The sequence below is a fragment of the Crotalus tigris genome, unplaced genomic scaffold (assembly GCF_016545835.1).
Source record: "Crotalus tigris isolate CLP2741 ecotype Arizona unplaced genomic scaffold, ASM1654583v1 scf7180000020941.558017, whole genome shotgun sequence".
In the NCBI taxonomy this organism is placed as follows: Eukaryota; Metazoa; Chordata; class Lepidosauria; order Squamata; family Viperidae; genus Crotalus; species Crotalus tigris.
The window spans coordinates 244,731-313,746 of record NW_024098270.1 but is presented as its reverse complement, the minus strand read 5'-3'; the positions used below and the strand labels follow the sequence as shown (position 1 = coordinate 313,746).

At 48.0% G+C, this 69,016-nt stretch overlaps 4 protein-coding genes across 4 annotated transcripts; 1 reads left to right on the top strand and 3 right to left on the bottom strand.

The window, feature by feature from the left end:
- Window positions 1–12,884: 12,884 nt before the first annotated feature.
- On the top strand, window positions 12,885–23,979 carry PCED1A (PC-esterase domain containing 1A). Its single transcript, XM_039368838.1, has 10 exons — window positions 12,885–12,977; window positions 13,861–13,940; window positions 15,879–16,111; window positions 18,381–18,531; window positions 19,576–19,822; window positions 21,264–21,401; window positions 21,766–21,968; window positions 23,078–23,258; window positions 23,555–23,754; window positions 23,968–23,979. The coding sequence occupies exons 1-10, from the start codon at window positions 12,905–12,907 to the stop codon at window positions 23,977–23,979; spliced, it is 1,518 nt and encodes a 505-aa protein (XP_039224772.1). The 5' UTR covers window positions 12,885–12,904.
- A 6,278-nt stretch (window positions 23,980–30,257) lies between these two features.
- On the bottom strand, window positions 30,258–34,118 carry LOC120319726 (N-acetyltransferase 8-like). Its single transcript, XM_039368849.1, has 2 exons — window positions 32,942–34,118; window positions 30,258–31,444 (listed from the first exon to the last, which is right to left on the bottom strand). The coding sequence occupies exons 1-2, from the start codon at window positions 32,994–32,996 to the stop codon at window positions 30,750–30,752; spliced, it is 750 nt and encodes a 249-aa protein (XP_039224783.1). The 5' UTR covers window positions 32,997–34,118; the 3' UTR covers window positions 30,258–30,749.
- A 1,091-nt stretch (window positions 34,119–35,209) lies between these two features.
- Window positions 35,210–40,204, bottom strand: LOC120319721 (probable N-acetyltransferase camello). Its single transcript, XM_039368842.1, has 2 exons — window positions 40,046–40,204; window positions 35,210–38,349 (listed from the first exon to the last, which is right to left on the bottom strand). Exon 2 carries the CDS (start codon window positions 38,295–38,297, stop codon window positions 37,632–37,634), a length of 666 nt encoding a protein of 221 aa, XP_039224776.1. The 5' UTR covers window positions 38,298–38,349; window positions 40,046–40,204; the 3' UTR covers window positions 35,210–37,631.
- A 1,588-nt stretch (window positions 40,205–41,792) lies between these two features.
- On the bottom strand, window positions 41,793–66,857 carry CPXM1 (carboxypeptidase X, M14 family member 1). Its single transcript, XM_039368841.1, has 14 exons — window positions 66,402–66,857; window positions 62,573–62,674; window positions 56,674–56,783; window positions 53,935–54,074; window positions 51,627–51,711; window positions 50,778–50,928; window positions 50,062–50,150; window positions 48,609–48,732; window positions 47,814–48,010; window positions 46,278–46,457; window positions 44,928–45,225; window positions 43,819–43,958; window positions 43,571–43,673; window positions 41,793–42,379 (listed from the first exon to the last, which is right to left on the bottom strand). Exons 1-14 carry the CDS (start codon window positions 66,727–66,729, stop codon window positions 42,117–42,119), a joined length of 2,310 nt encoding a protein of 769 aa, XP_039224775.1. The 5' UTR covers window positions 66,730–66,857; the 3' UTR covers window positions 41,793–42,116.
- Between the last annotated feature and the right edge of the window lie 2,159 nt (window positions 66,858–69,016).

The following is a 69,016-nucleotide window of genomic DNA, read 5'->3' as shown; positions in this document are numbered from 1 at the left end:
TTGCGGCATTAAAAAGGTTGAGAACCACTGTTCTAAAATAATATATATTTCTATCTTAACATTCCTCTTTAATCCCGACCGTCCTCTTCAAATTCCTCCAGCGGTAAAATTTATCCCAGGTTTCATAATAAACTGATCCACATTTGTCTTTTAATATCATTATGAGCCTGTCCATTTCCGCACATGCTAATCTTTTATGTATTAACTCTTCCTCTGTGGGAATTTCCTTGCTCTTCCACTTTTGCGCAAAAGCGAGCCTAGCTGCAGTCAGGATGTGTAGCAGCAGGCAGATTGTTCCCTTGTCGTATTTTTCTGTCGTTATTCCCAACGAGGAGAGTTCAGGTTTTAACTCGTAACTCCAATGTTAATATATCCTGCTTGGGATTTCTGATGCTTTCGAACCTGGCCACGTTTAAGATCTGTGGACTACAACTCCCAGAATTCCCCTGCCAGCATGGGGTATTCCGGGAGCGGAAGGCCACACATCTGAAAATGGCCGAGTTTGAAAAACACTCCTAGCAAACAAGGGGTGTGTGTGTCCAACCTGGGCAACTTTAAAACTTGTTGACTTCCAACTCCCAGAATTCTCCGGCCAGCTTTAAAACTTGTGGACTTCTACTCCCTAGGCTGCATTAACAGGGACATAATCAAGATCACGTGAAGGGTTAATACCACTTTACAAGGCCTTAGTAAGGCCACACCTGGACTACGGCATCCAGTTTTGGTCACCACCATGTAAAAAAGATGCTGAGACTCTAGAAAGAGTCCAGAGAAGAGCAACAAAGATGATCAGGGGACCGGAGGCTAAAACATATAAGGAATGGTTGTTGGAATTGGAGATGTCTAGTTTAATGAAGAGAAGGACGAGGGGGAACAGGATAGCAGCCTTCCAGTATCTCAGGGGCTGCCCCAAAGAAGAGGGAGTCAAGCTCTTCTCCAGAGCGCCTGAAGGCAGGACAAGAAGCAACGGATGGAAACTCATCAAGGAGAGAAGCAACCTAGAACTAAGGAGAAACTTCCTGACAGTGAGAACAATTCACCAGTGGAACCACCTGCCTCCAGAAGCGGTGAATGCTCCAACACTGGAAGTTTTTAAGAAGAGACTGGACAGCCATTTGCCTGAAATGGTATGGGGTTTCCTGCCTGAGCAGGGGGTTGGACTAGATGACCTCCAAGGTCCCTTCCAACTCTTGTTATTCCGGGCTTTGTTCCTGTGTGAAATTCAGAAAGGAAATTTGCCCTCCCTGTGGATTTATTGAGGGATCTGGTGTCTTCCTTACCCTGAGGGGGACTTCCTGTTCTTTGGTGAAGTCAGTGAGATTCAAGAAAGGGGGTGGGGGTGGGGAGCAGATCAAAGGCCTTGTAACTTCCACAAGGAGATCTTAGATGCCTGGTTGAGGACTTTTTAGAACCAGGTGGAAAATCTGCAATTCTGCTAGCTGTCTGATGCTCCTGGATCTTTGCTGAGCCGCCATGTCTCCTAGAGCCCATGATTCAAGGACATTCAGTACGTCAGGAAAATTAGATTGCAACCCCCACCCCCTGCTCCCAAAAGCTGCTAAATTCAAAAAGTCCACAGCTGCCTCCTTATCAAATGTACTTTCTGTTTAGACTGCGGTTGAACCTCCGTTTTCCTCCCCCCCCAACTGTGCATCAGATATCTGAGTTACACCAATTGTTTCCACTTGGATGAAGTTGTAATTGCAAATGGAAAAAAAGGGGGGAAAATGGAAAATCAGAAATTCACAAAAACGTCTGCCTTTTCATTAAACGCATTAGAAAAAAAAATTGTGTTATTGTAAGGAGTTTGTCTGATTTTTATTATTATTATTATTATTATTATTTTGCTATTTGACTTCTGACATTGTTAGGAAGTTATCACTCCAGCGATTTCTCCAAGAGAGAGAAACAGTTTTGGAAAAATCAGAACTTTTTCGCTCCCTCAATATTTAATAGTCAGGATACAAGAAGTCATTGGCTTACAACTCTATGCAACAGAGACAAAGTCCGTGTGTGGCCTAATCACACTTGGCCAATAAAATGTTTTTATTCCAGGGGTTCTCGACCTTGGCAACTTTAAGACTTGTGGACTTCAATTCCCAGAATTCCTCAGCCAGCTGTGCTGGCTGAGGAATTCTGGGAGTTGAAGTCCACAAGTCTTAAAGTTGCCAAGGTCGAGAACTATTCGTTTAGCGACCGAAGTTACAATGGCACTAAAAAAAAGTGACATGACCATTTCTCACACTTTCGACTGTTGCAGCATTCCTCCCCCCCCATGGTCACGTGACCAAAATTTGGGGGCTTGGCAACTGACTCACATTTATGACGGTGGCGGTGTCCCCAGTCACGTGATCGATCCCCTTTTGTGACCTCCTGACAAGCCAAGTCAATGGGGAAGCCGGATCCACTTAACGGCCGCGTTACTAACTTTATCAACAGCGGTGATTCACTTAACAACATAGGCAAGAGGTCATAAAAGGGGGCAAAATTCACCTGTCTCACTTTGTAGTGTCAAGGTTGTAAGTCAAGGGCTACCTGTGTTTCAAGAGGTCGATCCTCTCCTGCTACTGCCACCCCCCCCCCCCCACATATTTATTTATAACATTTATTACAGTGGTTCTCAACCTGTGGGTCGGGACCCCATTTGGGGTCGAACGACCATTTCACGGGGGTCGCCAAACAACGCAGTCCGCCATTTTTTCCCCCTTTTCCTTAGCTGTGCTACTCCCTTTTATTCTATTGGCTTTTGAAAGCCAATAGAATAGACTCTCTTGAATAGAGTCTCATTCTATTGGCTTTCAAAAGCCAATAGGAATTGTCCAGGCTGTCTCTGCCCTGCTGAGCCTGCCAAAAGTCCCATTCTGCAAAAGGTGCTGCACCGGTTGAGTAGTCCTTGACTTACGACCGGTTGAGTAGTCCTCGACTTACAACCGGTTGGGGGTTGCGGCATTAAAAAGGTTGAGAACCACTGCTTTATTATATTACATCATATAAAGCACCACTGATGCCTCCAGCACCATCTCTTTTCCCCACAACAAGGCAGGCAGTTCCGAGAGGGAATGGCTGAGCAGAAGTCACCCCGAAGCAGGACTAGAACTCGCGTCTCCCAGTCTCTCGTCCAGCCCTTCACAGCTGCAGCAAAGCAGCGTGTGTGAACTGGACCGGGGGATTTTGCTTCATCGGGAGGATGCGAACTATCCCCGATTCTGCCCTAGGAGAGGCTGATTTCAGTGTCGGGCGATAGGGGGCGCTGCGGAAGACAGCAGATGAGGGAACCTTTTCTTACGGCTATCGGCCAGCAGGGGGCGCGGCGGGCGTTGGCGAGCGAAGTTAGGCGCGCGTTGCAGTTCACGGAGTTTTAGAGCAGTGTTTCTCAGCCTTGACAATTTTAAGGCATGCGGACTTCAACTCCCAGAATTCCACAGCCAGCAATTGCTGGCTGTGGAATTCTGGGAGTTGAAGTCCACATGCCTTAAAATTGTCAAGGTTGAGAAACACTGTTTTAGAGGCATCCGGCGAAGAGAAGCGGGCGGAGGAAGTTCCGGGATCTCTCCGTGGGGATTTTTCCACGCGGGGCTTTCGCGCTTCTGGCCCCTGCTCATTCCTTTATTTCAGAGGCGTTCCGGGGAGGCTCTGGAGGTCTCCCCACAAAGCTTCCGGCGGACTGGATCTGTCTGTCTGTCTACCTACCTACCTCTATCTCCATCCGCCCACCCACCCAGCTAATCAATCTGTCTCCATCCATCCACCCTATCTACCTACCTATCTACCCACCCACCTCCCTCCCTCTATCCACCCACCCACCCAATCAGTCCGTATGTCTCCATCCACCCACCCACCCACCGACCCACCCAGCTAATCAATCTGTCTGCCTCTGTCCATCCACCCTATCTATCTACTTACCTACCTAATGTGCCTATCTACCCACCCACCTACCTATCTCTATCTCCATTCACCCACCCAGCTAATCAGTCTGTCTATCTATATCCAGCCATTATTCCACCCTATCTACCTACCTATCTAATCTACCTATCTACCCACCCATCTACCTACAAACCTCTATCTCCACCCACCCACCCAGCTAATCAATCAGACTCTGTCTCTATCTCCATCCATCCATCCATCCTATCTATTTACTACTTACCTATCTAATCTACCTATCTACCCACCCACCTACCTACATCTCCACCCACCCACCCAATCAGTCTCCACCCATCCACCCAGCTAATCAATCTGTCTCTCCATCCATCCACCCTATCTACCTACCTACCTAATCTAATCTACCTACCTCTCTCCATTCACCCACCCACCCGGTCTATCTGTCTCCATCCATCCACCCACCCATCCAGCTAATCAATCTGTCTGTCTGTCTATATCCATCCATCCAGCCACCCTATCTACTTACCTACCTAACGTACCTATCTGCCCACCCACCTACCTATCTCTATCTCCATTCACCTACCCAGCTAATCAGTCTTATATCCATCCATTCATCCACCCTATCTACCTACCTACTTACCTATCTATACCTATCTACCCACCCACCTACCTACCTACCTCTATCTCCACCCACCCATCCAGCTAATCAATCAGACTGTCTCTATTTCCATCCATCCTATCTACCTACCTACTTACCTATCTAATCTACCTATCTACCCACCCACCTACTTACATCTCCACCCACCCAATCAATCTATCTGTCTCCATCCACCCACCCACCCTACCTACCTACTTACCTATCTAATCTACCTATCTACCCACCCACCTACCTACCTCTATCTCCATCCACCCACCCACCCAATCAGTCTATCTCTATCTCCATCCATCCTATCTACCTACCCAATCTACCTATCATCCATCCATCCATCCATCCAATCTACCTGTCTACCATCCATCCATTATACCTACCTGGCTAAAGGAGCCACAAGGTGGATCCAGCCTTTTCAATTTGCCGAGGGGCTGAAGCCTGGGCTGGAAAGGGTTAAAGCCAACCTGCCTCGGTTTAATTGACAGCAGGAACCACAGCTGCAGCCTTTAGGCCCCAGGATGATGGGGTGGGGTGGGGTGGACAAAGTCTATAAAGGTCAACAGCTGTAGCTCCAGGCTGGGTGGGGCTTCTGTCCAGGACCTCGCTTCTTCTCCTACTGGCTACAGGTACCTACCAGAAGTTGCTTAAATCATACGTTTAGATTTAATTTAGATTTTGACAGTTAAAATATATAGTTTTAGATTTCTCTCTCATTATTAACTGTCTCTTTCCCACTTTGGGGCTTCTCTGTGGAACAGGGGGTTAGAGTAGATGATCTCCAAGGTTCCTTCTATACCTTGTGTTGTGCAGGTAGTCCTGCACTTAACGGCCACAATGGAGTCCAAACTTTCTGTTGCTAAACAAGGTGCTTGTTGGGTTTAGCCCTATTTTATGACCTTTTCTCTCCCCCTCCCATTGTTAAGTGAATCACTGCAGTTAAGTTAGTCACCCACTTGTTAAGTGATGCTGGCTTCCCCTTTGTCTTTCCTTGTTGCAAAGTTAGCAAAAGGGGATCACCTGACTGGGGACATTGCAACGGTCATAAATATGAGTTGGTTATCAAGCATCTGAATTTTGACCCGTGTGACCGTTGGGATACTGCAACGGTCATATGTTATGAAAACTGGTCATAAGTGTTTTCTGGTGAGACCGGTCTTATCAGCACAATCTGAAAAAAATTGTCATAAGTCACATTTTCCGGTGCCGTTATAACTTTGAACAGTCACTAAACAAACATTTGTAAATTGAGGGTTTCCTGTATATTGGAGGCTGCTTGCGTTCAGCCCTTTGGGAGACAGGTCTGGGCTGGTCCTCACTTAATGGGGCGGGGTCCTCTAAAGCGCCTGTCCTTAAGACTAACAAGTGTGTAACAGAAAGAATAACAGAGCTGGAAGGGACCTTGGAGGTCATCTAGTCCAACCCCCTGCTCAAGCAGGAAATCCTCTACCATTTCAGATAAATGGGGCTGTCCAATCTCTTCTTAAAAACCTCCAGTGATGAGGGAGGGAGGGAGGAAGGAAAAAAGAACAGCAGAATAATAATAAAGTTGGAAGGGACCTTGGAGGTCATCTAGTCCAACCCCCTGCTCAGGCAGGAAACCCTCTACCATTTTGGACAAATGGCTGTCCAGTCTCTTCTTAAAAACTCCCAATGTTGGAGCACCCACAGCTTCTGGAGGCAGGTTGTTCCACTGGTTAATTGTTCTGTCAGGAAGTTTCTCCTTAGTTCCAGGTTGCTTCTCTCCTTGATGAGTTTCCATCCATTGCTTCTTGTCCTGCCTTCAGGGGCTTTGGAGAATAGGTGGACTTCCCCCTCTTTGTGGCCACCCCTCAAATATTGGAAGACTGCTATCATGTCACCCCTAGTTTTTCTTTTGACTAGACTAGACTAGAGCTGGAAGGGACCTTAGAGGTCTTCTAGTCTAGCCCTCTGCTGAAGCAGGAGAATCTATATCAGTGGTGGCGAACCTATGGCACGGGTGCCAGAGGTGGCACGCAGAGCCCTCTCTGTAGGCACATGCGTTGTCGCCCAGTCCTAGGCCTTCAGCTGGATTTTATAAAACCTTTTCGCTTTAGGCCTCCGCCGCCGTGTACAAAAAAAAAAGGTTCAATCAATCAGTCAATTTCAACTTCTCATGGGAAAAAAAAGATCTTGCAAAGTTGGAATTGATGGATTGAACTGTTTAGTTCCACCCAGTCTGCCATTACCGCCCCAGCCATGCCCACCCACACCCACCTGGCACCTGCCAATACATAAGTGGGTTTTGGGTTGCAGTTTGGGCACTCAGTCTCTAAAACAGTGGTGCTCAACCTGTGGGTCGGGACCCCATTTGGGGTCGAACGACCATTTTATGGGGGTCGCCAAACAACGCAGTCCGCCATTTTTTCCCCTTTTCTTTAGCTGTGCTACTCCCTTTTATTCTATTGGCTTTTGAAAGCCAATAGAATAGACTCTCTTGAATAGAGTCTAATTCTATTGGCTTTCAAAAGCCAATAGGAATTGTCCAGGCTGTCTCTGCCCTGCTGATCCCGCCAAAAGTCCCATTCTGCAAACGGTGCTGAACCAGTTGAGTAGTCCTCAACTTACAACTGGTTGAGTAGTCCTCGACTTACGACTGGTTGGGGGTCGCGGCATTAAAAAGGTTGAGAACCACTGCTCTAAAAGGTTCGCCATCACTGACCTATATCATCTCAGACAGGTGACTGTCCAGTCTCTTCTTAAAAACCTCCAGTGATGGAGCACCCACGATTTCTGGTGGCAAGCTGTTCCACTGGTTAATTGTCCTCACTGTAGACTAGACAAGACACACCAAATTCATGCATGGATGGAAACTCATCAAGGAGAGAAGCAACCTAGAACTATGGAGAAACTTCCTGACAGTGAGAACAATTAACCAGTGGAACGACCTGCCTCCAGGAATTGTGGATGCTGCAACACTGGAAGTTTTTAAGAAGGAATTGGACAGCCATCCGTCTGAAACAGGAATAGGGTTTCCTGCCTGAGCAGGGGGTTGGACTAGATGACCTCCAAGGTCCCTTCCAAACTCCGTTATTCTGTATTCATATATTTTAGCCGCCAGCCCCCTGATCCTCTTTGTGGCTCTTCTCTGCACTCTTTCCAGAGTCTCAACATCTTTTTTTACATTGGGGTGACCAAAACTGGATGCAGGATTCCAAGCTTGGCCTTACTCTTTGTTCGAAGGCCCACCTTGACACTCTGCCACTACGGTGCCACCCTGCCACCCCCACCGTAAGGCACTGCTTCCAGGGAATGAAAGTTGCACGGTCCTTTCCCAGCCCTGTCTCAAGGCCAGCCGCTTGGGAAACCGAGTCAGCTGCTTGGGAAACGGAGTGCCTACTGCATTCCTCAGAAGGACGGTTCCAAAAACAAGTCTTCTAAATTGGATTGGACTTGTGAGGGACCAGCTGTGGGAGGCACCTCGGGGAGGGCAAAGTTGCACTAGGTCAGTGGTTCTCAACCTTTTTAATGCCGCGACCCCCCCCAACCGGTCGTAAGTCGAGGACTACTCAACTGGTGCAGCACCGTTTGCAGAATGGGACTTTTGGCGGGCTCAGCAGGGCAGAGACAGCCTGGACAATTCCTATTGGCTTTTGAAAGCCAATAGAATTAGACTCTATTCAAGAGAGTCTATTCTATTGGCTTTCAAAAGCCAATAGAATAAAAGGGAGTAGCACAGCTAAGGAAAAGGGGGGGAAAATGGCGGACTGCGTTGTTTGGCGACCCCCGTGAAATGGTCGTTCGACCCCAAATGGGGTCCCGACCCACAGGTTGAGAACCGCTGCACTAGGTGTTTTGGGAATTTCAGTTCTGTTGGCTTTGTCCTTCTGTGTAATCCCTTGACTTCGAGTAAATGCTACAGAAGAGGGCTGAGTTGGGAAGGGAGCCCCTAGAGGTCCTGTAGTCCAACCCTCCGCTCTCAGGCACCAAGGGTGTGTGATTCTCACCCGAAGGGTGTGTGTGTGTGAAGGATCGGCCTTCCTTAGGAGCCTGAGTTTGAGGCAGGACTGACCGTGTTGCCGTTCCTTCAGCAAACCATGGCTTAGCACCAAAAAGTGTGACCCACTCTCGTCAGACTGGACAATTTGGGGACGGTTTTCGGCAACGGACAGAGAGCCATGTCGCTTGCTCGGATCAAGTGGTGTCTTGGTTAAGTAACTCTTTGTCTCTGGTTTTGAGTTTTAGCAAGGAGCCCGGTTGTGCTCACGGTCCAGGTGATTAGATTGTGTGTGTGTGTGTGTGTGTGTGTGTGTGTGTATGTGAGAGAGAGAGAGAGAAGGTGATTAGAAGCGAGGGGGTGTGGGTATAAAGTTGGGTTTTCGCCTTGCCTGTCTCCAAGGTCAAGAGAAGGCCAGAACGGGGAGGGTGGGCCGCAAGGGAAATGTGAAAATTGTTGTGTGTGTGTGTGTTTGTGTGTATGTGGATGTGGGTGGGCAAGAGAAGAACCCGTCCTTGGAAAAGGCTAAACCACAAAGGAGGATCAGCCAAGTGATCTAATTATGGTAGACTTTTTGGGGGGGGGGGGGACGTTCAGGCTTCTGTGCTTTGCAAATGCTGGATAGACCATCACACGCCAGGAAAGGAATAATTAGGTTTCTGATTCTGGGTTTTTGTAAAGTATTCCTAAGATGGATGAAAACTCTTGTTGAATCTCTCTCTCTCTCTCATTTTTTCAATATATTTTCCACTTATTTATTATATATCTCGTTTGTTAATTTTTATTTCTTTTATTCATTTTATTTATTGTCTATTATCTATTTTATTTATCTAATTTATTATCTATTTCATTAATTATTTTATTTATTTTATTGTCTATTATGTTTTATTCATCTAATTTATTATCGGTTTTATTGTTCATTTTTATTTTATTTATTTACTTTCTTCCTTTTATTTATTTTATTGTCCATTATCTGTTTTATTATCGAATTTATTATCTATTTGATTAATTTTATTTATTTTTTTCATTGTTCTATGTTATTCATTGTTTTATTTATTTTATTCTTTATTAGCTATTTGCTTTATTTGTAAAATAAAAAATCTAAAAAGTTGAAAAATAAATGGATTTTAAACATACACACACACCCATAATGGTACTTTGAAATCACTTTTATAATATTTTCTCCAAATCCTAAGTAAAGAGATTCTTAAGATATGAGATTTAAAAGCCCAATCCATTTTTTTATTGAATATTAAATAGGCATGCCACCCATAAAGTAAGTCCCATCCCTCTAGATAAAGTATCTCAGAGTTTGTCAAATTTACCCAATCGCTGATTAGTGTTAAAACCACCGCATCATAATATAATTTCAAATTTGGTACCTTAAGTCCACCCCTCTCACGGAAGTCTTGCATAATTTTAAACTTAACCCTTGGCTTTTTCCCTGCCCAGATAAATTTATTAAGACCCTTCTGCCACTCATTTAAATTAATCTCATTTTTCAAAATTGGTAACATTTGAAACAGAAAAAGAAACTTGGGTAAAATATTCATTTTTATCACTGCAATTCTTCCCATGAGGGATAATTGCAACTTTTCCCAGTTCTTCAAGTCCTTCTGTACCCTGACCCACAACCTTTCATAATTATTTTTAAATAATTTTACATTAGAAACAGACAACATCACCCCCAAATATTTTACCTTATTAACAATCTCAAAACCAGTCAGGTTAGTCAAAATCTGCTTCTCCTGACTAGACATATTTTTAGGTAAAATTTTGGTCTTATTTACATTAATCTTGAAACCCGAGACCCGATGGGCTATACCTTGGCATGCGATAGAAGCAATAAAAAGAGGGGTTAAAATGGATATGGTGTCTTACAGACAGTTACTTAAATGGGATGGCCAAAACTGGCAATTAAAATCACGTGAAGAGTTAGCACAAGAAAACTTTATTTATTCTTGGTTCCAATATAGGCAATTATTAGACAGATGGAAGATGGATTGTAAGGTGGGTTTTCTTAGAGAAGATGAAAATCTTATTAAGCAAGTGAAGGATTCAAGACAAACCCACATTAAGAGAATTTATGCGGTTTTAGTTGAATTGGATTCAGAAACGGAACTAATTAAAGATTGTATGATAAGATGGGCGCAGAATTTTGGTGAGCCAGTTCATTGGACACCTGGGAAAAAATTTGGGTGAGAAATGTCAAATTTACACAAGCACAGAACTTAAGGGAGAATTTTTATAAAATGTTTTATAGATGGCACCTTGATCCACAAAAAATGTCTTATATGTACCCTGACGTGCAACCCAAATGTTGGAGATGTGGTTATAAGGAGGCTTCCTATTATCATATTTGGTGGTCATGCAGAGAGATAAAAGCATTTTGGATCAAAGTATGGTGGAATATCCAGAGAATTTTTAGAAGGAGGGTAAAATTTACTCCGCAATTATTTTTGTTAGGTATTGTTACAGATTGTGATACAAAGGAGGTTGTATTGATGTTAAATTTGATTACAGCCGCTAGGCTGTTAGTAGGACAATATTGGAAGAAGGAATCCTTGCCTACATTGCAGGAATGGTTTCTTAAAGTAGCTTATCTGGCGGAAATGGCAAAGATCTCGGCTTTCTTAAAGCAACAAACGCAAGAGAAGTTTTTTGCGGTTTGGGATAAATGGATAAAATTTATACAATTTAGATTGGGTATACAAAAATATTATATAGTTTTTTCATAAGTTTTATTTTTATATATGTTATAGATAATCTTTATATATATATAAATATAAAGTTCTTAATTTAATTTTTATTTTTACTTTTTAAGCCTATATTCTGCTCTGGGAAGCTCAGGGGGGGGGGAAGGGAGGGGGGGGTTTTGGGAGGGGTGGGGGGTTTTTTTTTTTTTTATATATGTATTGTTTAGTTTTATTTTTTTGTATATGTTGTCTCTTGTTTTGTATTCCTTTTTCTTTTTTGTAAAATTTATAAAACTTTTAATAAAAAAAAAAAAAAAAAACACACACACACACACACACACACACACACACACACACACACACACACACACACACATATATATATATCCAAACTTCTTTTATTTATTTATTCAACTTATTATCCAAAGCACCAGAAGGCAGGACAAGCAGCAACGGATGGAAACTAATCAAGGAGAGAAGCAACCTGGAATTAAGGAGAAACTTCCTAACAGGATAATTAACCGGTGGATCAGAAGTTCCCCCCAGAATTTTCTAAAAAGAGATTTATTTGGAATTAGTATAGGGTCTCCTGCCTGAGCAGAGGGTTGGACTAGATGACCTCCAAGATCCCTTAAGTCATATTCTGTTATTCTCTTGTTTCTCTCTCCATTTTCTCTCTCTCTCTCTCTCTCTCTCTCCTCTGACTCCATCCATCCATCATCTCTCTGTTACTTTCTTTCTGTCTCCATTTATTTCTGTCCCCCCCATCTCTCCTCTCTTTCCCTTGAATCACAGCCCTGAGTGCTCCTGACTTACGACAGTTCATTTAGTGACCGTCCAAAGGCACTGGAAAAAGGGACTTATGACCGTTTTTCACATGACCATCACAGCATCCCCGTTTTTCACACTTACGACGGTCACAGCATCCCCAAAGGCATTTAGTGACCGTCCAAGGCACTGAAAAAACGGACTTACGACCATTTTTCACACTTACGACCGTCACAGCATCCCCGGTGGTCAGGTGATCAAAATTCAGACGCTGGGCAAATGACTCATAGTTATGACGGTCGCAGTGCCCCCGGGGGTCACGTGATTCCTCCTTTTGTGACCTTCTGACAAGCAAAGTCAAGGGGGGAAGTCTGATTCACTTAACGCCCAGGTTACTAAATTAACAAGTGCAGTGATTCACTTAACAACGGTGGCAAGCAAGGCCGCAAAACGGGGCCAAACTCACTCCACCTCCCGTCTCATTTGGAACGGACATTTTGGGCTGTGCAAAAAAGGTCCTAAGTCCCTTTTTTTTCTAGTGCCGTTGTAACTCCGAACGGTCACTAACTAAATGACCTGTCGTAAGTCAAGGACTACCTGTGTAGGCTCGCGCAATCAATCTGAGTTGTAATTTAGCCTACGGTCTTGATTCCTATCGCTCGACAGCCCCTTCCTCTTTGCAACCTGGGGGGGGGGGAGAAATCCATCAGAACGGAAAAAATCCATCTGGAAGGGACCTCAGAGGTCTTCTAGTCCAACCCCCTGCTCAAGCAGGAGACCTTAGGCCAACGTTTTCGCCTTCTGAGATCTTTCCGGTTCTTCGCGATGAGAATTTGAATTCTGGTCTGAGGAAGCAGCAGCGTTGGGACTTTGGAACGAGCCCTTGAGAACGGGGGTGTCTTTTCTTGCAGGCCCCCGGATTCCCCGTGTGCCGAAAACCACGTCGTTCCTCAAGAGATGCTCCGCTTGAATTCGAAGGAGGTCCGTCAGCTTCTACACAACAAGTTTGTGGTCATCTTAGGCGACTCAAGTGAGTGCAGCCTTCGGGGAGAGGCGCTCCCAGCTCTCTTGAAGGCATCTGAAGTAGCTTTCCCCAGCCTTGGTGCCCTAGATCAGTACCCTGGATGACAGGTCCCATGGTGGCCGTGGAAAAAGGATCAGCGGTTGCTTGCTCATTATGGGCTTGTGAGTCATTCAGGTCCAGCACCATCAGATGGGGAACCTACCTGGAATGGTGGGGGAGAGGGCCAAGGATGATGGGTGTTATAGTTGAACGTGGAAGGAGCTGGATCTGCTTTCTGCTGGAGAAGAATGAAAAAAGGTCACGGACCTTCTCTGTTCTGCCTTCTCCTGGGAGCGTGGATTTCATATAGCATCCAAAAGCTGGAAGGGACCTTGGAGGTCTTCTAGTCCAACCCCGTCCTGCAATCCTTTATGGATAAAATCACCAAAGCTGGCCACTTTAAGACTGAGGGACTTCAACTCCCAGAATTCCTCAGCCAGCAAAGCTGGCTGAGGAATTCTGGAAGTTGAAGTCCACCAGTCTTAAAGTGGCCAGCTTTGGAGACTTCGCTCAAGGCTTCCAAGATGGGCAACGTCCAATTGTGTGGCTCAACTGCCGGAATCCTCAGCAATGGTGATGCTGGCTGAGGAATTCTGGAAGTTGAAGTCCACCAGTCTTAAAGTGGCCAGCTTTGGAGACTTCGCTCAAGGCTTCCAAGATGGGCAACGTCCAATTGTGTGGCTCAACTGCCGGAATCCTCAGCAACGGTGATGCTGGCTGAGGAATTCTGGGAGCTGAAGTTGAATGACCGTCGCGGTTTAGGCCCGTAGCGGGTGGGGCAGGCTCCCTGGCGGTCGTAAATTGAGTTTGAGGTGCAGTTCCATTCTCCTCTCTCGTCCTCTTTCGGCAGTCCAGCGATCTGTGTACAAGGACCTCATTCAGTTGCTGCAGAGTGACTCCTTACTCACTTCGTCCCAAATGAAGACTAAGGTAACGAATGAGGTCTGGTGGAGCTGTTTTTTGGGGTGGGGATGGAAGAGGGGGCAGCTCTGCCTTCAGCGTCCTTCCTTGGTGCCTCCATTGTCGGCTTTCGCTAGGTTAGGACATATAACAGGGTTGTTGAGGGCACTTCAGAGGTCCTCTAGTCCAGGGGTCTCCAATGTGTGGACCGCAGCCTCTTGGCCACCGGGCCGCGTGAAGGGATGGCCAGTCCACACGCGTATGTGCTTGCGCTCACTCCCCACACTGGCGCTAGCGCCGTTCCGAGCATCCCACTGGCGCTAGCCTCGAACATCCCACCAGCACGAGCGCAGCACAGGTAAGTCCAAGCACAGGGAGGGGGGAGGCAGCCAATACCGACATGCCGCCCGCTCCGTCCCACCGTCTCTCGGCTTGTCTGCGGCCACCTGGTGAATTGGGATCACCTGCCTACCCCTTGTGCATGTGCTGGGGGTGGGTCACCTGGCCAGGCTGATCACCCTGATATCGTGTTTCCCCGAAAATAAGCTCTAATGCGTCTTTTGCTGTAAATAAAATAAAATAAGACCAGGTCTTATTTTCGAGGAAATATGGTCGGTCTCTCACACACACACACACGCCTGCCTGCCTGCCTGCCTGCCTGCCTGCCTGCCTGCCTGCCTGCCTATCTATCTATCTATCTATCTATCTATCTATCTATCTATCTATCTATCTATCTATCTATCTATCTATCCTATCTTCTATCTGTCTGTCATCTATGTCTTCTATCATCTATCTTCTATCATTTATCTATTTTCTATCTATCATCTATCTACTGTTTCTGTCTGTCTACTATCATCTATCTATCTTCTATCTCTCTATCATTTATCTATCATCTATCAATCTATCATTTATCTTCTATCATCTGTCTATGTATCTATCTTCTATCAATCAATCTATCTACTTATCTATCTACCTACCTATCCACCCACCCATCATCTATCTATCTATCTATCTATCTATCTATCTATCTATCTATCATCTATCAATCAATCTATCTACTTATCTATCTATCTACCTACCTATCCACCCACCCATCTATCTATCTACATACCTATCCACCAACGCATCTATCTATCTATCTATCTATCTATCTATCTATCTATCTATCTATCTATCTATCTATCTATCTATCTATCTATCTATCTACCTACCTATCCACCCACCCATCTATCTATTTTACCTACCTATCCACCAACGCATGTATCTATCTATCTATCTATCTATCTATCTATCTATCTATCTATCTATCTATCTATCTATCTATCTATCTATCTATCTATCTATCTACCTACCTACCTACCTATCCACCCACCCATCTATCTATTTATCTACCTACCTATCCACCAATGCATCTATCTATCTATCTATCTATCTATCTATCTATCTATCTATCTATCTATCTATCTATCTATCTATCTACCTACCTACCTACCTACCTACCTATCCACCCACCCATCTATTTATCTACCTACCTATCCACCAACGCATCTATCTATCTATCTATCTATCTATCTATCTATCTATCTATCTATCTATCTATCTATCTATCTATCTACCTACCTACCTACCTACCTACCTACCTACCTACCTACCTACCTATCCACCCACCCATCATCTATCTATCATTGATGATAAATGAGCCATGGTGGCACAGTGGTGAGAATGCAGCATGGCAGGCTGACTCTCCCCACTGTCAGGAGTTCAATCCTGACCGGCTCAAGGTTGACTCATCCTTCCATCCTTCTGTGGTTGGTAAAATGAGGACCCAGATTGTTGGGGGGGGGCAAGATACTCTGTAAACTGCTTAGAGAGGGCTGTAAAAGCACTATGCAGTGGTATATAAGTCTAAGGGCTATTGCTAGTGCTACATCTGGAGCTTATCGAACGTCTGTTCTTTTCTCTCTCCAGGGGGAATTCACTTTTGAAAACGACCACCTAATCGAAGGTGGTGTGCTTGAGGGCCTACACAACGGAATTCATTACCGGGAAGTCCGTCAGTATCGCACCCGTTATCATCTCATCCGCTTCTACTTCCTGACTCGGATCTACTCGGCATATTTTGAAAGCATCCTCGACGATTTCCGGGCTGGCCCAGCGCCAGATGTTTTGATCCTCAATTCTTGTGTTTGGGATGTTTCCAGGTAGCCTGTCGTCCGTCGTGAGTGTCAACTATTTGATGACCTTCAGAGGGCTCTTGGTGGTTCAAAGGCCTGAAATCCTGTAGGACCTCAGCAACTTTACCACTCCTGGACTTCAGCTCCCAGAATTCCTCAGCCAGCCGTGCATTCTGGGAGTTGAAGTCCACAAGGTGTAAAAGGGCCAAGATTGAACACCCCAGACTTACACCCTTGTGGATGCTCGTCTGTTGCTGTCACCCCAAGCTGTGGTGTGACTTGTAAGCCAGAACTTAGTACAGGTAGTCCTCGACTCACGACCGTTCGTTTAGTGACCGTTGAAAGTTACAACGGCAGTGAAAAAGTGTCTTATGACCGTTTTTCACCCTTAATGACCGTTGCAGCATGCCCGTGGTCACGTGATCAAAATTCAGACACTTGGCAACTGACTCGTATTTATGATGGCGGCAGCGTCCCCGGGGGTCGTTGGATCCCCCTTTTGCGACCTTCTGAGACAAGCGAAGCCAAGGGAAGCCGGATTTGCTTAACGACCGTGTTACTAGCTTAACAACTGCAGCGATTCACTTAACAATTGTGGCAAGGAAGGTCATAAAATGGGACAACATTCGCTTAGCAAGTGTCTCGCTTAGTAGCATAAATGTCGGGCTCAGTTGTGGTCAAGTTGTAGTTTGTTCGGCTTAGCATGAGATACGCTGGACAATTTGGGATGATTTTCTGCCACAGACAGATGGTGATGCTCATTACTCAGCTGAGGAATTCTGGGAGTTGAAGTCCACAACCTGTAGAGTTGCCCAGGTTGGAGACCTTGTTGTAGGGATTGACTTAGGTATTTTAATACAGAATAACAAGAATTGGAAGGGACCTCGTAGGTCATCTAGTCCAGGGCCCTTGCTCAAGCAGAAGACCCTAGACCAGGGGTGGGCAACCTTGGCTCTTTTATGACTCGTGGACTTCAACTCCCAGAATTCCTGAGCCAGCCTGGCTCAGCTTGGAAACCTCTCCCTTTCCCCTCAGCGTGGCTGGCTCAGGAATTCTGGGAGTTGAAGTCCGAGTCATAAAAGAGCCAAGGTTGCCTACCTCTGGCCTAGTCCTAGGCTGCTTTATGACTCGTGGACTTCAACTCCCAGAATTCCTGAGCCAGCTTGGCAACCTCTCCCTTTCCCCTCAGCGTGGCTGGCTGAGGGGAAATTCTGGGAGTTGAAGTCCACCAGTCATAAAAGAGCCAAGGTTGCCTACCCCTGGCCATTTCTGACAAGTGGCTGTCCAACCTCTTCTTGAAAGCCTGCAGTGATGAAGAACCCCCACCTTCTGAAGGCCACTTCTGTTCCACTGGTCGATTGTTCTCACTGTCCCAAAATTTCTCCTTATTTCTAGGTGGACTCCTTCCTTGATCAGTTTGTCTGCCCTTTGGGTGCTTTGGAGAATGTCCTCTTCTTCTTGGGGGCAGCCCCTCTAATATTGGAAGGCTGCCATCATGTCACCCTTAGACCTGATGTAGAATAACAGAATTGGAAGGGACCGTGGAGGTCATCTAGTCCAACCCCCTGCTCAGGCAGGAAACCCTATACCATTTCAGACCAATGGCTGTCCAGTCTCTTCTTAAAAACTTCCAGTGTTGGAGCATTCACTGCTTCTGGAGGCAGATGGTTCCACTGGTTGATTGTTCTAACTGTCAGGAAGTTTCTCCTTAGTTCCAGGTTGCTTCTCTCCTTGATGAGTTTCCATCCGTTGCTTCTTGTCCTGCCTTCAGGGGCTTTGGAGAACAGGTGGACCCCCCTCCTCTTTATGGCAGCCCCTCAAATATTGGAAGACTAATATCATGTCACTGCTAGGTCTTCTTTGCATTAAACTAGATATATCCAATTCCTGCAATCGTTCGTCGTACGTTTTAACCGTTGTTGCTCTTCTCTGCTCTTTTTCTGGAGTCTCAACGTCTTTTTTATAGTGTGGTGACCAAACCTGGATGCAGGATTCTAGATGTGGTCTTTATAGAGCAGTGGTTCTCAACCTTTCTAATGCCGCGACCCCATAATACAGTTCGCCATGTTGTGGTGACCCCCAACCACTTATACATCACCGGGTGCCAGGAGCGTGGCCAAAGAAAAGGGGAAAAAAATGGCGGACAGCCTTGTTTGGCAACCCCTGTGAAATGGTCGTTCGACCCCAAATGGGGTCCCGACCCACAGGTTGAGAACCATTGTTATAGAGCAAAGTTTATTTATAGAGCGGTATAGAGGGTTTCAGATTCTGGTTAGTTTTTTTTGTCCCTGAGCAGATACGGCCCGTCTTCCATGATTGAATACCGCAAGAATCTGGAGATCGCTTTCAACAGATTGGATGCTGAGCTCTCATCCTCCTGTTTGGTCATCTGGAACATGACCATGCCTCTTGGACCCAGGATCAAAGGTGGCTTCCTTATACCAGAGGTACGAGAAGGAATCCCCCAGTCTGCTTCTTGTCTTAGAGGTGTGGTCTTGACGGGGGTTGTCAGCGTTGCTGTGTGGTTTGTTTCAGGTGCTCCTTTTATGGCTTCTTTGTGGTGTGCTGGGCTTTGGTTAATCTGCGGCGAGCCCCAAAAGCAGTGGTTCTCAACCTTTTTAATGCCGCGACCCCCCAACTGGTCGTAAGTCGAGGACTGCTCAACTGGTGCAGCCCCGTTTGCAGAATGGGACTTTTGGCGGGCTCAGCAGGGCAGAGACAGCCTGGACAATTCCTATTGGCTTTGGAAAGCCAATAGAATTAGACTCTATTCAAGAGAGTCTATTCTATTGGCTTTCAAAAGCCAATAGAATAAAAGGGAGTAGCACAGCTAAGGAAAAGGGGGGAAAAAATGGCGGACTGCGTTGTTTGGCGACCCTGTGAAATGGTCGTTCGACCCCAAATGGGGTCCCGACCCACAGGTTGAGAACTACTGCCCAAAAGGTTCTCTACTAATTGGAATTAGCATTGGAATTTACATATAGTCCCTCTGCACTGATGATGTTTCCTAGTTTGGTAATGAAACGTTTGCAAGAAAACCAAGTTCAGAGAGACCTCAGGACCCCACAGTTGTCATTCTCCTCCTCCTCCACTGCACACCTCCTCCCTTCTAGTACTGATGATGTTCCCTAGTTGGGTCATGAAATGTCTCCAAAACTCAGAGAGCACCAAAGACCCCACAGTCGTCGTCGTCCTCCTCCTCCCTCCTAGCACTGATGATGTTCCCTAGTTGGGTCATGAAACGTCTGCAAGAAAACCAGCAAGCTCAGAGAGCACCAAAGACCCCACAGTCATCTTTCTTCTCCTCCTCCTCGCATACCCCACTCCTTTCTAGCACTGATGATATTACCTAGTTGGGCAATGAAATGTCTGCCTTTCATCATAGCACAGAACACAGACTGGAGGTTGAAGGGACATTGGAGGTCTTCTAGTCCAACCTCCTGCTTGGCCAACCAAGGGAAGTTTGCGCCTTATTTCCTACTGTCTCCCAGCTGCAGCACCTGAACCAGACCCTCCGCAAGGACATCATTGAAGGCAACTTCTACGGGGCCACGCTGGCTGCCCTCCACCTTTTTGACGTGGTGGACCTCCACTTCCACTTCCGCTTCGACGTGGGGAACCGGGTCAAAGATGGCATCCACTGGAACAACGTGGTGCATCGCAGGATCACCAACCTTCTCCTGACCCATCTGGCAGACGCCTGGGGCGTCGTGATCCCAGAGAAGGATCCTTGGGAGGGTGAGTAGAAGGACACCCATCTGCTATCCCTTGAATCTCCACCTGAGGCAGGGAGAGGGTGATAAAGCCAGGAGCATCTAATTCAGGAAGAAGTTGTTTTTTTTTTTTTTACCCCAAGGGTGCAGTGCTTTGGCGTAAACAGCCGAGGGCGCTGGTGAGGCCAAAGACCGCGATAGCCAGAGGCCTCTTTTCTCTCGACATCTACTACTCTCTACTTTATACTACAGTAGCACTGATGATGTAACCTAGCTTGGTAATGAAATGTCTGCAAGAAAAGCACCAAGCTCAGAGAGCATCAAGGACACCACAGTTGTCTTTGTTCTTCTCCTCCTTTCTGCGTACACCCCACTCTCTTCTAGCACTGACGATGTGACCTAGTTGGGCAATGAAATGTCTTCAAGAAATCAGCCAAGCTCAGAGAGCACCAAGGACCTCACAGTCCTTCTTCTCTTCCTGCTCCTCCCCTCCCCAAACCCCTCTCCCTTCTAGCACTGATGATGTTACCTAGTTGGGCAATGAAATGTCTTCAAGAAAACAGTCAAGTTTAGAGAGCACCAAGGGTCTTGCAGTTGTCGTCATCCTCCTCCTCCTCCTTCTTTCTAGCACTGATGATGCTACCTAGTTAATTAATGATATGTCTGCAAGAAAATCACCAAGGACCCCACATCCTTTTCCTCCTCCTTCACTCCACAAAAACCACTCCCTTCTAGCACTGATGACGTTACCTAGTTCGGTCATAAAACATTTTCAAGAAATCAGCCAAGCTGAGAGAGCATCAAAGACCCCACAGTCCTTCTCCTCTGCACAAATCCCACACCCTTCTAGCACTGATGATGTTACCCAGTTGGGTCATAAAATGTCTGCAAGAAAGCAGCTAAGCTCAGAGAGCACCAAGGACCCCACAATCCTCCTCCTCCTCTTCCTCCTCCTCCTCTTCTTCTTCTTCTTCTTCTCCTTCTTCTTCTTCTCCTCCTCCTCCCCTACTCCCCTCCTCCTCCTCTTCTTCTTCTTCTTCTTCTCCTTCTTCTTCTTCTCCTCCTCCCCTCCTCCCCTCCTCCTCCTCTTCTTCTTCTTCTTCTTCTTCTTCTTCTTCTTCTTCTTCTTCTTCTTCTTCTTCTTCTTCTTCTTCTTCTTCTTCTTCTTCGGAAGCTGGATTCGTTTAATGACCACACGGTCCACTTAATGACTGCTGCCATTCCCTCTGGCAAAAGGGCCATAAAATGAGGCCCAACTCATGTAACCATCTCCTTGCTTAGCGATAGAGATTCTGGTGCCAATTGTAGCCGTTAAGTCAAGAACGTGTTTCACGTTCCATGGTTAAACACCCGGAAGCACCTTGAGGGGCTATGGGGAAGTGCTGCCATAGATAGCGTAGTCGGCCAGAGTTTTCTCCGAGAGGCCTGGTGTGTTGTGAACCACTTGGTGTCCTCTTTTCCTTCAGAACAAACCAAGGCCATCAGGCTGCTAGCTGCCCCAGCGGACATTATAGGACACCTCAATAGGAGCAGAAGAGAATATGAAGATGCCGCAGGCTTCCGGGAATGTCCCACACCGGCAACCCGATGGCGGCACAAAGAACGCAAGTACCTGTGGTTGGAGGGGTCACAGGGGCCCATGTGGTGGGTTCTAGCAGGTTGGAGGTCACCGTCCAGCCACGTGGTGCTTCTGGAGCCCCTGGCCTGGCCGATAAGGATGGGAAGGTCTGCACTGAGCGGGCATGCGGGCGGGACATGGTCAAAAAAAAAAAAGTCAAGATGGCGGCCACAGTGTGGCAATCCAAGATCCCTCTGTTTCTTACGGACATCGTACTCAATGCTTAAGAGATGGATCCTTGATGACGTCACCATGGCCACCACCTTGATCTTTTGGGGTTACACCTTGGGGGACATCCCTGATACCGAGGGTGGTTGAAGAGTCCAGAATGGTCTCCCTTGATCCTACAGATCAAGTGACATTTGCTGGCCGTTATGAAGCCGACGGGCGTTATCCAGAGCACCCCGTTTTCTATGATGACTGTTTACTCGTTCCCAATGGTGGAGGGACATCGACGCCTTTCGTGGGATTTACCAGCTTTGAGGACTCCCAAGGCTTCTCCTTTTACCCAGACAACGTGTTCAGAGGTCAGTGCTTATGTGCACATGTGTGTGCTCTCCCTCCCTCTCTCCCCGTCTTTCTCTTCCTCTCCCCCTCCCTTTCTCCTTCCTTCTGTCTCCCCCTCTCCTGCCCATTCCTTTTCTCCCTCTCTCGCTCTCCCTTCCTCGTCTTTCTCTCCCTCTCTCCATCCCTTTCCTCGTTCCCCTTCTTCCTCTCTCCCCCGCTCTCTTTTTCTCCCTCCCCTCCCTCTCTCCCCATCTTCCCCTTTCCCTCTTTCCTTCCCTCTCTCCCGTCCTCTCTCTCCGTCTTTCTCTCCCTCTCCCCCTCTCCCTCCCTCCTTCTCTCTCTTTCTTAATATTGATCTCAGCAGTTGCTAGTTTAACTGGAAACAGGCGTGACCTACAAAAGAAACCTCTGGGGGAAGTGAGACTGGGGAAGAACTCGCTTAATGACAGTAATTGGGACCACACTGTCCATCACTAAGCAATGCAGTTGTAAAGGACAGCAGTTTTGGCAGTCCCCATTAACATCGTTAAAGCGAAACACCTTGGCTGATTATGTGAGGAACTCACATGATTGCAATGTCTGACTTTTTGCCAGTTTGTATATTGACTTTGGTTGTGGGAGCCTGTCAGGGAAGATCAGAAATCGTGATTACGTAACCACAGGACACTTTGATAGTTGGTTGTGAAATGCCCAGATCCCCAGATTGTAGTCATGTGATCACATGGATGCTATAATGGCCAAAACTCTTGAGGACCAGTTGTAAGTACTGCTTGTTCAGCGCCATTGTTAAGTTTGAAGAGATGAATGAATGGTTGTTAACTGAGGTCCTTTTGTACAAGCTAACAAGGATGAGGTCCCCTGGTTTGCACGCACAGAAAGCCCACTGATGGTCCAAAGTGACAAGCTGGCAAGGCACGGGCTGTGTTCACACAATGTATTTCACCGGCTCCGTAGTGTTTGGCTAGCTCTGATTTGTTCTTCGTGGCTTTGTGCCAATACTTCCTGTTGGATTCATTTGTGCTTCGGAGCACTGTATGAAGCCTAACATGAGTTAATGAAGATCTCTCTTTTGATGGCCAAAACTGGCTATGTGTTTGAGGTATGTAGCAAGGAAACTTTCTCTACTGCTTCTTCCTCTTTTTGCTTTTTCTGTAGACGTGGCCCTCGACAACTTTGATTGCCATCTGTGGGCCCCCCCAGATCCCTTCCTGCCTTACCCCTCCCACAACGAAGAAAACATATTCCCAAGCTCCAGGTGGCATCGAAAAAGAAGAACACATGTGGGCTCTCCCTTTGTCATGCGCCAAGAGCACTCGTATCGGGGAGATGTTACGCCGTATTGGAAACGCAAGGTCCCCTTGAAGCGCCACTGAAGATTGTCTCCTGCCAGGACAAGGAAAAGTATCTCTTCCAGGGTGTAGGAGAAGAACTGACCGTGGAGATTTTCTCTCCATTCTATTATCTGTGCACCAAAATTGACCCGTGGAGATTTTCTCTCCGTTCTATTTTCTGTGCACCAAAATTGACCCGTGTGCTTGTGTCTGTGACAAAAGGATGCAACATCCTCTCCGTCCTGGTCTTGTCTTGGACAATTGGCCCTGACCATTTCACCCTCATTCCCCCTCGTCCCAGTTGACCCATCACAGCTGCCCGTCCTCGTCTACCCGTTCCGCGTCGCTCTCAACTACTGCTTCTCTCTGGGCAATTCACTGCAGGACAAATTGCTCCGGCCAATTCGCCACGTGGGACAATTAGCTCCGCGGGATAGTTCCCATCTGGGACCCCACACCGCGGCCCACAGGGGCTGCAACTTCTGCCGTGCTACCAGGACGGTTGGGACACTGGTGGGCTCGGCTCACAAGGTGGCGAGAAGCCAGGAATTGGGTGGAAGGGTTTGGGTATCTATTTAGTGTCAGGAAGACTTCAATTGTGTCCTGAGGTTCGAGGTTGGAGCCTGACAATTTAGCAACTATTTCTGAAACACCGTTCCAGAAGTGACTCCATGGAGTTATGTTGATCTCAATATTGTTTTCCCCTACTCCAAGGTCGGGGTCTAGCCCACTCCCAGGAGGGTGTCTGGCCAGGGACTGTTCTCCTTGGCCCTCTAGGGACCCTGACTTACAAAAGGATTCCAACAGCCAGTGTAAGACGGACTGATGTGCGTCTGCTTATGCATGCTACGAAAGAAAACGACACATCCCAAAGTCATGTATAGTGGGAAATATTAGAAGTTTATTTGTAACTGACCAATTCCGAAGCTGCTGATTGCAGACTCGGTCCTATATATTCTGCTTGTGTTTTTTTAGTTCTTTTTTTTTAAAAAAATTAAAACTTGCCTGTTATTGTTTACATCTGGAGGGTTATTATAGTCTTTGCTCTTGGTTTTACTTTATGGAGGTGTTTCTCAATCTTGGTCACTTTAAGATGGGTGGACTTCAACTCCCAGAATTCCCCAGCCAGCTAGGCTGGCTGGGGAATTCTGGGAGTTGAAGTCCACCCATCTTAAAGTGACCAAGATTGAGAAACTTTGATCTAACCCTATCTGGAGGGCGCAATATGGTGGAAAATGTTGAGAGGAGTCTCATTAAAAGGTATTAAAATCCTTACGATGGGGATATAAATGTATCCGACTTCTTTGGAAAACATTTAACTGTGGGTAGGGAAGAGGTCCAATAATAGAAAAAGGAAGAAATAGTCTCAAATTTGAGTCCATTTCGTTCACTGGGCAAGACACTATGCCTCAGAAACTCTATTATAACATTTTAGCAGAATCCCTAGAAAGCAAAGCAAAACAAACCACTCCTGGATATATTTTTTTTTCTTAAAGAAAAAAAGACTGAAAAAAAAAATTCAAAATAAAACCAAGGGCTGCCCGGTGAGATTGTGACAGGGTGGAGAAGATGCAAACAAACAAACAAACAAACAAACAGAAAAAGAGCTTTTAATTTTAGGTGGAGGGGATGACCCACCAACCAGACGGGCAATCTGTTGCAAGAGAGGCAGTCCCCTGACTAATGGGACCCGTAGTCCAAAGTATGTCCTATACCAGGGGTAGGCAACCCAAAACACTCAAAGAGCCACTTGGACCCGTTTCCCACCAAAAACAAAACACCGGGAGCCGCAAAACCCTTTTGATATCTAAAATGAAGATAACACTGCATATATCCTTTTTTACCTTTATTATAGGTGTGTGCATGTGTGTGTATGTGAGTGTGTGTGTGTATATACATATACACATACACATGTGTGTACATACATATACACATATACACAGGTAAAAAAGGGATATATGCAGTATCTTCATTTTAGATGTCAAAAGGGTCTCTCTCTGTCTCTGTGTTTCTGTCTCTCTCTCTCTCTCTCTCTGCAATTGCTTCTCTCTGTCTCTGTGTCCTATACTGTACATATAACCATAATTTTATTTTTATTTTATTTTTTGGTATGTATTTTCAGTTTTTTTTGTAAAAACAGCATTTTAAGCGGCGGGGGGGGGGAACCTGCTCAACAGGATCAAAAAAAAAAAAACCTGTTGCAAGAAGGGACCATCCCTATCAACACCCATCCCACCCCGGAGGTGGCTGATGGGACTTGTAATCCAAAGCATTCCTCAGTAGAAGCCCAAAGTCACCCTCTGGATCGCTCACTGCTGCAAAAATGATGGGGATATTTTAAAAACTGGGCCTTTGCAGCGGGGGGGGGGAGGGGGAAGGAGGCAACCTCCAACCCTATTCCGGCCTCTCCTGCACAAAGGGAGACCCGCTGGCTGCCTGGCGGATGGGATTTGTAGTCCAAGGGTCCCCGGGGTGGGGCGAAGGGTCCCTTGGGTGGGGCGAAGCCTCGAGGAGAAGGCATTACACACACACACACACACAGACACAGTCGCAACCGCCTAATCGCTTTCACCTGTGCGGCCGAGGCCCACATGGCCGCGATGAGGCGCCTCGCGCGCCGCGCCCGTCTCCATGGCAACCGCTCCGCGAGCCGAGCGATCACACCTGCGCGGGAACGAACGAGCGCGCGCCTTTCCCGCCCAGCGCCCTCGGACCGCCTCGCGGGCTCTTTGTCCGCACGCCCATTCTCGCCCGTTGATTGGCTGCTCAGAAAACGCGATCCCCTCGGATTGGCTAAGCGGTCTGTCCCTTCGATGAGAGGCGGGGACATTTAAAAAGTCGGCGGGCTCCTCAGGCTGAGCGCAAAAAAAAAGAGCGAAGCGGGCGCGCCTCAGAGGCAGCAGACGCCGCTAGCCGCGTCTCTCGGTCCCCGAAAGGGACGATGCTGCGGGGCGCCGGGGGGGCAAAAAAAAAAGTCTCTCTTCGGCGCTCCCGCGGCCCAAGTCCTCGAGCTCGAGGCCGGGCAGGGCCTTTTGAGCTTTGAGGTAATTCTAGCGGAGACTTTTCTACGTTGAGGGGAGCGCGCGTTCTTTAGCTAATTAATAGCTGATTGTTCTCGGGCAGTCAGGATAGCACCTGTGGTGATTTTAAGCGCGGCGTGTATTCTTTGGCGTAAAACGCCAGGGGTGGCTGAGGGAATCCTCTCAACGGTGGTCTATTCAAAGGACGCCAATGCCACAGGTCACTAAAGATACTTATCTCAGTCTTCGCAAACCGCTGGGTCTTGAAGTAATTCTAGTCAAAGCTCACGTTCTTAAAATTTGGGTGGAACCTGAGGTAACCTCAGCCATGTCCTTTTTTAAAAAAAGGACCAAACCGCCACAGGTGAATAAGAGTTAAAATTAACGTTAAAGATAAAATTGCCTCAGGAGCGGACCTTCCTCTCTGGAATAAAGTGAATTCTTGGGGCCTGAGGGAATTTTAGCTAGGACTTCTAGTACCTACCAGCTTACCTGCCTAATCTACCTAGCTACCCGCCCACCTACCTACCTACTTACCTACCTACCTACCTACCTACCTCTATCTCCTTCCATTCTATCTGTCTGTCTGTCTGTCTGTCTGTCTATCTATCTATCTATCTATCTATCTATCTATCTATCTATCTATCTATCTATCTCCATCCTGTCTATCTATTCTATCCTATCTATCTATCTATCTATCTCCATCCATCCTATCTATCTATCTATCTATCTATCTATCTATCTATCTATCTATCTATCTATCTATCTATCTATCTACCTCTATCTCCATCCTACCTACCTACCTACCTCTATCTCCATCCATCCTATCTACCTACCTACCTCTATCTCCATCCATCCATCCTATCTACCTACCTACCTACCTCTATCTCCATCCATCCTATCTACCTACCTCTATCTCCATCCATCCATCCTATCTACCTACCTACCTATCTCTATCTCCATCCATCCATCCATAGACTATCTCCATCCTACCTACCTACCTACCTACCTACCAACCAATCTGATCTATCTATCATCCATCCTATTAGAAATGAAATTTTAACTCCTGGAATTCTCTTTTATATTCCTCACAGCCTCTTCTGGGGCTGCTTTGAGCTTTCATCAAAGGAAGGAAATGAAAGAACAAAAATAAGCCACTCCAGGGCTTCTTTGCCAAATGTTACAGCACACACTGGCCACAGGAGGGCAGACTTTGTTGTTTTGACTAAACTCAGTTTTATGGGTGTTTGCTTATTACGTATATTCCTTTATCAAAGGTGTACCCTGAGTGCCCCTAGGAAAAAAGCACAGAGTTGTTGTTGTTGTTCATCCATTAATTTTGATGAAGACCTTGACATCTTGTGGGTTATGGGCCTACAGAGTTGTAGGAATCATAACAAAGCCCTAGAATTCTTGATCAGGGGTTGATGAAAGGTGTCAGTAAGGGGGCAGACTCTCCTGCTTTTACCAGCTAGGCTCGGGGTGAAGAGAATCAAAGTCCTGCCCTAAGACCTCCCGTTTGCTATCGGTACAGCCTCCACAAAACAACACAACTCCATATTTTGAACTGGAGCAACAGGCTTGAACCAGAGGAGCCGGTTAAAGGGACATTTCCCCCGAATCCCGAATTAACCACAAAACAACAGCTAAAAGGGGAATACTTTCTCCTTTCTGTATCTTTTTCCTTCTTAACAGTGGAAGAAAATACAGTGAACAATTGCTTTGAGATTATAATTATAATAAAATAGAGCTGGAAGGGACCTTGGAGGTCTTCTAGTCCAACCCCCTCCCTGCTCAGGGCAGGAAACCCTATTCCAGTGGTGGCGAACCTATGGCACGGGTGCCAGAGGCGGCACTCAGCCCTCTGTGGGCACGTGCACTGTTGCCCCAGTCCTAGGCCTTCAGTTGGATTTTATAAAACCTTTTTGCTTTATGCCTCCGCCACCGTATGAAAAAAAAAAAAGGTTCAATCAATCAGTCAATTTCAACTTCTCGTGGGAAAAAAAAAGAACTTGCAAAGTTGGTATTGATTGATTGAACTGTTTAGTCCCACCCAGTCTGCCGTTACCCCCGCAGCCACGCCCACCCAATGGGCCACACCCACCCAATGGGCCACACCCACCCAGCACCTGGTGATGCATAAGTGGGTTTTGGGTTGCAGTTTGGGCACTCGGTCTCTAAAAGGTTTGCCATCACTGCCCTATTCTATAGCAAATAAATTAGCTTGTAGGTATAGTTTATGACCTGCAGGGGGCAGTTGAGGGTTTTTTTTTCCTCTTTGGTTTCTGTTGCTTGAAGATTAATAACTCTGCAAGAACTGAACTTGGTTTGAAAATCACTGTGTCAAGGGAAATAGTTGCATAACGGTAAAATTCACCCTTTTGCAACAAATGGCCCGCAGATGTGCTGGAACATTTACCTATCCCTGCAGTTTGTATGGGTGGGGAATGGTGAAAACACTACAGGTAGTCCTTGACTTACAACCTTGAGCCCAAAACTTCTGTTGCTAAGTGAACCATTTGTTCAGTGAATTTTATGAACCTTCCTTGCCACAGTTGTTAAGCAAATCACTGCAGTTTTTAAGTCAGTAACCCGGTTGTTAAGTGAATCCGGCTTCCCCCCATTGACTTTGCTTGTCAGAAGGTCACAAAAGGGGATCATGTGACCCCCAGGGACACTGGGACCATCAGTTGCCCAGCTTCTGGATTTTGATCACGTTGACCGCAGGGATGCTGCAACGGTCGTAAGTGTGAAAAATGGTCATAAGTCACTTTTTTCATTGCCACTGTAACTTCAAATAACGAATGGTTGTTAAGTCAAGGACTAACAACCATCTGTTTGTACATTGCAACAATTAGGAAGTTCTTCCAGATCTAGAAAGCTGCAAAGTTATATTGTCGGAGGGAAAATAACCCAAACTTTAGGCACAAAAAAAATTCAGAGGGAGGGGAAATGGAAGGAACATTACATGCTGAGCAAAAATGTATAAGGCACCAATAAGGAAAGAGATCACACAAATAAGAGCCATTGTGAATCGAAGTTTCTTTAGATAGTGTTTTTCAAACTTGGCTACTTTAAGATGTGTGTGGATTTCAATCTGCAAATTCCTCAGTTTGAAAAAACCTAGAGTAGATGAAGAGGGGTAGCATAGGAAGGACAGAATAACATGCTGATATTTAGTAAAATTTGACTGGATGTGGAAAAACGATTGAAATGCAAATTTTTTGCCAAAGAAAATGAGCAGGCTTTAAAAATTTCTTGGGTTCCCCCCCTCCCCTATCTTGTTGCTTGCAGAGTGTAACTGTAGAAAAGACACAAACTTGGGTGTGGTTAGCATAGAGATAAGGGGAAAAATATTATTCTGGGGGAGGGAAGGGAAGATTCAGGCTTAGCTGAAGAATAAAGAGGACTGGCCCAATGTGGAATTTATTAAATTTTGAAAATGTTGGGTCTTGAGTTCGAGAAGGGAATAAAGTGAAACAAACTAAACAGAAGTAAAAGGCCTACATCTGAAGCTGTTTTAGCTCAATTCCAGATCAAAGCTATGCTAGCTTCTAGTTCCCATCAATCCAGCCTGCTTGACTGTGGATCATGGAAATTATAGTCCTAATGGCACCAAGGAAATGAAGCTTCTCCCAGTTTAAGACCAATCCCTGGGAGGACCTCTCCTTCCCTCCCTCTCTCTTTTTCTTTTTGTCTCTTTTTCTCTCTTTGTCTCATTCTGCTTTTCTTTTTGTTTTCTCTCTCTCTCTTTTTTTCTTTCTCCCCCTTTTGTTTCTCTCATTTTCCCCTTCTCTGTCTCCTTTTTTTTCTGCTTTCTCTTTCTCTTTTTCCTGTCTCTATCTCTCTGCCTCTTCTTTTTCTCTTTCTTGTTCTCTTTGTCTTTCTCTGTCTGTCTTTTCCCTCTTTCTCTGTTTCTCTCCTTTTTCTCTTTCTTGTTGTCTGTCTCTGTCTTTCTCTTTTTGTCTTTTTCTTTTTCCTCTCTCTCTCTGTTTCTGTTTCTATTCCTTTTTGTTATCTCTATCCCTTTCTCTCTCTGTCTCTTTGTCTTTTTTTTCTTTTTCCTTTCTCTCTCTGTCTCTCTCTCTTTTCTACAGATTTGGCATTTGTGAGGAAGGGCCCAGCATGTTTCTTCTCTTCCAAGCTGTTGGTAGATTAAGGAGAATAGGACTTAAAGAAGAAGACCTCTGTGAGAAGCTTATGGCTGGCAACCAACAGAGTGTAGGAACTTCCAAGGGCAGGCTGTGTTGGGACATGGGGCCAGTTATGTTAACCCAGTCGGATAACAGGAGTTTAAAGATCATTCCATTGGGAAACCCGATTTAGGCGGGGCGAACTCAGGTGACACAAAGCCTCTTCAAAGAGTTGGTTCAATTCCAACCAGGAGAAGGTTGAATCTGCATTCTTGCTGATGTAGAACTGAATGTAGAACTTAACTTCTCCTTTGGGGAGGTGACTGATGACTTCAGGTGGACCTCAGTGAGTGTCTGGGATTTTGTAATAATACCAATGCGCAGAAAAACCTACCAGTTTAGCTATGAAAGAGGGATTTTCCTCCAGGACTTTGTGAAAGCCCATGTTCTCGTAGGCCCTATGAGCAATGTGTTGCACCATGGAGGTACCCAACACGACTTCTTCATAGCCATGCTCCTGAGAAAACTGGATGACCGTCTTGATTAGAGCCTTGGATAGCCCTTGGCCACGATGCTCCTTCTTCACGGACATCCGCTTCAGCTCCCGGGCGTTGCTCCACCAAGATGGGTTGTCAGGATGGGTGAGGGCCACCATGCCTACCACCTCCTCTCCAATGTCCACCACCCAGAAGCCGCAGTCCTCTGGCTCCAGGTAGGTCCCCTGGATGTCCAGCATATCCGTAGTAAGGCTGTTTTGGAGATAGTCTTCATAGATGTTCTTCATGGAAAGCATGCCGACCACCAGGAGAATGGACACCACCACCAGGGAGATGATGTAGGACGCCGAGCTCAGGTAAGTCATGAGGAAGACAGCCAGAAGGCCCAGGTGTGTCTGAGGACGCCCTAGAAAGTGCCACAACGCCCGAGGAATGTGTTCCTTGATCCCTTGAATGTAGAAGGTGCGCATCATGTCATAGTCTCTGGCCTCGTACTTCCGGATGTGGTACTTGCCTGCGACCAAGTCACGTTTCTCCTGCCCTGCAAAACAGAAGAGGCAGACATCTGAGGATTCTCCGTCCTCCAGGTCAGGGTTGTCCCAAAGGTCCTTTTTCAAGAGACAACAGGACTTTCTTGTTTTTCTTTGAAGATGTTTCACTTCTCATCCCAGAAGCTTCTTCAGCTCTGACTTAATGGTGGGGGATGAAAGGATTTATACTCCTTGCAGACTGCTAGTCATTTGCCTCCTTTTAGAGAGGCGTTGAGGCCACCTGGAGGTTTACCTGTGTCCTCAGGTCACCTGAGTGGTGCAAATGGGTGTGGAGCCTTGGCTGCAGGATGTTTTCTGCCCTGGGTCTCTTCCCCGTTGAAGACAGGTGCAGGCTGTTGGGTATGAGTCTATGGGGGTCTGCATCTCAAAACTGAAAAAACATCTTTGGGATAACCAGGACCTGGATGACGGAGACGCTTCATAGACATTTAACCATGCATTTGGGATGGAAACCCTTTGAATGGTGCGGGAGGATGAACGGATTTCCAGAAAATATTGCAGACTCCAGGAACCATTTACTTCAGTTTGAGATTCAGACAACGCAGACTCATCCCCAACAGCCTGTGCTGATCTTCAACGGTGAAGGGACCCAGGGCAGAAAACATCACAAAAACGATGTTGAGACTTTGGAAAAAGTGCAGAGAAGAGCAACTAAGATGATCCGAGGCCTGGAGACTAAAACATACAAAGAACGGCTGCAGTATTTGGGTTTGGCTAGTCTAAAGAAAAGAATAGGGAAGATATGATAGTAGTATTCCAGGGGCTGTTTTAGTCTCCAGGCCTTGGATCATCTTAGTTGCTCTTCCCTGAATTTTTTCCAAACAGCTTTTTTGTAGCATGGTGACCAAAATTGGCCTCAGTATTTCAGGTGTGGCCTTACTAGGGTTTTATAAAGCGGTACTAATACGTCGTGTGATCTTGATTCTATGATTCACTTAACAACTGAGGCAAGCAAGGTCGTAAAATGGGGCCAAACTCACCTAACCATTGTCTCATTGGGAACAGAAATTTTGGGCTGTGAAAAAAGGTCGCAAGTCCCTTTTTTCTGTGCCATCGTTAACTTTGACCGGTCACTAAATGACCTGTCCTTAAGTCAAGGGCTACCTGTGTCAGCTGGAGCAATCAATCTTAGCTGCAACTTAACCTAGGAGTCCTGATTCTTATCACTTGAACCTCCCCTTTCTATTTGCAACCTAGGGAAAAATCAATCCATCAGAGTAGAGCTGGAAGGGACCTTGGAGGTCTTCTAGTCCAACCCCCCTGCTCATACTGTTAGGAAGGAGTAGTCTTCACCCTCTTTCTCACACACTCTGAATTGTCTCTTGATCCTCTGGAAGGCAACCTCTCTCTCCTGGGAATCTGGACGGCATCCTAATGGGGTCTTTTTAATTCCAGTTTTAAGCCAGAATTGTCCCTGCTGGCATTAAAAATATAGCTGGCCCAGTTTCTGGCTTGCAAAGGTGGACGGCTACTCCCCCATCACTTACCTGCTGCTAGGTGTCCAGGTGCTGGCTTCTCCTGACCATCTATGATTGCAGCCATGATCTTGCAAGGAAATCAGATTTGCACCAGGAAGCGACAAGCTTAAAAGGAAGAAATCCTACAAAGAATTATTTCCCTACTGTACAACTCATGCCAGCTTCCTGTATAGTCACTTTAAACCTCTATTTTAGTCCAGGAGGCTGTTAAAAAAGGATCTTCAGGGATCAAGCTTGCTTTCTCTTAGCAGGATCCCGAGAGTTGGAAAAAAAGTAATTCTATATATACATTACATCCTTTGAAACTGGACTAATATATAGCAAAACCCGGATTGGAGCTGCTGGACCTAAATCAGCTTTTGTAGATTAAATCAAATCCACATGACTTTAAAGTGACTGCTTTGTGCCGTCCTTGAAAAAGAGCATTTTATACCCAACTCCCTGGCACGTCCATTGAAAACGTGATTTGGATGATAAACCAATTAACATTCAGATTAAGAGCCTCCCCCCCCCCTTTTTTTTTAGGTTGAGACAGAAGACAAAGTCCACACGCGCCTGGAATTTTAGTGCTTTATTATTGCAAGGAAATAAAATGTGGTTTGGTTTTTCTTTTTTTCCCCTTTTTTTAATATGAGGAAAAAGAGTTTTGTGGCTTGGAAGCTTGGTGAGAGATGAAGAGCGCTGTAAGATGAACAAGGATCAGGTCCAGAAACATTTCAACTTTATTGAAAAATCAAATGTATTTCTCCACACGGCACAACGCCAGTGCACAAACCTGCACAGGACAATAGGGTCACTGCTCGGACAGCGAGACGTTCAAAAATCAGTGGAGGCACAAATGGATTGAAGAGAGATGGACGCAATCCATTCAAAACAGCAGCACAACAATCAAAATTCTTCAACCGTGTGAGAGGGTTTTTATTTAATTTTTTTTAAAAATTCCGCCTTTATTATTTTTAAATTCAAGGTGGCAAAGGTATCTAATAGTCATTTCTCCTATTTTTCTCACAACAACCCTGTGAGGTAAACTAGGTTGGGACTGAGCGACTGGCCCAGACAGCCAGCTTTTGTGCCTAAGGTGGGACTAGAATTCACTATCGCCTGGCAATTGGCTCAAAGTCACCCAGTTGGCTTTTGTGTCTAAGGCAGGACTAGACTTCACCGTCTCCTAATGATTGGCTCAGTCACCCAGCCGGCTTTTGTGCTAAGGCGGGACTAGAACTCACTGTCTCCTGATGATTGGCTCAAAGTCACCCAGATGGTTTTCATGCTTAGGGCAGAACTAGAACTCACTTGTCTCCTGGCTATTCGCCCAAAGTCACCCAGATGGCTTTCGTGCCTAAGTGGGGCTAAAACTCACCATTGCCTAATGATTACTCCAAAGTCACCCAGCCGGCTTTCACGCCTAAGGTGGGACAAGAACTCAGGGTCTCCTGATAATTGGCGCAAAGTCGCCCAGCTGGCTTTCACGCCTATGGCAGGACTAGAACTCACCATCTCCTGGTTTTTTAGCCTGATGTGTTAATCAGCAGATCAACCTGACTCAAGCAGACTTCATCTTCCCACAGATTCTTTCCTATTAAGAAATTTGGCAGGGAGCAACGGCTTGGCCACCATCTTGCCCGTACCAAAAATGGCTGACTGGATCTAAATCCAAAGAATCCTCACTAATCCAGCTCCATTTCCAGGCAGGCAAGAAGGAAGGAAGGAAAGGAAAGGAAAGAAGGGCAGAGCAAGCACAATAGACTTAGATACCGTTTCCCAGTGCTTTACAGCCCTCTCTAAGCGGTTTACAGAGTCAGCCTATCGCCCAGAACAATCTGGGTCCTCATTTTACCGACCTCGGAAGGACGGAAGCCAAGTCAACCTTGAGCCAGGGAGGCTTACCTTTTGCTTATATTCCACCTATCAAAGTGAGGCTCCTGCTCAACAGCAGAAGAGAGAAAGATGAACAGCAAGGAGGACCTGCCCATCCCCACCCAAGCTGGAGGCCCAGCTGATTTTTCTACAGACATTCTGTCCACATTGAACCTTGAACTTGTGCTGAGAACTAACAGCAAGTTAAAAAGCAACTTTAGCTAAACCGACTCTGTTGGATTTTGCCAGAATTTTGTACCGGCTTGCTGCTTTTTAAGATCCACCCCCCCCCTTATTTTCATTTTCAGAATAAATTTCCTTTTTGTCTCTTAAAAGCTAAGAGTTCTTCGTCAGACCGAGGTCAGCCTGGCTCATGACCGATGCCGTGATAAACTTTAAAACAGGAATTCTTGAAAAAAATTGAAAGGCCAGCCAGAGAAATGTTTAATTGTCTCCCCTCTGAGAGAGCTGAGAAAAATGGTTGATTCCAAAAATTGAGGGATTAAGACAGCTCCCCCATAAAACAGGGATAAAGAATTTGGGGACTTGTCTATGGAGATTCTCAGTCATCCAGGTATGTTTGTCCCAAAGGTGCTTCTTCAGGAGGCAACTGCACTTTATTTTTCTTTGAAGACGTTTAACGATAATAAAGTTGGAAGGGAACTTGAAGGTCATCTAGTCCAACCCCCTGCTCAGGCAGGAAACCCTATACCATTTCAGACAAATGGCTGTCCAGTCTCTTCTTAAAAAACGTTTCGCCATGACCTGAGAATCTCCATCGACATTTAGCGATGCACTTTGGGAATGAACACCCTTCGAAGGGTGTGGGAGTGTGAACGGATTTCCAGAAAAGATTGTAGACTCCAGGAAACATTTGCGCTTTAGTTTGAGATTCAGACAACCCAGACTCATCCCCAACAGCCTGCGTCTGTATTCAATGGTGAAAGGACCCAGGCCAGAAAAACATCCTGCAGCCAAGGAGACTCCACACCAATTTGCACCACTCAGGTGACCCTGAGGACACAGGTAAACCTCAACAGTGGCCTCAACGACTCTCTAAACGGAGGCAAATGACCAGCTGCCTGCAAGGAGTATAAATCCTTCCATTCCCCACCATCCAGTCAGAGCTGAAGAAGCCTCTGGGATGAGAAGGGAAATGTCTTCAAAGGAAAACAAGTTGCTTCCTGAGAAAGCGCCTTTAAGATCTTCCTCCCTCCCTCCCATCCAGCCACCTATCCATCCATCCTAAATTCCAGACCTTTCTTTCATCTATCCAGACCATCCATCCATCCTAAATTCCAAGCTTGTCTTCCTTCCTTCCTTCCTTCCTTCCTTCCTTCCTTCCTTCCTTCCTTCCTTCCTTCCTTCCCCACCACCCAGTCAAGAACTGAAGAAGCTGCTTGGATGAGAAGCAAAACGTCTTCAAAGACAAAGTCCAGTTGCCTCCTGAAAAAAAACCTTTGGGATTTGGGGCTTGATCATGTAGAGAAAAACACCTTGTTGGGGACATTTTCCTATAGGAATTAATTCCTAATCCTTCATTGACACCATCCAGCCATACTAAGATCGATACAGGAAGTCCTCAACTTAAAACTGTTCGTTTACTGACCGTTGGAAGTGATGCCACGATCAAAAAAGGTGACTTAAACCATTTTTCACAGGACCCTTGCGGCGTTCCCTGTGGTCAAGTGATCAAAATTCAAAGGCTTGGCAACTGGCATGTACTTATGACAACTGCAGCATCTCTGGGGGAGTGGTGATGTCACGTGATTCCCTTTTGCGACCTGACGAGCAAAGTCAATGGAGGGAAGCCAGATTCACTTAACAACCCTGTGGCAGTGGTTCGCTTAACAACTGTGGCAAGGAAGGCCGTAAACGGGGACAAAGCTCACCGAATACATTTTGCTTAGCAATGGGAACTTTGGGCTCAACCGTGGTCATAAGTTGAGGACTACCTGTATAAAAGGAACAGTACGTCCCCGTAATCTGGAGAAACAAGGAACAGGACTCCTCCAGCAGGAATATGGCTCAAAACAGACCCAGGGAGATAGAACTTAGTCCGAGGCAGCCCTTCTCTGCTCAGCCCTCCAAAGTGCACTCAGGATGGGGGCTCAAGCCGCTGAAACCCACCACAGCCAGAAGCTAGTCCAAGATATCCAAGCATAGGTGTTTGGGGGGGGGGGGATCACTACCAATGCCGTAGTAGTAGTGGGGTTACTTTGCAGGCCTGAGAAGCAAGCCATAGATTGGGAAATAAAGAGACCACGTTGCTTGTGTCTCCCAGTCAGCAGAACGCCAGGGGCCGTGTACCCTGCAGAAGGGAGAGAAAATGCTCTTTTTTTCCAATGGGGCGAGATGAAAGAAACAGCTTCCGCTAATCCAAGCAGGTTAGGCAAAAAAGCACCCAGCCAACAGACTTCCCTGGCCCACTGGTGGTTAGCTGTCATGAGAACAGCTCTCCGAAAAGGGCCACGTGGATGTGAGTTTAGAATGGTTAACCCCAAGGCCACAGCTCAATGGGGCAGATGGGAAAATCTCTTCTTCTCCGCCGATAAAAATGTACATTTTTTCCCCCTCACTTGCAAAGACGCTGCGAGGAGACGGGGAGTTTTCCTTCCCACATTGCTAAAACTTTAGAAGGCCCCAAAAGCCGCCTTGGGGGAAAAAAAAATCAGCATCCGGAAATGGATACGCATCTTTGTTGTTGGTGCAGTGTGTGAAATCTTAACCGCTTCCCCTGCCCTTTTGTTGACTTCGCGGGGTGGCCCAGCTGCAGGAAGAAGAAATGGGGTGGGAGGGCAGATCCAGCCCATCGCCGGAGGACAATCCTCTGGCGGTTTCCTCACTCGGCGCTAGGAATGTCGTAGCGATACTTGGAAATCGTACAGTTGGCCAGCCTGCCGTAGACAGTGGGGAGGATGTAGTGGTAATACTTGCGGAAGCCAACTCCTTCGTACATTGCCCGGGCTTCATGCTGGACCATGAGGGTGTTCAGCACCACGGAGGAGTAGCCGTGCTCCCGGGCAAAGCAGATCACGGTCTTGCAGAGGGCCTTGGCGATGCCAAAACCCCGATAGTCTTTCCGAACGGACATCCGTTTCAACATGAGTTCGTTGCGGTGTTCTTCAGAGGGTCTGGCCCCAACCGTGGCCACCACGCTCTCATCCACTTCGGCCACCCAAAAGCACGAGCCTTTGCCCCCGAAGTACGTGGCCTGGATGTCCAGCAGGTCTTTCTGCAGGCAGTGGTCAATGTACATGGACCAGATGTAACCCAGGAGTTGCCGGCCCATGGCTAGCAGCAGAGTGATAGCCAGGATGGGTAGGAGCAACGACTTGGAACTGGTGAACAGAACGCTGAAGGTGCAAGTCAGGATCAGAATGACCCAAGGCTGTTTCAGCATGTGGATGCACAGAGTGGGCACGTACTCGCTCATCCCGGTGGCAAACAAGTCCCGCACCGTCTCGTAGTCCCCGGGACGGTACTGGCGGATGTGGTAAGACACCATGGTGTGCCAGGCAGGGATGGGTTCAAGAGCAGCAAGGAGGATCCAGAGACTCCTTGATTAAAAAGAAATCAAAAGAAAGGCGGTTAAGATCCAGATTCAGTCACAGTTTTGTTCCATACAGTATTAACTTTGTGAACTCTCAAGCTTCCTCTTTCTGCTATGTATTTAAGATAGTGATTAATTTTTATATGTATTTATATGTAAGGGAGGAGGTGTATACCAGGGGTAGGCAACCTTGGCTCTTTTATGACTCGTGGACTTCAACTCCCAGAATTCCTGAGCCAGACATGCTGGCTCAGGAATTCTGGGAGTTGAAGTCCACAAGTCATCAAGGGAGCCATAGTTCCCCCATGCTGGCTCAGGAATTCTGGGACTTTGTCCACAAGTCATCAAGGGACATAGTTCCCCCATGCAGGCTCAGGAATTCTGAGAGCTGAAGTCCAAGTCATCAAGGGACACCAGACTCAGGAATTCTGGGAGTTGAAGTCCACGAGTCATCAAGGGAGCCACAGTTCCCCCATACTGGTTCAGGAATTCTGGGACTTTGTCCACAAGTCATCAAAGGACATAGTTCCCCCATGCAGGCTCAGGAATTCTGAGAGTTGAAGTCCACGAGTCATAAAAGAGCCAAGGTTGCCTAACCCTGGTATATGGCACATGTTGTATATGGCATGTTTATGTGTGTTCTATATGCGTAGCCTTTTGAGAGCAAGTAGGTGTGAATTTAAATGTACTCCAGAAGATGGTAGAGGACAGGAAGACCTGGAGGAATGTTGTCCATGGGGTCGTGATGGGTCGGACACGACTTCGCAATTAACAACAACAACAGAATTGGATTTTTAACGAGTGCCAGTGTGGCCACAGTAAAAAAAATGGATGCATCTCTTGCTTGTGACCACCTTGGGATTTTTCAGGGCAGCCGCCAGCTTCTGCAGTCCCCCTTTGCTGATGCTCCAGATAGACAAATGGCATTTGAGCTAGATTTGGCATTTTTAGTCGAGGGTGGGCAGTTCTCGACTTACAACAGCTCATTTAGTGACCGTTCGAGGTTACAGCAGCACTGAAAAAAGCGACATACGACCATTTTCCACACTTACGACCATTGCAGCATCCCCATGGTCATGGGATTGAAATTCAAATGCTCGTATTTATGACGGTTACAGCGTCCCGGGGGTGTCACATGACCCTCCTTTTGCAACCTCCTGACAAGCAAAGTGGGAGGGGGAAGCCAGGTTCGCTTAACAGCCCATTGCTAACTTAACAGCTGCAGGGACCTAACGATGGTGGCAAGAAAGGTCGTCAAATGGGGCAAAACTGACCTTAACCACTGTCTCGCTTAGCGACCTAAGTTTTGGGCTCAGTTGTGGGTCGTAACTTGAGGATTACCTGTACATTTCCCCCCCATCAGTGCTTAGAGCCCATGGGGAAGGTCTGGTGCTTGGGCAGGGGGCTGGACTAGATGACCTCCAAGGTCCCTTCCAACCCTATTCTGATGGTTAGGATTAAGTGGTACTACGTAGGCCAGCTGTGGAAGGCCAACCATTGCAGTCCTGCGCATCTGGCGGCTCCAGACTGTTGAAAACCGGGCTCCCCTGCGCTAGCCGCGGACGATGGGTGTTGTAGTCCCCCCACTGGAGGGCACCCCGTTGGGAGGGGCGCGGGCGGGAGCGTCACTCGGGCCGACCCGCTCTCCCTGCCCGGATAAGGAAGTCTTCCTCGGCCTGCTGCCCCCTCGGCGGCTCAAGTACCTGCGGGGGAACCGCACCACCGCCGCCGCCGCCGCCGCCGCCCTCAACAGCAACAACGCGGCCACCTCGTCCTGGCCGTATCGAACGTCGTCATTTCCGAATGGCGAGCGCGCTTCCGGCTCTTCCCGCAGGCCGGAGAGAACGTCCCCCCTCTCTATGGTAGGAATCGGGCGGCCGGAGGACTCGTTCTTCCTGACTGTAAGGGCTGGAAAGGGGGCGTGGCCAGCCAGCCTGCGCGCGCTTCTGCGGACGGAGGGAAAGGCCCCCAAGGCTCCAAAGGGGCCTCGGGAGCTCCTCCCAAGTGGCGCAGGCAGAGATCCCGTCGTTTGCCCCGGCCGGCCGTTCAGGCGTGGGGACTACAGTTCCCAGGATTCAAAGGGAGAGAAACAGTAGTCACGTGTTGGCTGATCGACAAGTAGTCTTTGTACTTTCCTGGTGGTCTCCCATCCGGTCATTAACCGGACCAGAGCATAATAACTATGTTCATGCAAGATGCATCTTTACAAAGGCACATTTATCTATCATCTATTATCTATCTGTCATCTCTTCACTGTATCTATCTCCATGTCTATCTGTCTACTCTATCCATATCTATCATCTTCATTCTATCTATCTCCATTCTGTTTGTCTGCCTCTATCTATCTATCTATCTATCTATCTATCTATCTATCTATCTATCTATCTATCTATCTATCTATCTATCTATCTATCTATCTATCTATCTATCATCTTTGTTGTATTTATCTCCATTCTGTTTCTTTGCCTCTAATCTTTTTCTCTCTCTCATCTCCACTGTATCTATCTACCTCCATTCTGTTTGTCTGCCTCTCTCTCTCTCTCTCATCTCCATTTCATCTATCTTCATTCTGTTTGCCTCTAATCTCTCTCTCTAATCTGTCTGTCTATCTGCATCTATCTTTCTCCATTCTCTCTATCTCTCTCTGTCTCATATTATATAGCCACCCATCTCTGGGAGTTGAAGTCCACACACACACTTTCAAGTGACCCAGGTTGAGAACTGCTGCACTACGTGATCCCCTTCCAGCTTGACCATCTGAAGCCTGTTTCCCTTTTCCACTCTTCCTTGGGTTGACTGCTCACCCATTCTAATAATATTTCGGGCAGATCTTACCACGGGTACAAACTTGGCGATTCGGCATGTTGGGAAGGCGAGCAAATAAAAAGCAGCTGCAGAGAACCTGGGGAGATTAAATATCCAAAGAATTTATTGGGTAAAAACTCTTTGAAAGCCCCTTGACTTGCAAGGGTATGGCAATGCCCGCATTTTCACTGAAACGTAAGCCAGGATTCTCTGTCTGCCGTTCCCCCCCCCTTCCCAAATGTTGCCAGCAAGCACCCTGTGGCCTCTGATCTGGCGTGGCACAGCCTGTTCGGCCAGGACCAGCCTGCCAGCCACAAGGCTGTGACCTATTTTGCGTCATTCCAGTACTTGGTGCTTTAAAAAACTATCTAGAATACAGAGACAGGGAGGTGGGAGGGAGGAAGAAAAGAAGGATGAAGGAAGGAAGGAAGGAAGGAAGGAAGGAAGGAAGGAAAAAAAGAAAATGAAACAAAGAAGAGGAAGGAAATGAGAAGGAAGGAAAGGCTAAGAGAGAAAGAGAAAGGAAAGATGGAAAGGAAGGAAGAAAATTGAGGAATGAAGGAAGGAGGAAGAGAAAAAGGAAGGAGGAAGGAGGAAGGGAAAAAAGAAAGGAAGGAAATGGGGAAGTAAGAAATGGGAAAGAGTGGGGGAAAGGAAGAGGAATGAAGAGGAAGAGAAGGGAGGAAGGAAGGAAGGAAGGAAGGAAGGAAGGAAGGAAGGAAGGAAGGAAGGAAGGAAGGAAAGAAAGAAAGAAATGTCCAGGTCTTTGTAAAACTATCAACAATATTTCTCCCTAAAAGCCAGGCTAGGATATCTCAGTTGTTTTGAAAGTCCGGGAGGTGCACTTCTTGCTTGTGGGCCGAGGGCCGGCATTCTCGCAGCCCCCCAAACCGAAAGGGCCCCAGCCAGAAAAAAGGGCCCGACAGCCCCGTTCTCCTTGGGGCGACGCCGGAGGACCCCTCCTTGCCCTCACTGGGTCTGTCTCTGGGCCTCCAGCTGGCGCAGGCGCAGCCGGCGCAGGCGCAGCACGAGGTCCTTGGGCACCTTCCCGCCCTTGGCCAGGATCTCCCGCAGACGCTGCTTGGGGGTCTTGGTCAGGCGGAAGTCGCAGAGGGTGGCGCTGTTCTCGTAAGAGACGTGGCAGGTTCGGGTGACGGGGTGGTAGCCCTCGGCCGCAGCGGTCACCTCGTATTCGCCGGGGTTGAGCAGGCGCCAGTAGTCCCCATCGAAAGCTGTCAGTGGAGAAATGGAAGAGAGTTCCCTGGTGCTCTCTGAGCTTGCTTGCTTTTTTGCAGACCTTGCATTACCCAACTAGGGAATATGATCAGTGCTAGAAGGGAATGGGCTTGTGGAGAGGAGGAGGAGGAGGAGGAGGAGGAGGTGGAGGAGAAGGAGACGGGAAGGAGGAGGAAGATGAAGAGGAGGAAGAAAAGGAGGAAGAAGATGAAGTGGTGGTGGTGGTGGAGGTGGAGGAAGATGACGAACATGAGGAGGAAGGTGAGGAGGAAGAGGAAGAGGTGGTGGAGGAGGAGGAGGAAAAGAAGGAGGAAGAGGTGGTGGTGCTGGAGGAGGAAAATGAGGAGGAGGGAGAAAAGGAGGAAGAAGATGAGGAAGTGGTGGTGGTGGTGGAGGAAGATGACGAACATGAGGAGGAAGGTGAGGAGGAGGAGAAAAATGTAGGGTTCTTGATGCTCTCTGATGGTGGTTTTCTCGCAGACCTTGCATTACCCAACTAGGGAATATGATCAGTGCTAGAAGGGAGTGGGTTTGTGGAGAGGAGGAGGAGGAGGAAGAGGAGGAGGAGGAAGAAGAAGAAGAAGAAGAAGAAGAAGAAGAAGAAGAAGAAGAAGAAGAAGAAGAAGAAGAAGACGACTGTGGGGTCCCTTGTGCTTTCTGACCTTGGTGGCTTACTCACAGAAATTGCATTATCCAACTAGAGAACATCATCAGCGCTAGTGAGTGTGGGCTTTGCTCCGCTTGTGTATAGTAACTTGCCCTGCCAGTGTTGGAGGTGTGTGTGGTTTTCTCCTTGATTAGGGAACTACCTAATTAGGGAACTGCTTGATCAGGGAACTTTCACTTTGGTCAGTGCTAGAAGGGAGTGGGGTTTGCAGAGAGATGGTGGTGGTGGTGGAGGAGGAGGAGGAGGAGGAGGAGGAGGAGGAGGGACTGTGGAGTCCTTGGTGCAGTTTTCTTCCAGGTGTTAGGTAACATCATCAGTAATGTTGAACAGCACTGATGACATTACCTAGTTGGGTCATGAAATGTCTGCAAGGAAACTGCCCCGCTCAGAGAGCACCAAGGACCCCCTCAATTCAACCACGAGCTACAAATATTCTCCTGTATTAGTCAATTAAAGAGGAGTTACTCGGGAGCTGTGGCATCAGCTGCCCACGTGGGCTGCGCCATGGCTTTTGGTTTACCTGTCCTGATGTCATGGTTGATGCCGTCCACAGAAATGATGGCATCGGCAATGCCTCGCTCCGTGTCTTTATCCCGGACGATCCCCTTAATCCCTCGGTGGACCTGGAAGGAGACATCTGGTTACATGCAAGGACCGGGCTGCTGAGATGATCCCCCGTGGCCGGATCTCCCAAAGGATTGATCAGAGTTTGGATCTTGCCACAGGATCCCGAACTGAGTCCCGGGGGAAGGGACCGGCGATCCTCACCTGTTCCATGTACAGCAACAGGGATTCCTTGTTGTTCTCCCACTCCTGCGGGAGCTCCGATTCGTGGGGGAATTTGTCGCAGGACAGCTCGATGGTCACCTCAAAGCAGTTGGTGTGCAGGTAGCTGAAGTCGTTCATACCTGCAGGGAAGAGGACCTGAGCAGACCTCACTTTGACCCCGGAGGATCCCAACCCACAAGTGATACGAAGAGAGCCAGTTTGGTGCAGTGGCTAAAGTACTGACCTAGAAATCGGGAGACGGTGAGTTCTAGTTCGGCCGTAGGCATGAAAGCTGGCTGGGTGACTTTGAGTGAGTCACCAGGAGACGGTGAGTTCTAGTTCCGCCTTAGGCATGAAAGCTGGCTGGGTGACTTTGGACTAATCACCAGGAGACGGGGAGTTCTAGTCCCGCCTTAGGTGTGAAAGCCGGCTGGGTGACTTTGGGCCAATCACCAGAAGACGGTGAATTCTAGTTCCACCTTAGGCATGAAAGCCAACTGGGTGACTTTGGGCCAATCACCAGGAGATGGTGAGTTCTAGTTCCGCCTTAGGCATGAAAGCTGGCTGGGTGACTTTGGGCCAATCACCAGGAGACTGTGAGTTCTAGTTCCGCCTTAGGTATGAAAGCTGGCTGGGTGACTTTGGACTAATCACCAGGAGATGGTGAGTTCTAGTCCCACCTTAGTCGGCTGGGTGACTTTGGACTAATCACCAGGAGACGGTGAATTCTAGTTCCACCTTAAGCATGAAAGCCGTCTGGGTGACTTTGGGCCAATCACCGGGAGACGGTGAGTTCTAGTCCCTCCTTAGGCACGTAAGCCGGCTGGCTGACTTTGGGCCAATCACCAGGAGACGGTGAGTTCTAGTCCCTCCTTAGGCACGTAAGCCGACTGGCTGACTTTGGGCCAATCAACCAGGAGGAAGGGAGTTCTAGTCTTGCCTTTAGCATGAAAGGCGTCTGGGTGACTTTGAGCCAATCACAGGGAGACGGTGTGTTCTAGTTCTGCTTCGGCAAGGATTTTGCCCCGTCCGTTTCTCCAGCCCTTTGCTTAATGCTAGTCTGCTTAGTTTACCCCTAGTCCCCATGGAGGACGGCCCCGTTCACCTACTTCCCGGCACGGTGTGCCAGTTGGCTCCATTGATGATGTTGCCCTCCTGCATGAAGTCCTCATAGTGGCACATCCGCCGTTCGTCGTCCACCATCACCAGGTTGGAGGTGGCGTAGACGGTGGCCAGCCATCGGAAGATGGCGTCGTCGGCGGTGGGGGTCAACTCCTGGGCTTTCCAGTAGGTGCGGGTCATGTCGAAGGGGTAGGTCACCACCAGCTCCCCTCCGTGTAGGTTGGCACTCAGCACAAAGGGGTAGCGCTGCATCCAGCTGATAACCGCCCGCGTTTCTGGGGCAACCTTGGCAGGGAAAAAAACCCGTTTCGGATGAGCCAAAGCAGAGATGCCCTCCCTTTAGGGCAGGGGTCTCCAAGCTTGGCCCCTTTACGACTTGTGGACTTCAACTCCCAGAATTCCTCAGCCAGGCACGCTGGCTGAGGAATTCTGGGAGTTGAAGTACACTCCTCTTAAAGTCTATATATCAGGGGTCTTCAAACTTGGCCCTTTGATGACTTGTGGACTTCAACTCCCAGAATTTCTCAGTCAGCCATGCGGGCTGGGGAATTCTGGGAGTTGAAGTCCGCTCCTCTTAAAGTCTATATCAGGGGTCTTCAAACTTGGCCCTTTGATGACTTGTGGACTTCGACTCCCAGAATTCCTCAGCCAGCGTGCCTGGCTGAGGAATTCTGGGAGTCGAAGTCCACAAGTCGTAAAGTGGCTGGCTGAGGAATTCTGGGAGTGGAAGTCCACAAATCTTAAAGTAAACCAAGCTTGAAGATCGCTATTACAGGGCATTTTATGGCCCGTGGGTCACATCCTTCGGTTTTCCCTGTTCGGCCCCCGTGGGTTGCTTTTATAGTTAGTCCTCGACTTACAACGGTTTGCTTAGTGACCGAATTTACAACGGCACTAAGGGCCATGTTTCACATTTACAACCATCGCAGCATTCCCCAGGGTGACACGATCAAAATTCAGACGCTTGGCTGACTCGTATTTATGACGGTCGCAGCGTCGCCCGGGGTCACGCGATCCCCTTTTGCGACCTTCTGACAAGCCAAGTCAGTGGGGGAAGCCGGGTTCGCTTAACGACCGTGTGACTAAGTTAACAATGGCAGTGTTTCCTGCGGCAAGGGAGGTGGTAAAATGGGGGGGGGAAGGGAAATTCACTGAAATGCTGTCTCGCTTAGCAATGGAAATGTTTGGGTCGTAAGTCGAGGATTGCCCGTGTCCAATTGCTCGGTTGCAGTTCCTGGCTTGAAATGGGGGTGAGGGGAGGAGTAGAGATTCCAAGATAGAGGGAGCTGGGCATGGTGGGCAACCCACCGCCCAGGGGGCACTGGGGTGGGGCTCACCGTGGCGTTAGGGAAGGTGTACGCCTCCGGGATGGGGATGTAGTGGTTGGGGAACTGGTGGGGGACCAGCTGGAGATCCTCGGCGTCCCAAAGGTCCGTGTTGAGATCAGCAAAGTTGTGGTTGAGATCAAAGCCTTCGTACGTCCATCGGCCCAGTGCCCAGCCGGACAGCTCCGAGCCCTGCAGAGTCGCCAGAGAAAGGAGGGGATGGAGAGCCCGCTCGGTGCCCCCTGGATGGACCGGCCCGGGAAGATCGGTGATCCACTCCCCAATTATAACTTCCTTCCCAAAGCGGGATATGTTGTGGGTCACAGCTACCAAGGTAGTCCATTCTGGAGGGACCTGGGAAAGGGGTCTTCTCGGTGGTGGCTCCCTCCCTATGGAAGGTCCTTCCCCAGAGATCAGATTGGCGACCGACAGCCTGGCTGCTTTTCCGCAAAGCTTTGAAGGCTGGTTTGGTTCAGTGGGGCTGGGGACCCATTCGGAGCAGATTGATTCTGTTGTTGGTGCCACAGAGTGGGGGTTAGAGTGGGGGCTAAAGTGTAAAGTTTTTAACTGGGAAGGAAGGAAGGAAAAGAAAGATGAAGGAAGGAAGCAGTGAGGAAAGAGGAAGAGAAGGATGGATGAATGAAGGAAGGAAGGAAAAGAAAGATGAAGGAAGGAAGGAAAGAAGAAAGGAAGAAAGAAAGAAAGAAAGAAAGAAAGAAAGAAAGAAAGAAAGCAGTGAGGAAGGAGGGAGGGAGGGACGAACAAAGAAAGGAAGGAAAAAGGAAGGAAGGGAGAGACATAAGGAAGCAAGGAGGGAGGAAGGTGGGAGGGGAAAAGAGGGAGAAACAAAAGGAAGAAGGAAGGAAGAAAAAGAAAGAAAACAGAAGAGAGAGAACGGAAGGAATCAGGGAGGGAGTTAGTAGGAGGGGAGGGAGAGAGGAAGGAAGGAAAAGAAAAAGGGAGGAAGAGACAAAGAAAAACGAGGAAGGAAGGAAAAGAAAAAAAAGAAAAGAGAAAGGAAAGAATCAGGGAGGAAGTCGGAGGGAGAGAGGGAGGGAGGAAGGAAGGAAAAGAAAAAGAGGGAGGAAGTGAGAAAGAAAAAGGAAGGAGGAAGGAAGGAAGGAAAAGAAAGAAAAAAAGAAAAGAAAAAGGAAGGAAGGAATCAGGAAGGGAGGAAGTAGGAGGGAGAGAGGGAGGAAGGAAGGAAAAGAAAAAGTGGGAGGAAGAGAGAAAGAAAAAGGAAGGAAGGAAGGAAAAGAAAGAAAAAAGAAAAGAAAGGAAGGAATCAGGAAGGGAGGAAGTAGGAGGGAGAGAGGGAGGGAGGGAGGGAGGAAAAGAAAAAGGGAGGAAGGAAGGAAAAGAAAAGGGGAGGAAGGAAAGCAAGAAAGAAGAAAGCAAAAGAAAGAGAAAGAAAAAAAAGAAAGATCTTCTAGCTACCCTTCCCCCCCCCTTTCGATTCAGACAAGGTTTGCTTCCTAAACAGCACGGGGGGGGGGAAACACACACACACACACACACACACACACACACACACACGGTGCCACCCACCAGCTTGTAGGCCGTCTCGTAACCGTCCGGGTTCATGGAGGGCATCAGGTGGATTCGGGTCTCGGTGACCAGCCTCCGGACGCGAGGGTTGCCCTGCCTGTATTCCTGGCAGAGATACTCCATCAGGTTGAGCACCAGCTCCCGGCCCAGCGCCTCGTTCCCGTGCATGCCGGCCACGTAGCGGAACTCCGGCTCTCCTGCAACGGCAGAGGGATCACCTGCTGGGTGGGGGTTTCTGGAGGGATCCAAGGGCCCCATTGGGGGAGCCCCCAAATCTTGGGACAGGGATAACAGCAGTCTGTTTCGTGAACCTCGCGCAAGCAGTAGAAAGACGGGGGGACTTTGACTCCCAGGATTCTTTTGCTGGCCAGGGAATTCTGGGAGTTGAAGTCCACCCATCTTCCGCTTGCCCAGGTTGAGAAACGCTAAGCAAGCAAGAGAGGTCGCGAGGCCGGCTGGGGAATTCTGGGAGTTGGTCCACCCAGCTTGCCAGGTTGAGAAACACTGGATAAATTAGAGTCAGTGTTTCTCAACCTTAACCATTTTAAGGCATGTGGACTTCAACTCCCAGAATTCCACAGGCAGCATTGCTGGCTGTGGAATTCTGGGAGTTGAAGTCCACATGCCTTAAAATGGTCAAGGTTGAGAACCGCTGAACTAGATAGATTCTTGGACCCAATTGGCAGAGAACCTGCTTCTTAACGGAAACAAGCCACGATTCCCGTCTTCCGCAGCCAAACTCCAATCAAACACTCTTCCTGCAAAACAGAGAGAGCCTCCCGCGATGTCGCTCACCTACTTCGTGCTGCCCGGGGTTGTCTGAAATCTCCATGACGTACATTTTCAGGCCCAGGTAACTTTTCCCGATGCTGTATATCCTTGTGATATCCGGACACGTGTCGCTGACGTTTTTCATCAGCTGCCGGGAGAGAATTAAATTTCTCAATAAATTAAAACCTCTGAAGTTGAAGAGTCAATGGTGATTGGCTAGGATCCTTCCCTCCCTTTCAGGGCAGAGAAAAAAGAGGTATAAAGGGATGACCCAGGCAAGTTTTTTTTGCTCTCCTAGGAATCTAAAATCTGGATGTTAAAATAAAAAAAAATGGGGGGGGGAGTTAATTTGCTGGTGTGATGTTTAAACTGGTCACTAAAAAATCAAGACATTTTAAACAGACAGTCACTTGTGTAAAATGGTATAGGTTCTCCTGTTCGAGCAGGGGGCTGGACTAGAAGACCTCCAAGGTCCCTTCCAGTTCTATCCTATCCTATGCTATCCTATCCTATGCTATCCTATCCTATTCCATTCTATTCTATTCTTCCATTTTCTATTCTATTCTATTTTATTCCATTGCATTCTATTCCATTCCATTCTATTCTATTCCCCAATATTTATTCTATTCTATTCTATTCCATTCCATTCTCCAATATTCTATTCTATTCTTCCATTTTCTATTCTATTCCATTCCGTTCTATTCTATTCTATTATTCTATTCTATTCCATTCCATTCTATTCCCCAGTATTTATTCTATTCTATTCTATTCTGAATATTTAAGGCAAAACTGCTTTTTTAAAAACTACAGGAGTCCCCGACTTACAACCCAATATTTTTGTCGCCAAGTGAGACAGTTTGCCCCATTTTACGACTTTTCTTGCCACAGTTGTTTAGTGGACCACTGCCAATGTTAAAAAAAAAACTCCAGTGATGAAACACCCACAACCTCTGGAGGCAGGTTGTTCCACTGGTTAATTGTTCTCGCTGTCAGGAAGTTTCTCCTTAGTTCTAGGTTGCTTCTCTCCTTGATTAGTTTCCACCCGTTGCTTCTTGTCCTGCCTTCAGGGGCTTTGGAGGATAGCTTGACTCCCTCTTCTTTGGGGCAGCCCCTGAGATACTGGAAGACTTTTTATCCTGTCCCTCCTGGTCCTTCTTTTTCTCTAGACTGGCCTTACCCAATTCCTGCAACCGTTCTTCGTATACTTTTGTCTTAATCAAATTTGTTGCTCTTCTCTGCACTTTTTCCAAAGTCTCAGCATCTTTTCTGGATGCTGTATTCCAGGTGTGGCCTTACCAAGGATTTATATTATATCTATTGATATCTAAATTGGAAGATCTGTCAAATTCTGGCCCAGTTTGTGCCAGCAAGCTGGTCAACGTAATTCTTCCCTGGTTCTTGAATACTTCGATAATCCTTTTCTAAGAGAATTAATGAAGAGCTTGAACCCTTGAACTTCACACAAGAAAGAACGCACCTTCCTCATCTCTTTGTAGTTGTGATGCCTAAAATCCAATTTATCGTTGGTGCCAGGTATGTGTTCCCACGGATAAATGTTGTTGGGATCTGGAAAGAAACACAGGATGCGTGAATTAAAACTGGGAATGGAACGGAGGGGAGCCGAGCCGAGCCGAATAGAAATAAGAATAGGAAAGAATAAGAATGGAAATAGAGTAGAATAGAACAGAACAGAATAGAAATAAAAACAGGAAAGAATAAGAGTAGAAATAGAAAGAATAGAGCAGAGCAGAGCAGAATAGAAATAATAATAATAATAATAATAATAATATCCCTCTCACAGTTGCTGCTATTGAGCAAGGTTCCACCTATAGTACTACACCTGTGCATTTGTTTTTTTTCCCCGTTCACTTGTTGGAAGGTTGCAAAAATTGGTCACGTGACCCCGGGGGCAGGGCCACTGTCGCAAATATGAATCAGCCTGCCAAGCGTTTGAAGTTTGATCACGCGACCGTGGCTATACTGCAACGGTCGTCAGTGGGGGAAAACTGTCCTAAATTGCTTTTTTTGGTGCCGTTGTAACATTGAACGGTTGTTAACTGAACTGTTGTAAGCCGAGGACTATCTGTATTGGTTCTGGGCAGTTTGGACCCCACAGGAAACCAAGGTGAGGACAGGTAGCTGAGAGTCTCACCCCTCCAACACACACACACAGCAATCCCCTTATGGGCCTACCTGGCAGGGCACATCCCAGAATTTCGACCCTTAAGCAGATGGTCCCGTTCTCAAACCAGGTTTGAGGATTGATCCGGATGTAGCGTGCCACGACGGGGTCTGGCAGCAGGTTGAGGATGGGAGTCTCTGGTTCCTTGTTGGCTGGGAAGATCTGGAAGAATGAATAGGATAGGATAGGATAAGATAGAATAATGATAGAATAGAATAGAATAGAATAGAAATAGAGTGTAGTGTAGAGTAGAGTAGAGTGTAGAGTGGAACAGTGTAGAGTAGAGTAGAGTGTAGAGTAGAATAGAGTAGAGTAAAGTGTAGAGTATAGAACAGAATAGAGTGTAGAGTAAAATAGAGTAGACTAGAATAGAATAGAGTGTAGAATAGAATAAGGAATAGAATAGAACAGAATAGTACAGAATAGAATAGAATAAGGAATAGAATAGAATAGAATAGAATAGAAATAGAGTGTAGTGGAGTGTGGAGTAGAGTAGAGTAGAGTAAAGTGTAGAGTAGAATAGAATAGAGTAGAACAGAGTGTAGAGTAAAGTAGAATAGTGTAGAGTAGAATAAAGTGTAGAATATAGAATAGAATAGAGTAAAGTAGAGTATAGAATAGAATAGAGTAGAATGTAGAGTAGAATAGAATAAGTATAGTGTAGAGTAGAATAGAATAGAGTGTAGAATAGAACAGAATAGAATAGAATAGAAAATATGGAATAGAATAGCATAGAAAATATGGAATGGAATGGAATAGAATATAATAGGATATATGAGACTACCCCCCCCCCCCGGTACACCTGCACATAACTCTCGAAGCAGCCCATCGTGGCTTGCTTAGGACGCCCCTGGACTTACCACCTCTTGGCTCCCGTTTCTGCAAGGCTGCCAGCGATGAGTATCGTTGCTAAACTGGATCTTGTACGAAGTCACCCAGCTGTAACTGGAGAACAGAAATGGGCGGTTTGAGACAGGCCAGGGAGAGGGCAAGGAGAGGATTCGCACTCGGGTTTCTCTACCTTGCTCCTTCATCCCGCGTCTATTCTCTCCCAGGTAAACTCCCATCATCCTGAGGATCTCAGCTACGGTTTTCTTCAGGGTCCAGGCTACACCCCGACCAATGACTGTAATGGAGCCCGCCCATTATAGGTAGTCCTCGACTTAACGACCACAATTCAACCCAAAATGTCTGTTGCTAAGCGAGGCAGTTGTTAAGTGAGTTTGCCCCATTTTACGACCTGCCTCGCCTCTGTTGTTAAGTGAATCATCGCAATTATTAAGCGAGTCACGCAGTTGTTAAACGAACTGGGCTTCCCCCATTGGCTTTGCTTGTCAGAGGATCACGTTGACCCCGCCCAGGACGCTGCTGACATCACTGGGGAAACCAGATTCCCCAAACAACTGTGTTACTAACTTAACAATTGCGGGGACTCACTTAACAACTGTGACAACGAAGGTCGTAAAACGGGGCAAAGCTCACTTGGCAAAATGTCTCACTTAGCAACAGACATTTTGGGCTGAGTTGCGGTAGGATGACTTAGCAAGAAAAGGTGGTTCACACATTATGTTAAGACAGTGGTTCTCAACCTTTTTAATGCCGCGACCCCCAACCGGTCGTAAGTCGAGGACTACTCAATCGTTCATAAGTCAAGGACTACTCAACTGGTGCAGCCCCGTTTGCAGAATGGGACTTTTGGCGGGCTTAGCAGAGCAGACACAGCCTGGACAATTACTATTGGCTTTTGAAAGCCAATAGAATTAGACTCTATTCAAGAGAGTCTATTTTATTGGCTTTCAAAAGCCAATAGAATAAAAGGGAGTAGCACAGCTAAGGAAAAGGGGAAAAAAATGGCGGACTGCGTTGTTTGGCGACCCCCGTGAAATGGTCGTTCGACCCCAAATGGAGTCCCGGCCCACAGGTTGAGAACCACTGTGTTAAGACAATGCTTCCACAACATGCTCCATCCCAGAATAACAGAGTTGGAAGGGACCTGGGTGGTCTTCTAGTCCAGCCCCCTGCTCAAGCAGGAGACCCTGTGCCATTTCAGACAAGTGGCTGCCCAGTTTCTTCTTCAAAACCTCTAGTGATGGAGCACCCACAACTTCTGGTGGCAAGTCGTTCCACGGGTTAATTGTTCTCCCTGTTAGGAAATTCCTCCTTCCTTTTAGGCTGGATCTCTCCTTGATTAGTTTCCATCCCAGGCCACCCCTTCCCATGTATTACCTAAGCCCTGTGATAGCCAACCTTTGGGGCTCGGGTGGGGTTCAGCTGGTTCTCACCGGTTCAGCAGAACCGGTAGTTAAATTTTGTTGAGTTCAGAGAACCAGCTGAATGCACACCATTTTTGGAAGTGTGTTCTAGGTCTTGGAGGCCTGGAGGAGGCCTTCAATGGCCCACTGGAAGTGTGTGGATGCCACTTCCGGAAGTCCGTTCTAGGCTTCGGAGGCCTGGAGGAGGCTTCCCATGCCTTGAACGGCCTGCCGGAAGTGCGTGGATGCCACTTCCGGAAGTCCATTTTAGGCCTCGGAGGCCTGGAGGAGGCTTCCCAGGCCTTGAACGGCCTGCCGGAAGTGCGTGGATGCCACTTCTGGAAGTCCTTTAGGCCTCGGAGGCCTGGAGGAGGCTTCCCAGGCCTTGAACGGCCTGCCGGAAGTCCATGGATGCCACTTCCGGAAGTCCATTTTAGGCCTTGGAGGCCTGGAGAAGGCTTCCCATGCCTTGAACGGCCTGCCGGAAGTGCATGGATGCCACTTCCGGAAGTCCATTTTAGGCCTCGGAGGCCTGGAGTAGGCTTCCCAGGCCTTGAACGGCCTGCCGGAAGTCCGTGGATGCCACTTGCGGAAGTCCATTTTAGGCCTTGGAGGCCTGGAGAAGGCTTCCCATGCCTTGAACGGCCTGCCAGAAGTGCGTGGATGCCACTTCTGGAAGTCCGTTTTAGGCCTCGGAGGCGGCTTCCCAGGCCTTGAACGGCCTGCCGGAAGTGCATGGATGCCACTTCCGGAAGTCTGTCTAGGCCGAGATGCCCAGGCCTGCATCCATGCAGAGAACCAGTTGTTCAGGCAGATGAATCCCATCGCTGTCGGGGTGTCAAAATTTGGAAAAGCCCACCCTGCTTATCTGGCTGCAGCGGATGGTTGCTTCTCCCAGCCTCGGCGCGACACTTACGTCCAGATGGAGTTGAGTCCCTGGGTGATCACCCCGGTGAAGCGTGTCAGTCGCCTGGCATAAATCTCCAGCCACTGATCTTTGTCGTCGTATCCGGCACACCAGCCTCCGTCGTACAAATCGCCGTCATGAATTCCAGACTGGCGTAAGCGAAAAAAAAAGGGAGCAGACACATATCATGCAAGAACTTAAATTGAATGGACCCCTCTTCTTTTCTTCTTTTTTTTTGTATGCTATTTTTTTTCCCGTCGTTGTCGTTAGGGTTGAACGTACTCTTTTCTTTTGCTTCGTTTCGTTTGGTTTTACTGTTTTGTATTTAATTCCCGAGGATCGAAGAATGAATAATTCGAAAGAAAGGAAAGCCGAGCAGAGGGAACAGTATGGTTGAACCTTGGTCACTTTAAGACTTGTGGACTTCAACTCCTAGAATTCCTCAGCCAGCAAGAAGGAGAAAGGGATGGAGGAGGAGGAGGAGGAGGAGGAGGAGGAGGAGGAGGAGGAGGAGGAGGAGGGATGGAGGAAGGGGAAGAAGAAAATAGAGAAAGGGATGGAGGAGGAAGGGGAAGAAAAAATAGAGGAGAAGAAGGAGAAAAGGATGGAGTAGGAAGAGAAAGGGATGGAGGAAGGGGAGAAAAAATAGAGAAGGAGAAAGGAGGAGGAGGAGAAAGAGGGATGGAGGAAGGGGAAGAAGAAAATAGAGAAGGAGAAAGGGATGGAGGAGGAAGAGAAAGGGATGGAGGAAGGGGAGAAAAATGGAGAAGAAGGAGAAAGGGATGGAGGAGGAAGAGAAAGGGATGAAGGGGAGAAAAAATGGAGGAGAAGAAGGAGAAAGGGATGGAGGAGGAAGAGAAAGGGATGAAGGGGAGAAAAAATGGAGGAGAAGGAGAAAGGGATGGAGGAGGAAGAGAAAGGGATGGAGGAAGGGGAGAAAAAATGGAGGAGGAGAAGGAGAAAGGAATGAAGGACGAAGAAGGTGGGAGAAGAAAATGGAGGAGGAGGAAGAGGAGATCTTTTTTCATTCTGGCTGTGTTTGATCTCCTCCCTTAAGAGAGAAAGGTGGGTAAAGAGACCCCCAAAGTTTCCGAGCCCCCCTCCCACAGGACGTCTCCGTCACAGCAAATCGCTCTTTGTGATGCCGAGGAACCTTGAGGTCCTCACCTTGGGACCAAGCCCAGGGCTTCAGAGGCGGGGCTGCTTAACGACCAGCTCCTCCAGGGAATCCTTTTCCAGGGAACTCGGCCCTTTTCCAGGGGAATCATCCAAGAGAGAGAGAGAGAGCTTTGCAAATTCCCGCCGGAGCGTTGGGGTGGGGACTGTACTTTCCAGCCCGCAGGGGCTTAATCCTCCTGACTTCCCAGAACTTCCTCCCTCCTCCTCCCTCACCCTGCAGCCCATTTCACCCCACTGCTCCCCTCCCCGTTTCTCCCACTGCCACAAAGGACGGATGCCAGATTCCTTTCTTCTGGAAGCGGACCGGGTTCGAGGAACCTTTTATATTTTCGCTGCCTTGGCGGAGAAGCGTGTGCGGCTACGACGAACGGGGGAAGAGGCAGGAGGTCATCTAGTCCAACCCCCTGCTCAGGCAGGAGACGCTCGGCCCTTTTAGGTAACAGAATAACAGAATAAGAGAGCTGGAAGGGGCCTGGGAGGTCATCTAGTCCAAGCCCTCTGCTCAAGCAGGAGATCCTCCGCCATTTTAGATAACAGGTTTGGAAGGGGCCTCGGAGGTCATCTAGTCCAACCCCTTGCTCATTTTAGATACCAGAATAGCAGGTTTGGAAGGGGCCTTGGAGGTCATCTAGTCCAACCCCTTGCTCATTTTAGATACCAGAATAACAGGTTTGGAAGGGGCCTTGGAGGTCATCTAGTCCAACCCCTTGCTCATTTTAGATACCAGAATAACAGGTTTGGAAGGGGCTTGCCATCAGGAGTTGTGGGTGCTCCAACACTGGAGATTTTTAAGAAGAGGTTGGACAGTTACTTGTCTGAAATGATCTAGGGCCAGGGGTAGGCCACCTTGGCTCTTTTATGACTGGTGGACTTCAACTCCCAGAATTCCTGAGCCAGCCATGCTGAGGGGAAAGGAAGAAATTTCCAAGCTGAGCCATGCTGGCTCAGGAATTCTGGGAGTTGAAGTTCAGAGTCATGAAGGGGGCTAGGCCAGGGCTAGGCAACCTGGGCTCATTTATGACTTGTGGACTTCAACTCCCAGAATTCCTGAGCCAGCCATGCTGAGGGGAAAGAGAGGTTTCCAAGCTGAGGTATGTTGGCTCAGGAATTCTGGGAGTTGAAGTCCACCAGTCATGAAGGGGCCATAGTACCCCCATTCTGGCTGAGGAATTCTGGGAGTTGAAGTCCACGAGTCATGAAGGGGCCTAGGCCTAGGCCAGAGGTAGGCAAGCTTGGCTCTTTTATGACTTGTGGACTTCAACTCCCAGAATTCCTGAGCCAGCCATGCTGAGGGGAAAGGGAGAAGTTTCCAAGCTGAGCCATGCTGGCTCAGGAATTCTGGGAGTTGAAGTCCACGAGTCATAAAAGAGCCAAGGTTGCCTACCCCTGGTCTAGGGTCTCCTGCTCAAGCAGGGGGCTTGACTAGGAGACCTCTGAGGTCCCTTCCGACTCTTGTTATTCTGTCCTTCGGTGACGTGGTGGTTCCTCCTGCAGGCCAAGAGCACACTGGATCCCAGAACTTGTGGTGTGTACTCCCAACGATGGTGGCCCTGAAAGATGCAGCCTTACCTGGATGTTCAGGCGCCCGCGGTGGGGCCCGAGTCCGTCCCGCTTGGAGCTGGAAGCTCGTAGTTGGGAGTCCCGCACCCTCAGAGACTCGAGTCCCAACGGAGGGCATTCTGCTTGGAGAAGAAGGGAGGAAGGAGAGAGGTGGGTTGGGTGGGCAGGAGACCCAATCAACTCAGGGAGAGCCCCCTCCCCAGAGATCCCCCTCCCTCGCTTTGCCCTTCATCAGAGGTTTTGGGTTTTGCCTCCAGAAGTGGTGAATGCTCCATCACTGGAGGTTTTTAAGAAGAGACTGGACATCCATTTGTCCGAAATGGTATAGGGTTTCCTGCCTGAGCAGGGGTTGGACTAGATGACCTCCAAGGTCCCTTTCAACTATGCTATTCTGTTCTGTTCTAATTTCTATTCTGTTCTGTTCTGTTCTATTTTATTATTTTCTATTCTAATTTCTATTTGATTCTATTATTTTCTATTCTATTCTAATTTCTATTCTAATGTCTATTCTATTTTCTGTTCTTTCCTATTCTATTCTATTCTTTATTCTATTCTATTCTTATTTCTTATTCTATTCTATTCTAGTCTTTATTCTATTCTAGTCTTATTTCTTATTCTATTGTATTCTATTCTATCCTATCCCATTCTTTATTCTATTCCAGCGGTTCTCAACGTTTGTGTGACGGCGACCCCGTCACACAAACGTTGTGCGCATGCGCGGCGCGGCCGCGCATGGGGGCGGGGCCCCCGCGCGCGGCGCGCATGCGCAGCGCCACCCCCGCGCGTGGCGCGCATGCACGGCGCCACCCCCCGGAGGCGCGGCGCGCATGCGCGGTGGTGCCCCCCGGAGGCGCGCCGCCGCCCCCACTCGCGGCACGCATGCGCGGTGGCGCCCCCCGGAGGCGCGCCGCCGCCCCCATGCGCGGCGCGCGTGCGCGGCACCGCCCCCTGGAGGCGCGCCGCGCCCCCGGAGGGGACAAAATGGCGGATCGCCGCGTTTGGCGACCCCACAAAAGAGGTCGATCGACCCCAAATGGGGTCGCGACCCATAGGTTGAGAACCGCTGTTCTATTCTATTCTATTTTCTACTTTATTCTATTTTCTATTCTATTCTATTTTCTATTCTATTCTATTCTATTCTATATTTTATTTCTTTCCATATGAGATGTTTTGCTCTCCACTCAAGGTCCACTTGGGTCCAGTGGAGCTATAACCAGTGGGCCATGCTGCCACACGGTGCTTTCTCCTTGGCTGGAGTTCTTCAAACAGAGGCTGGAGGGTCTTCTGGATACCTAACAAGACCTCCCCAAAGGATGACTTGGATTAGTACCGGTGGTCCCCAACTTATGACCACAGCTGAGCCCAAAATTGTTGCTTTGCTAAGTGAGTTTTGCCCCATTTTACTCTGGGCCAGTCACCAGGAGATGGTGAATTCTAGTCCCGTCTTAGGAGTGAAAGACGGCTGAGTGACTTTGGGCCAATCACCAAGAGATGGTGAGTTCTAGTCCTGCCTTAGGCATGAAAACTAACTGGGTGACTTTGGGCCAATCACTGGGAGACGGTGAGTTCTAGTCCTGACTCAGGCATGAAAGCCAACTGGGTGACTTTGGGCCAATCACCAGGAGACGGTGAGTTCTAGTCCCGCCTTAGGAATGAAAGACGGCTGAGTGACTCTGTGGCAATCATTCTCTCTTTCAGCCCAGCCCACCTCGCAGGGTTGTGGTTGTGGGGAAAATAGGAGGAAGGTGTGTTGTCGTCTTTTGTTATTTGTCAAAATCATCGAGCTGGGAGATCAACAGAGAAATGAGAAGGGGAGCGAATTCCAGGTCCCAAGGAGGAGACTCCAGTGTGTGGAGTGTCAGTGCGCTCCTCTGCTGGCTTTTAATTATAATCGCACAACTATTTCTCGCACGAGGCACAGCTGAGTCAGCTACCCCGAAAAAAAATAAAAATCCCGGCTGAAATGAGATGAGGAGTCCAACCACAATTCTTAGGAGACCAGCGTGATCCTGGCCTGGGCCTCTCGTCCTGTGCAAGGGCCAGGAGAAATATGCGGAGCCAGCACTTTCAGGCCAAACGGCTCTCTCTCTCTCTCTTTCTCTCTCTCTCTCTCTCTATTTCTTTTCCTTCCTTCTTTTCCTTCTTTCTCTTTCCCTTTCTTTCTTTCTTTCTCTTTCCTTCCTTCCTTTCTCTCTCTGTCTTTATTTCTTTTCCTCCTTTCTTTCTCTTCCTTCTTTTCCTTTCTCTTTCTTTCTCTTCTTTCCTTCTCTTTCTTTTCCTTCTTTCTTTCTCTTTCCCCTTTTCTTTCTTTCTCTTTCTTTTTCTCTCCTTTCTTTTTCTTTTTTCTCTCTACCCTTCCCTCCCCCTCCCTTTCCCTCCCCTCCTCCCCTTTCCTTCTTCTTCCCTTCCCTTCCCTTTTCCCTTTCCCCCTTCTTTTCTTTTCCCCTTCCCCTTCCCTTTCCCCTTTCCTTTCCTTTCCTCTCCTCTCCTCTCCTTGTCCTGTCACCAAGATTTTAAAAGCTGCAGGACAGGCCAAAACTGGCATCAGCAAAAAAAAAAAAAAAAAAAAAAAAGAAAAGAAAAGAAAGAAAAGGTCGTCAAAAATACGTTGTGGTCACACCCACTGATACAGAGATGCCCAAAAGCCCATCATCCTTTCTTGGGGCCATTGTTGTCAATCCAGGACATGTTGCAGAACTGGCATTTAATTTTGCAGGGGACAGATCAGGAATTTGAGTTTGGAAATACAGGACAAGACAGGAGGGAGGGAGGAAGGAAGGAAAGCAGGAAAGAAGGAAAGAAGTAAGTAAATACAGGACAGGAAGGAAGGAAGGAAGGAAGGAAGGAAGGAAGGAAGGAAGGAAGGAATGTTCGTTGCACCTACTTCCCTCCCCATCATTGCACCATGCCTGGGTGGGGAATTCTGGGAGTAGAATTCAACTGGTCTTAAAGCTGCTCAGACTGGATGCCCTTAATCTGGAGGGAACCCCAACTGCCCTCTCCCCCATGTCCCACAGCTGCCTTTCCTCCAGTCTCCTCTGAAAGCATACAGGGGAAGATCCATGAGTCCTATGCATGCTGCTGTGGCCGGCTTCCAGGAAACGCACCCTGTTGGGTTCAATTTTTAAAAAATGCAAGAGGAAGTTGGTCTTTTCCCCTCCCCCACTGGTTAAAACAAAAGAGACAGGATGCAGGAGGGATGGACAGGGAGACCCATCTGTAGGGGACAGCTGCCTTTCCTCTTGGCCTCCTGTCCTCCCCCTCTGGCTGTTTTCTCCCCGGTTGCTTTTGTGGAGTTTTTTGTTTTCTTCCAGTGAAAAGCGTCTTTCTTCCCTCCCTCCCTCGGCGAGAACCGGCTGCCCCTTTGGCAGGCTGAAGACTTCCAGATTTCTGGAGCCAACTTTGGGGCTGCCAGCTTTTCCCCCAGCAGCCAAACTCAACAACTCCATGCCACAAGAAGCCTGGAAAGCCAAAAGGAAAACAAACCCTGAAGCCGGCTTTCCAAGGACGATCCCAGTGGCCTCCAGAGATAGGAGAATCCAAGTATTCCTTTGTGGGGGGGGGGGGGAGGAAAAAAAAAACTAAAAATTCAGGCTTTCCTTTGCCCAGAAAGTCAAGTTCTTGAAATGTGTGTGTGTGTTGTTTTTTTTCTATGAAAGCATCAGACTCTCTTGCTGTGGGAGAGTGAGTTAAAACGGGCCAGGCGCGGGACAGTATCGCAAGTTCTGGGCTCCTCGAAGCTGTTCTGGAACCTCACTTGAAAAAGCGAGTTAGCCCAACCAGTTGGGCTCTGTGTTCGAGCGTTCCCCCACATCTGGGTCTGAGCCAGTTTGATTGACTGGTTCAGGGTCCAGGCTCACAACCGGGAGACAGAGAGTTCTAGTCCCACCTTAGGCACAAAAACCAGCTGGGTGACTTTGGGCCAATCACCAGGAGGTGGTGAGTTCTAGTTCTACCTTAGGCATGAAAGACAGCTGGGTGACTTTGGGCCAATCACCTGGAGGTGGTGAGTTCTAGTCCTGCCATAGGAATGAAAGCTGACTGGGTGACTTGGGGCCAATCACCCGGAGACGGCGAGTTCTAGTCCTGCCATAGGAATGAAAGATAGCTGGGTGACTTTGAGCCAATCACCAGGAGGTGGTGAGTTCTAGTTCTACCTTAGGCATAGCTGGGTGACTTTGGGCCAATCACCAGGAGGTGGTGAGTTCTAGGCATGAAAGACAGCTGGGTGACTTTGGGCCAATCACCTGGAGGTGGTGAGTTCTAGTCCTGCCATAGGAATGAAAGCTGACTGGGTGACTTGGGGCCAATCACCCGGAGACGGCGAGTTCTAGTCCTGCCATAGGAATGAAAGATAGCTGGGTGACTTTGAGCCAATCACCAGGAGGTGGTGAGTTCTAGTTCTACCTTAGGCATGAAAGACAGCTGGGTGACTTTGGGCCAATCACCTGGAGGTGGTGAGTTCTAGTCCTGCCATAGGAATGAAAGCTGGGTAACTTTGGGCCGATCACCAGGAGACGGCGAGTTCTAGTCCTGCCTTAGGCATGAAAGCTGACTGGGTGACTTAGGGCCAATCACCAGGAGACGGCGAGTTCTAGTCCTGCCTTAGGCATGAATCCTGGCTGGGAGACTTTGGGCCGATCACCAGGAGACGGTGAGTTCTAGTCTTGCCTTAGGCATGAAAGCCAACTGGGTGACTTTGGGCCAGTCCCTCACTGCCTTTCAGCCCAACGCATCTCACAGGATAGTTGAGCAATTGAGTAATAAACAACAAACAAACAAACAAACACATACATAAAAACATATATACATACAAGCATACATGCAAACACACATACATAAGTAGGACCCTGGCACCAGTGATGCAAGCATGGGACAAACTGGCCACGGGATAAGATGGGGCCCTGTCAGGCACCTCCTGTGGCATCTAAGCGGCAAAGTGATCCAGCCTCAAGTTTCTAGTCCTCGTGTGGTCCAGAGAAAGCTTGATACAGGCTGCAGATGCTAAAGACCGATAGATAGTAGTAGTAAAGTTGGAAGGGACCTTGGAGGTCATCTAGTCCAACCCCCTGCTCAAACAGGAAACCTTATACCATTTCGGACAAATGGCTGTCCAGTCTCTTCTTAAAAACTTCCAGTGTTGGAGCATTCACCGCTTCTGGAGGCAGGCTGTTCCACTGATTAATTGTTCTCACTGTCAGGAACTTTCTCCTTAGTTCTAGGTTGCTTCTCTCCTTGATTAGTTTCCACCTGTTGCTTCTCATCCTGCCTTCAGGCGCTTTGGAGAATAGCTTGACTGCCTCTTCTTTGGGGCAGCCCTTGAGACACTAGAAGGCTGCTATCATGTCCCCCCTTGTCCTTCTCTTCGTTAAACTAGACATACCCAATTCCTGCAACCGTTCCTTACATGTTTTAGCCTCCAATCCCCTAATCCTCTTTGTTGCTCTTCTCTGTACTCTTTCTAGAGTCTCAACATCTTTTTTACATCGTGGTGAGCAAAACTGGATGCAGTATTCCAAGGGTGGGGTGGGGTGGGGAAGGAGGAGGCAGGGAGGGGGGAGAGTAAGTGTCCCTTTTTTTGCAGAGGAACTGCTTCTGGGTTGCATTCACATAGCCATGTTGCCTTGCTGAGGCTGTTCCTTTGCAACTCTGCCCCTGAAGGCTTCCTCTGCCGTTGCTACAGACATGGCCTCCTGCAGCCACCGAGAGGTGTGCAGCCCCCTCCCCTCCCAAGCATCCTCCGAAGGAGACGGGCCCCTCGTCCCACCCCAAAAAGGTGCTGCCTGGGATGATGGGAGTTGCAGTCCAGCTTTCTGGAAGGTGACTTACAGGCCCCAAGGCGACACAATCTGCCTACGCAACATCCCCGGTGAAGGATGAGGACATGGAAAGAGCAGCGAGGACCCACCTGATGCCCTTTGGGTGCCAGTTTCCGGATTCAGCAGCTTTTGGGCTTTCTTCTTCAAAATCTTTTTCTTCACTATTTTGACCCGGAGATGCTTTTTGGCAGCTGGAGGAAAAGCAAAACCACACAGCAGGTCAGTTTCCTTCCTCTGGCACGCAGGTACGGAGAGTTCCCGACTTACGACGATTAATGCAGTGACCGTTGCAGGTTACAAGAGCACTGGAAAAAAGTTTGAGTTATGATCGTTTTTCACACCTGGGACAGCCGCAGCCTCCCTGCGGTCAGGTGATCCAAAGTCAGATGCTGGGCAACTGACTCATACTTATGACGGTTGCAGTGTCCCAGGATCCCCTTTTGCGGCCGTCTGACAAGCAAAGTCAATGTGTGCGTGTCTGTTTGTGTGTGTGTCAGAGAGAGAGAGAGAGAGAGAGAGAGAGAGAGAGAGAGAGAGAGAGAGAGAGGTGTCCCATGAAGAGAGAGAACACCAGATTTTTCTTTCTTTCTTTCTTTCTTTCTTTCTCTTTCCTTCATTTCTTTTTTCTTTCCTTCCTTTTTTCTTTCTTTCTCACTTTCTTTTACTTCCTTCATCTATCATCCATCTTTCTGTCCGTCTGTCTCTCTCTCTCTCTCTCTCTTTCTCTGTCTTTCTCCCTATCCATCTCCCTATCCATCTACCTATCTATGTCTGTGTCTCTCTCTCTCTCTCTATCTGTCTGTCTATCTCTCTCTCTCTCTCTGTCATCTATGTATCCATCCATCTATCTATCTATCTATCTATCTATCTATCTATCTATCTATCTATCCATCCATCCATCCATCCATCCATCTATCTATCTATCTCTGTCTGTCTGTCTCTCTCTCTCTATCTGTCTATCTATCAACTATCTATCCATCTACCTAGCTATCTCTGTCTGTCTGTCTATATATATATATGTCTGTCTATCTATCTATCTATCTATCTATCTATCTATCTATCTATCTATCTATCTATATATCTATCTCAATCTCTATCTCTCTCTCATCTGTCTATCTATCTATCTATCTATCTATCTATCTATCTATCTATCTATCTATCTTCTCTCATCTATCTATCTCTCTCTCTTCTCTCTCTTATCTATCTATCTATCTATCTATCTATCTATCTATCTATCTATCTATCTATCTATCTATCTATCTATCTATTATATTTAGAAACTGCCTATCTCTCTTACACATTAGATGCAGTTGGGTGAGACAATTTAATTTCACTTAAGGTTAAGATTTTATCTTGTATCATTCCACCAATATTCTTTTCCAGGGCTTGTGGAAAGCCGGAGTGTCCAGAGAGTCGAGATGGCGGCCCTTCCCGCCCCCCCCCAAAGAAGCCATTGCCCAGCAGGCATTTTGCAGTGCTGAGGGGAGCTGTGTGGGCTGCAATTGTGTGTGTGTGTGGGGGGGGAAGCAGGGAGACAAGGATGCTCTGTGCAAGATTGGACTGGGTCCATCTGCCCCAGCTGCTTCCCTTCCAGGGTCTGAGGAACAGAGCTGGACTTGGGAGTCCCTAGTGGGTGGGGGGAGGGGGGGAGGAAGCCTGCTCTGAATTGATTATTGCATGTATTCATTACATCAGTGTTTCTCCAACTCAGCAACTTTAAGCTGGGCGAAGCCAGGAGATGGTGAGTTCTAGTCCTGCTTTCAGAATGAAAGCCAGCTGGGTGACTTTGGGCCAATCACCAGGAGTCGGTGAGTTGGGCCAATCACCAGGAGACGGTGAGTTCTAGTCCTGCCATAGGCATGAAAGGTAGCTGGGTGACTTTGGGCCAATCACCAGGAGACGGTGAGTTCTAGTCCTGTCTTAAGCATGAAAGCCAGTTGGGTGACTTTGGGCCAATCACCAGGAGACGGTGGGTTCTAGTCCCGCCTTAGGCATGAAAGCCAGCTGGGTAACTTTGGGCCAATCTGCCTTAGCCATGAAAGCTGGCTGGTGTGACCCCCTCCTCAAAGAACCGGCCTTGCACTCGGCTCTACCCGACCGCCATCAGTTGGGTTTGCAACTTTCCCCTGGAAGATGGGCAGTGGCTCCTGTGGTCCTTATTTGAGTTCTTCCTGAAGGTTGGATTCTATTCACAAATATCCTAGCATTGATGGGGTTACCTAGTTTGGTCATGAAACATCTGCAAGAAAAGCACCAGGTTCAGAGAGCAGCAAGTCCCACCGTCCTCCCCTCCCCTCCCCCTCCTCTTCCTTCAAATCCCACTCCTTCCTAGCACTGATGATGGTACCTAGTGGAGTAATGAAACATCTGCAAAACATCAAGCTCAGAGGGCATCAAGGACCCCACAGTCCTAGTCCTCCTCCTCCTCCTCCTCCTCCTCCATCTTCCTCAAATTCCTCCTCCTCACCTTCCTCCTCATGTTCATCATCTTCCTCCACCACCACTTCCTCATCTTCTTCCTCCTTTTCTTCCTCCTCCTCATCTTCCTCCTTCCTGTCTCCTCCCTCTTCTTCCTCCACCACCTCCTCCTCCTCTTCTCCTCCACCACCACCTCCTCATCTTCCTCTCCTCATCTTCCTCCTCCAGCACCACCACCTTTTCCTCTTCTTCCTCCTTTTCTTCCTCCTCCTCTTCATCTTCCTCCTCCTTCCTGTCTCCTCCTCCTCCTCCTCCTCCTCTTCTCCTCCACCACCACCTCATCTTCCTCCTTCTCCTCATCTTCCTCCTCCAGCACCACCACCTCTTCCTCATCTTCTTCCTCCACCACCTCCTCCTTCTTTTCTCCTCCACCACCACCTCATCTTTCTCCTCCTCCTCACCTTCCTCCTCATGTTCATCATCTTCCTCCACCACCACTTCCTCATCTTCTTCCTCCTTTTCTTCCTCCTCCTCATCTTCCTCCTTCCTGTCTCCTCCCTCTTCTTCCTCCACCACCTCCTCCTCTTCTCCTCCACCACCTCCTCATCTTCCTCCTCATCTTCCTCCTCCAGCACCACCACCTCTTCCTCTTCTTCCTCCTTTTCTTCCTCCTCTTCATCTTCCTCCTCCTTCCTGTCTCCTCCTCCTCCTCCTCCTCCTCTTCTCCTCCACCACCACCTCATCTTCCTCCTTCTCATCTTTCTCCTCCAGCACCACCACCTCTTCCTCATCTTCTTCCTCCTTTTCTTCCTCCTCCTCATCTTCCTCCTTCCTGTCTCCTCCTCCTCCTCTTCTTCCTCCACCACCTCCTCCTTCTTTTCTCCTCCACCACCACCTCATCTTTCTCCTCCTCCTCATCTTCCTCCTCCAGCACCACCTCCTCCTCCTCCTCATCTTCCTCCTCCTCCTCCTCCTCTCCTCCCTGCAGACCCCCCTCTTCCCTAGCGATGGTGACCTCCCCTAGCCAAGTAAGGAAATGCCTGCAAGGAACCCCCCAAAGCTCGGAGACCACCCAGGTCGCCCCCATTTCAGTTCTGAGCTGCCAAGATTCTCCTTTATCAACCTACCTCTCTCATCATCCAGGACAACAAAAATTTCTGATTTGGGGTCATCTTTGGGAAAGCAGAGAATTGTTCCCTCCAAGTCCCCCTCTTGCCCTGTTCCTTATCAGAACCCCCCCTCCTCACCCCCGAGGGTCCTCCGGAGGCAAGGGACTACAATTCCCATTGTCACGAGGGCTGGCCGGTTCAGGATTCGCCCACATTCTCCTCCGACGGCGCGCATCGCGTTTCTCGGGCGCCTTTTCTCCGGAGCTCCGCGTGGTGCTTTCTCCCTGCCTCCTGCTTCCCCCGCCCCCCACAAAGCCACATCAACCCCCCTCCCTTTTCCAAGACCCCCCCCCTCCCGTTTTGCCTGAAGCTCCCATTGCCAGTCAGTTACCTTTGCTGCTCCTCGGGGTCTCGGTGGTGGTGACCCCCCCTCTCGCGGCGCTGCCGGTGGAAGGTGGCCCCTCCGGGTCCCTTGGTTGCCTGGGAAGAGTGGTTGAGATTTCGGGGTGCCCCGTGGGCCCCGGGCCCTTGTCTTCTCTGGCCCCGGCGGTGGAAAGCAGAGCTGAGGCCAACGGGGGCACGGCGGTGGTCCCGTTGGCCCTGGGGTCCCCGAGCATCTTCTGAGAGGGTCCCGGGGTGACCGAAAGGGGGTGCCCCCCTGCAGAGGGGACCCAGCTGAGGTGGGACAGGGCCAGGAGCGTGGCGGGGACCCACAGCATGTCGGGCAAGCTGGACCGACGCCCCCTCCCCCCCACGATCTGCAGAGTTGCTCTTGAGTTTTGTCCCCCTTCTTCTCTCCGGGACGGCTCTGGACGCTTTCAGCGCTAAAGCATCCTCCGCTCACATTCCTTGCTTTTTTCCGCACGCACGCTCACACACACACACACACACACACACACACACACACACACACAAAGACACGCAAACAGGCAGAGCCGGCCCCCTCCCCTTCTGCTTCCTTGGCTTCGCTTGACTTGTTCCATTTGTTCTGCCAATGGGGGCCGCTGCGCCTCGCCTGCCTGGTGGGAATTCCTTTGAAGCTGTTCCCCTTGGGACACGCAGCACCCCCCCTCCCGGCTTCCCACTTTTTTTGGGGGGGGATTTGCATTAGAGATTTGGCTTGGACTTCTCTTCTCTTCCATCTTCTCTTCTCTTCTCTTTTGCCTTCCCTTCCCTTCCATCTTCTCTTCTCTTCCCTTCCATCTTCTCTTCTCTTCTCTTCTCTTCTTTTGCCTTCCCTTCCCTTCCATCTTCTCTTCCCTTCCATCTTCTCTTCTCTTCTCTTCCCTTCCATCTTCTCTTCTCTTCTCTTCTCTTCTTTTGCCTTCCCTTCCCTTCCATCTTCTCTTCTCTTCTTTTGCCTTCCCTTCCCTTCCATCTTCTCTTCCTTCTTCTCTTCTCTTCATCTTCTCTCTTCTCTCTCTCTTCTTTTGCCTTCTTCTTCTTCTCTTCTCTTCTCTCTTCTCTTCTCCTTCTCTTCTCTTCTCTTCTCTTCTTTTGCCTTCCCTTCCCTTCCATCTTCTCTTCTCTTCTTTTGCCTTCCCTTCCCTTCCATCTTCTCTTCTCTTCTCTTCCCTTCCATCTTCTCTTCTCTTCTCTTCTCTTCTCTTCTCTTCTCTTCTCTTCTCTTCTCTTCTCTTCTCTTCTCTTCTCTTCTCTTCTTTTGCCTTCCCTTCCCTTCCATCTTCTCTTCCCTTCCATCTTCTCTTCTCTTCTCTTCCCTTCCATCTTCTCTTCTCTTCTCTTCTCTTCTTTTGCCTTCCCTTCCCTTCCATCTTCTCTTCTCTTCTTTTGCCTTCCCTTCCCTTCCATCTTCTCTTCTCTTCTTTTGCCTTCTCTTCCCTTCCATCTTCTCTTCTCTTCCCTTCCATCTTCTCTTCTCTTCTCTTCTCTTCTTTTGCCTTCCCTTCCCTTCCATCTTCTCTTCTCTTCCCTTCCATCTTCTCTTCTCTTCCCTTCCATCTTCTCTTCTCTTCTCTTCTCTTCTCTTCTCTTCTCTTCTCTTCTTTTGCCTTCCCTTCCCTTCCATCTTCTCTTCTCTTCCCTTCCATCTTCTCTTCTCTTCCCTTCCATCTTCTCTTCTCTTCTCTTCTCTTCTCTTCTTTTGCCTTCCCTTCCCTTCCATCTTCTCTTCTCTTCCCTTCCATCTTCTCTTCTCTTCTCTTCTTTTGCCTTCCCTTCCCTTCCATCTTCTCTTCTCTTCTCTTCTTTTGCCTTCCCTTCCCTTCCATCTTCTCTTCCCTTCCCTTCTATCTTCTCTTCTCTTCCTCTCTTCCATTCTATGTTCTCTTCTCTTCCCTTCCCTTCCCTCCTCTCCTCTCCTCTCCTCTCGACAAAACATCAGCATAAGTTTCAAGGTCTTTGGCGCAAACATTTGATTACCCATCTATGTAATATCATCAGTGTTAGAAGGGAATGGAGTTTGCAGAGGGGGGGAGGAGGAGGAGGTGGGGTCCTTGGTGGTCTCTGAGCTTGGTGGTTTCCTTGCAGAAGTTTCAATGACCCAATAAGGTAACATCATCCATGCTTAGTGATATTATTGTACTGTTATTATAGTACTAATGGTATTCTCTAGTCGGATAATGAAATGTCTGCAAGGAAACCACCAAGCTCAGAGAGCACCAAGGGCCCCACAGTTGTTCCCCCCCAGTTTATTTTTAAAAAAATATGTTTTATTGATTTTTAACACAATCACCTTAATATTTGGTAAACAGCCTGTTGTCTGGTTTAGTATTTAAAAAACAATCAGTCACAATGTCTGTAATTCTATAGTCCACATTATGGCTTTGCTTGATTTTCTCTTCTTTCAATAACGTTCTCTTTTTGCCAATCTTAAATTAATGCCGTTCTTATTATTTGAATAAGTGACAATGAAATATAAACGTTTTCCGCAAATAATATAAAGTTTCTTTTCTGACTGATCATCTTGTCGTAAACCACAGTTTAACAGCCCAGCCCGCAAAATCAGGTTTAATAAGAGCTGGGAAACCTGAAACTTAAATCTTT

Excerpts from the sequence above, each read along its gene's own strand:
- PCED1A (XM_039368838.1), top strand. The coding sequence starts at position 12,905 with ATGCTCCGCTTGAATTCGAAGGAGGTCCGTCAGCTTCTACACAACAAG. Across the intron at positions 13,941-15,878 it reads CGTCCCAAATGAAGACTAAG|GGGGAATTCACTTTTGAAAA; the intron begins GTAACGAATGAG and ends TTCTCTCTCCAG. Across the intron at positions 16,112-18,380 it reads TGTGTTTGGGATGTTTCCAG|ATACGGCCCGTCTTCCATGA; the intron begins GTAGCCTGTCGT and ends GTCCCTGAGCAG.
- LOC120319726 (XM_039368849.1), bottom strand. The coding sequence starts at position 32,996 with ATGGCTGCAATCATAGATGGTCAGGAGAAGCCAGCACCTGGACACCTA. Across the intron at positions 31,445-32,941 it reads ACCTGGACACCTAGCAGCAG|GGCAGGAGAAACGTGACTTG; the intron begins GTAAGTGATGGG and ends TCTGTTTTGCAG.
- LOC120319721 (XM_039368842.1), bottom strand. The coding sequence starts at position 38,297 with ATGGTGTCTTACCACATCCGCCAGTACCGTCCCGGGGACTACGAGACG.
- CPXM1 (XM_039368841.1), bottom strand. The coding sequence starts at position 66,729 with ATGCTGTGGGTCCCCGCCACGCTCCTGGCCCTGTCCCACCTCAGCTGG. Across the intron at positions 50,929-51,626 it reads GAAACGGGAGCCAAGAGGTG|ATCTTCCCAGCCAACAAGGA; the intron begins GTAAGTCCAGGG and ends TCATTCTTCCAG. Across the intron at positions 48,733-50,061 it reads ACTACAAAGAGATGAGGAAG|CTGATGAAAAACGTCAGCGA; the intron begins GTGCGTTCTTTC and ends CTCTCCCGGCAG.